A 72089-nucleotide genomic window follows, 5' to 3' on the forward strand; every position below is an offset into this window, starting at 1 on the left:
GCTGGTATCATCATCGTACGGTCAGGCACAATAAACTTACAAGATATGATTCGATACGGGCTTTGAGATCTGCTGAGAACATGATACGCACAAAAGGAGATCGAGAAAGAAAAGGAAGATTCATAGTCAAATAGAATAATCTAACTATTATGAGATGACATGCTTGGAGTTTCGTTTTGTCTTTCAAAAAAAATTTCTTTATCTTGTTTTCAATATTTAGATCTATGATTCAAGACCTAATAATACCTTTTAGTTGGATAGTTAGTCCTCAATACGGGAGGGACAGTCCGGATGCGATTTGAACCTAGGTCCTGCCGTGTGAAGACCGGTGCCGTTTTCACCTCTACCACCGGGTTGCCATGGCACTAAGTGGATTGAATATAATTTTGACCTTGAGTGGTCATATAATACTTCAAGCTTGAACTTCAACAGTCAGGAGTCACAACGTCAGAATGAGAGTATGCGCATGCAAGAACTGACTCGCAAGACATGTTTCTGTTTATGTTGCTGACCAAAATGAAAATGAATCTGATAATGGACACAAATACCCAACATACAGTCTCCAATAAAGCATGACAGTGAACCATAAAAATCAAATGGGTTCTCATAAAATATACCATTACACATCCGTATCGATCCTTTCCATTTTTCGTCCTTGCTGTCACCCCTTCTCAGGCAATAATTCATGTTTGTTCGATAAGGACAATAGAACCCATTCAATCATGTCTTCTTTAGATCCGCTTAGAGTTTTGCTCATCCTACTCCAGTGCCAACGCAGATAGATCAATTCCAATAAAGCGAAGAGGGATGCTCTACTTTAACAGCATTTTCCTGCTCCCTTGCACGATGTACAGAGAGAATTTATTTTGCACGTGAATTTACAGTCTCAGTCGGTGACCTCCTGAGGGTATGGTGCGATAAAAATACTCACCTTCTCAGCGGAATCCAATCACCGAAATGATCGATGAGAAAATGGAGCCCATGCTGGACATTCCGGTGGAGGTACAGTAATGGCCGGTCCGGGTAAAGTCTATCGTTACACATTTTCGGCAGTTGACAGTTGCTGGTAAGCCTGGTCAGGGCTGCAAAAAGCTAGGCCCCGGAAACAGTGTTCCATGGCGGAATGGCGTTGATGGTGATTATTGAATGTCGATGGTACGTTTGCAGTGCAGTGCCGGATAGATTCGACAACGAGTGGTACGTGCTTTTGCAGCACCAGGAACCACCGAGAGCACTATCTGTCATGATGAAAACGTCCGTACGTGACCGGAGAAAATGTTGGCACAATGTGAGCCTGACAGGGAAGCTCAGAACTTGCCTTGCTTCCTGTGAAATGGGTTTATTTGCGAGAGAGAAATCGAGTAGCTCGTTGAACTTGTTAATATTTATGATTTAAGGAGAAGTCTTTAAACTTCTTACAGAGTGCATCAAACTAGGGTATAGAGAGTTCCAAGGACACATCTGCATCCCATGAAAAAAGCGCCCATCAATAATAATTATTAAGCATCAAAGGCTCGGGCTTTTAATTGCACCGCTCAACAACCAGCAGTTAATGCACCTGAACAATAACACATTAGGCGCACGGTACGTTAAGAAAACTACTAGCTCTTTAGCATACGTACCGCGCAAGGAACCATCTGCTGCCAAAAGGACAAAAAGCGCGTTAACGACACATTAGCTCGATGGTAAATGTCCATAACGCTTACATTGGGAATCCAGTTCACAGTGCTTCGTGCGCTCGTGTGTGTGCTGCATCAGGCTTGCCAGCATCCAGCGCTCTGGAGATACGTTTTATGACCCGTAAAATAATGAGCTTTCGAACATTAGCGGTAACGGTGCGGAGCTTAATTACATAGTTTTGGGAAATCAGCATTACCCGTAACGATCCACTTCGGATAAGATGGAAACGGAGATGGGCTAGGGACAATGTTTTCATTTGCTTTTAAGTGGAAGGTAAGACTGAAACGGTGTTTAATGCGACCGGGAAAATAAAGATGAATGCGAGAACGCTTTTATCTCACCGAAAGTCTGATTGTGCGGAGTGAATATAAAAACGATAAGATGAATTTATAATTTACAATTGCAAGGTGGTTTTCCGTACAAATACCCTACGGAAAGTAACGCAAACCGGCTTGTTGATTTTTACCATTAGATTACAAAACGATGTCCCTTTCTGCATCGGGCGATTTCGCTGCCTAATTATCCGTTTCGCTTGTAACGCACCGGTTTTAACGATCCCTCTAGAAAGGAAGGTGGACATCAGAAGGGAGAAAAAAGGGCACAACACCAAGACAAGGGGAACACACATTCGCGTACCGAGAGCCTCGTAAAATTGCGTAAGTACGGACAATAAAATTGGTACGAAGTCCAGTCCCTGCCGCCAGCTATGTGCGGAACGATACCCATTAGCCGGCGTGAGCGTCTTGCGAAAGGTAGGCTAGGGAAAGCTTTTACCTTAATTAGGCCCACTGTTTGTCGGACGTGTTGTCGGAGGATTGTGTCTTGTGACGCTACCGAACAAACAAGCCCGAGTGAATTTATTAGCGTCACCGGGAACAATTTACGAGCCGATTTATGGGCCCCGTTTGTCCTTAGGCACAACATCAACGGTGCTTTATGTCGATTTTTGGGGAAGATTTACTTTTGGGCCGGTTTGCCAGTGGGCATCCTGCAGTGCTTAACAAAGGCGATGCGGTTGTTAATTTATCCTTTTTGTCTTGTGTTGCGTGTTTAAAACGTGTGCTCAAGCCGCTTGCTTGCCGATGGAAGGTTCAGAGCTGTTGACGCCTAAAGGTAGGCAACGTCATTCTTGTTGAGCAGAGCTAAGAATATCTATTTACAGTGGGTCATTACAAATCATTTCTTTTGTCTCGTTTTATTGTGCTGGAATGAAAGCAAATTTGAGATCAGGGACTTGTAACAAGATATGACATTGTCCATATACTCGAAAGATAACTCGCAAATTGTAGAAAGAGATTGCACACCCTCAGGCGTTTATAAATTTTATCCAATTCCAAAATAAAGAAAACGATCATCGCTTGCGAACAATTTTAGAAAATTATTTATTTACTCTCTAGACAGCAAATGTCACTTAAAAAAGCTATAAAGCCTACGCCATAAAATCCGCTCACGGATATTGATCAACTCGCAGCAGAATTAACGCAGTCCCATCCTCTTCTGCCCTAATGGATGAAGCCGAGTGATAAAATCACCGAATCGTTACTTACCTATCCCACTTGAGGGTGCGTGCCTGTTGAAAGCGTTCCATCTTGTCCAGAGCTAATCAAAAAATCACATCCATGGCAACGCGAGTACGCAACAGTGTAAAGAAAGAGTATGAACCTTGAGCGTGTGTGTATTTGTGTGCGTACACGGGGCCAAGAAAATGGAAAATTGAACCATCGGTGCTAAGCGGATTGTCAGCGTAACGAGACACGAAACACACACGTACGCGCGCACATTATCCGGAAAAGCTTCTGCTAGGCAGCAACTCGAGGAGGACAAAACCTCTCGAAGGAGCAATATGACGCTGATGAGGCCGCTCAAATGAACGTCTTAATGGGAAAAAGTGTACCCAGCTAGCGTGTGTGTGTGTGAGTTGTAGCACTAAAACCTAAGGTACCAGGTACACTGATGGTAGATTAAGAGCCAGACTCTCGAGAGCCTTATCCCATCGAGATATTCGGGGGCAGTGTAGAGTGGAGTGTCTCTGGAGAAAAGCGAGTAAATTAAGCACTTTCACCTTACAACATTTCGACTTGACGCGGGGGCTGTTTTATTCTTTTTCTTTCCCTACATATGGTTTAGCGTAACGTAGTAATCAAAATGAGTACGGTGCGGTGCCAGATGCCAGCAGGTCGTAATCACTTAACGATGTCTCGCGGAGGACATCACGGTCCAACACTCAATCGTCTCGATTCGTCGAGCCGAGTGCGTAACGTAGACGCTAGCTAACGATCCTACCTTGGTCCTTTGGATGAAAGTCATCAGGTCTCCCATTTGCGTAATTCTATACCGATTTTATCGTACTATATCGGTTCCATTCCTTCAGGTGGGCTTTTGCTGAAGACATGCCAGAATGAGACTGTTTTTTTTTGTGGATGTATTTCTTGTGTGTTCAGGTGTGCTTGCGATGTTTTTTCTTCTTGAAGCAACGATGACAAACGCTTACAATGTGACTCGTTGAACCTCTCGACCCAGGACACACTGTTGTGATAGATATTTAAGCTCTCGGAATAGGTATGCGTACGGAGAATTTTCTTACAGTGAATTGGGCTTCCGGTTGTTTGTTTTCGATTTCGTTCGGAATGATTACGAGTGTGCCGGACTTGTTGAGGAGAATAAAACAAAAAAAAATTATAAAAAAACATGCTGGAAGAACATTCCATGTTCCACACGTGTGTGTGTCTCTATCAGGGCTTGTCGTGAAAGAAGATTAAATTTTGAACTCACAGGATCACAGGATCACATTTTTGGAAGTTGGCCTTTGGAATAGATTAAGCCGTTTGTTGTTGCCGCTAGATATAAAAGCGAATGTTAGTGTTCTTTAAGCCTTTTCTGCTTAACTGGCAGAAAGGGGAGAGGAACAACGTGTTATGAATAACTAAAAACTTTGATGACTTCATTTCTTGCATTCAGATAAAACCTGCTCCCTACATTGCTCTCTCTCTCTCTCTTTCTTTCTTTCTTTTCATTGTCGTCTTTCATCAGCGAAAGACTTGCACACAAACCTCAAACTCTCCCCCACCCGAGGGTATGCCATAACATGCCAGTTCGTCCCGGGATAGGCCATAAAATAGCTATCGGTGCTTCGAATAGGTAGAGCTCGGGTTCAATCAGGATTTCAAATATTCCTCTGCCTGCATGGCAGCGCTGTGGCAGCACCTCCGCAACGTCGTTAAAACAAACATAAAGCTCGAGGCTGACAACAGCAGCACCATCACCAGCAAAAACAACAACAGCAGCTCGCAAAGCTGTACGATACCGGAAAGCCAGCCAGTTTTGTGGTGCTTGTTTTGTGCCGTGACTTTGCACTGCGGCTAACCCACGGCAACCCGTATCGGTGGGATTCTGCTAGCGCTGGAATCGAAATCGGTTTGATGTTTGTCTGTGATGCTGAGTGTATGTGTTTGTTTGAGAGTGCAGGGAAGAGGGGAAGAAGGGGACAGAAAGCGAGAGGTATTCCAACGATGGCGACCTTTCCTAGGACGTTGCCTTCCGAACAACGTAAACAACACGTTCGAACGTATAATTCATTAAAGTCCAAATGAACGGATGAACTCATCGCAGTCTTGTCGTGCAACAGTGTGAGGTAGCGATACGGACAAAAATCGAATATGTCCTGTGACGCGACTCCCACACACGAGCGATCCAATGTAGCATGGTCGATTTTGTGAGGGGAAAAGCTTCTGATCCGAACCGTCCATTGTTGGTGTTCATCCGACCAGGCACGAAACGCGAAAAGCTCGTTCCAGTGAATCGAGTCGGACACCAAGAGAGAAAAAAACACTCTCTACGCATGAACACCCTCCGGCATGATGTGGAAAGCGCAACAAAAACGCTGCAACTCGCTCGCACCCGCTATCAGTTGAGTCGTTGCGTTGCTAGCGTTCGCAACTGGCATTTGCTGAACGAGCGAATATATCGAACACCGTGTGTTTATCTACCGTGAATTCGTAGATTCCGTCCCGTTTGTATCTGGAACACGCGATCACAAAAAAGAAAAGAACTCTCCCACGTAAGGTGAGTGGTGGGAAAATTGAAAATAAAAAAGGCACACCATCCGGCATATGTCATGTGGGAAGGCGAGCTGCCCAAAACAGGTGAACCCGGTAGATAAGTTGCTTCGGTACCGTGGGAGGGGGGAAAAGTTTAAATCCTTCCCAACTCTCTATCACCTGTCAGCTTTTTGGAGCTGCATACGGCGTAACGGTGGAAAGCCGGAAGGATTTAGTACAGCGACGGAAGTGAGCTGTGTGTTTGATGCGTGTGTGCGTTCCAACGGAAGCTTGAACGAACGAAAATAATCTAAAGAAAAAGCAAAAATATACGGTGACATCTTGTGCGTGTGTTTATTTATAGCAGGCGAGAGTGTAAACATTGCTCATTTTAGGGTGGTGATGGGGTGCGCTTGAGGTGGTGAAATTTTTATCCACTTAGCAAACTTTGTTTCTGATTGTTAACAACATTTTCGGGGCAGTGCAACAAGCGGAAGGTATGCATATGAGATAAGTGAGATGTAGTCAGAGAGCGCCCGTTAACGCGGAGTACGTAAAGTTTGATTATGGTGGAAGCAGCAACAACGGAACGCATCCAGCACAGCCTACTGTAATGGCACAGTGATTATTATCAAGTGACAGAGCGAGCAGCTGTCATGTTACGCTAATGTCATTGTGATGAATAACGGTTGCATCGTGATAGTAGTTGTAGTGCCGTTAACCTTCTTTAGCACGTTCTCATCGTGAGCATTGATCTTATCGCACTAAAACGACGCGGCACAGTGTCAACATCAGTTCTCCTTTTTCTTGCTTCTTCGCGGAACATAACCACCTCTACTACTACTAGCAGGCAGTAGTACAACGATCCGGCCCATTGTGTGATAAACAGGTTTGCTTAGTATAACGCAAGCCGTACCGGACACTCCCTATCTGACGTTTCACTCTGAGCGTACCAACCGGCAGCTGTACGAGATTCAAACGACCGGACCGGGACCAACCGGACCGGCCGGCAGCAGCATGTTCTTCTTTCTGTTCTTCGCATCCGATGGGTGCAAAAAAGTGTGTCACATTTTATCGCAACTGGTCGCCGCCTGCCTCCGGAAGTATCGTAGCGGCGGCGCCAACGGTCAGTGGATAGGAGTGAAAGTGTAAGGGAATGAAATCTTGCGTGCGTGTGGGTGTGTGCGTTTGAGCATCGTCTAAGTCAGGCGGAAGTGTTTTGCGTGTGACAGTGGTTCAGTAGTTCAGTTGTGATGCGGTCGTCGGTTACGTCGGGGCTAACTAAGGAGTTAGGTTTCTTGGCGTCTTTAAACCTATCCAACCACGGAGCAAGTGCAGGTTCGGTGAAGGTGCTGTTCTTGATGCTGGTGAAGTGTGGTAATCCTTCTTAGTGCCGAGCGAGCGAATATCTGTACGAGCAATCCGGAGGCTCTGGTGCAACGCTGTGCTGTGGAGGGTTTTAGTGCGCGAAGAATCCGGACGTCCGGTATTATTCATTCCGGCCGCCATTGTGCCGTGTGGGTCGGAGCTTTTGTGCAGTGGGTTTCACGGTAGCACCAATGAGTCGTGCCTGAGTGTGTCGCCTGAGCGTATGATTAAGTGTGCAGGTCGTGGCTGAGAAGGTTCCCATCACGCTCGGTACCAGTCCGGTGGCAGTGTTGTCAACCGCAAGAAGTGCTCTTGCTTTGCTAGTGGCGCTGATTCCCAACATCCGTCCCCGAAAAGACGGTGCTGGTGTTCTTGGGCATCGTTTACCAACGGGTGAACACGTGATAAAAACGAAGTGCTTACCACTGCAGCTCGCGGGACTGGCTAGTCCGTTTTCATCCCACTATCAGAAACCACCAGCCGCGTACAGCGAGCGTTGAACGGGAAGTTGTAAAAAAAGGCGCCATTTCGCGAACGTACGAGGCACGAGCAGTAGTAGTAGAGCACCACGTACACAAAGAGTCGTGGGGCCGGCACACTGTGTAAGTTTCGCCTTTTTACGATTCCATTTTATTATTGGGTGAGTTTTCGAAGGTCTCGCCTTCGAGAGGTTTAGGTTTCGTGTGTTTTTTCTTCTTTGGGTTCCTTTTCCCATATCGTAAGCGGAGCATTAGCTAGCTGAGTTGAACACTATTCCTATGCGAGTTTGGGAAGAAAGTCGGTTCACTCCATTTTGCTAAAGAGCACCATTCGACGGCACGTACCAAAACATCTCCAGTCCACGCGAACTTGCCCTAGCCGAACTTAAGGAAATGAAAATTTCATTAGCCAAGAATGGTGCGGACAGTAGTAGTGGTAAGGCACACATACAACGGGCAAAAAAAGGGAAAGGAAGAACCGATAGAACCGTGTAACGCAAGACAAGAGGAGTTTTTGAGAGCTTTAATTTTCCAAATGCTCGTTGACATTGGCAACCGTTTAGGCTAGGCTTTAAAAGGGTGTAGGCGACCCCCGGGTGCGAAAGCTTGCCGGACAGCGAACGTAATCCAATTAATGCAGCGAAGAATGAGCGGCTAGGTCGCCAAAAATCTTTTCTCACTTTCTAGCCTGATAACGATGATGATGATAAGAAGGAGGATGATGATGAGAAGTGCTGATCGAGTGTTGTTCAGACGCGAAGCAGGAACATTTGACACTCGAGTTAATGGTGCAGGAAAGGGAAAGGGCAACAAAAGGAAAATGACAACGAGGAGGATTTGCTTCGTTGCCGTTTGAAAGATTACTGATCTAATTAAATTGACAGCCGGTCGTTTGGGTGACAGTTTCATCTGCAGTAGTGGTGGCTTATTGCAAGGGATTAGGATAATTGTTAACGTTTAATGTGTTGCTATTTGTTTTATTGCTGCCTTTAGAGAGAAGAAACGTTGCTTTAAAAGTGATTTATTATTGGTTGGTTGATTTTACTCAATTACATTTAAATTAGTTGATTTTGTATTATCGAGTGAGTCTTAAGTGAGCGTTCCCATTATTTTTAGCAGGTCAACAGTTCCCAAAGTTGCAATTAAATACGAAAAAATAATAATTTTATTGTTATGCTTGCACAAGCCTATTAACAATTTATAGAAAGAAATAAAATTTAAAATTGATTGCTTTGGTGTGAAGCCTCTGTACCCGGAGTGTTCGGCCTTGGTTAGATCTGTGAGACGAAGTGATTTGTTAAATGATTTTTTTTGTTCAAATGCTCTTTGAGACGTTTGACAGTGGCTTGGAACTACTGTTTGATTTGAATTGATGGCATATGGGATGGAATGGGATTTGAGCACCAGGTCCTTCGTGTGAAGACCGGCGCCGTTGTTGCCTCTACCATTGGGCTGTCCCTATTGAAAATATAGCCTTATGGAAAGCTCTTTTGAAGGAGAAATTAAACCATTTAGAATATTTCAGTATATGACATATTGTTTCATAATTCCGATATCATCTGGTGACATTTACATATTTGTGACACATCTCCGATATCACATCATCCATGCACTACAGTGCCTATAAATAGTGATGTAAGGCAACACATTCCGTACGAACAAAAAAGCGAAATAAGTCAATCAATATGCTTCATTAAAGCTCAATTAATGCTTACTACTAGTCCCATAACTCATATTCCAAGCCCAACATGAAGCTGCCAGCCCACAATTGCTTCTATTGGAAGTGTTCGGATGGTTCGTTGTGCTGTTCAAGGGGGGACGTCTGCTCTGGTCGAATGCGTTTTGGGTTCTATCTATATTTACAATATTTCTTAATCCTATCCTATCTTATGCCTACACTAATACTGTTACAACCGTTCACAAACACGTATTATGGCATGCAACAAAATCGCATGCATTTAGGCGTAACATGCCGACCACCTAAAATTCATTAATTTTACCTCGCATGCTTGTAATCCTTTTCGTGAAATAATTGCTAGCTTCATGCGTTTATTCCTAACCTTAGAACATGCTATGTACAAACCTTAATCTAACTTCCATCGTGTGCCATTTGTCGTTCTTGATTCGGTATAATACAGATTCTCACAGTTGGTCTTTTAATCTCATTGCCTTGAGCCGTACGTACTTTTACCACTCTTACTATGCCGTCACTACCAGGGTAAACCTCTGTTATTATCGCCAATGGCCATTTCATAGGTGCTACATTATCCTCTCTTAACAATACTACTGTTCCTGGCACAATTTTTGTCGCAATGCAATCCCATTTGTGTTTCCCATTCAATTGTTGCATATATTCTAAACGCCACCTTTCCCAGAAGTGTTGTAGTCGTTTTTGAACGAGGCGCCAATGGTTCACACGGTTTTCTGGTACATCCTTCAAATCAACCTCTACGACATGCTGGAGGTGCGAGCCAGTTAGGAAGTGTCCAGGGGTGAGTACTTCTGGATCTGTGGGATGATTAGAAAGAATCGTTAGAGGTCTTGAGTTAAGGCATGCTTCTACTTCCGATAGCAACGTTGTCATGTCTTCATAAGACATTGACGCATTTCCGATGACGCGAATCAAATGGTGCTTCATAGAACGCACTGCAGCCTCCCACAATCCGCCAAAATGTGGAGTCCGGGGTGGGATGAACTTCCACGATATCTGGTTCTCGGCACACCAAGATGAGATCTCCCTTCGGTCATCAGGAGAATTGAGCAGCTCGTATAGGCGGTGTAGCTCGTTCGCAGCTCCCCTGAAGTTCGTACCGTTGTCAGAGTATAACTCCGATACCAAGCCTCTTCTCGATACGAATCGCCTTAATGCAGCTAGGAACGCTGGTGTACTCAAATCCGACACGAGCTCGATGTGGACGGCACGCTTAATAAAACACACAAATACTGCAACGAAAGCCTTTATAGGGGCGGCCCTCCGCGATTGTGCCTTCACCCAAACAGGACCGCAATAATCGACGCCAGCTACAGAGAACGGTCTCGCCTCAGTCACTCTTTCTCACCACCGATCGTCCATCCAACAGCCAAAATCGTTGCCTTATTCTGGTAAGCATCATCTGTGGACCAGCATGCAGGTTTTTCCGGTGGTAGTACTCAGCTAACAGGATAGCCAACGGGTGTTTTTTCGGTATCACTATGGGCTGTTTGGCATCAGGTGATAGAGATGCATGTTGCAATCTGCCGTTTATCCGAATTAAACCATTGCTGTCGATGAATGGTTGGTACCCTCGAAGATGTGACGCTCGATGAACTGGTTTCTTGGCGTTTAAATCCTTCCATTCTCTATTAAACGAGTTACGTTGAGCCAATCGACACAATACCCATTCTGCCTGCTGCCGTTCTGCCGTTGAAAGGCCCTCACCAAACTTAGGCTGGACCTTTGAGCTGCTTACTCTCATTCGCAAAGCATGTATAAACCGCAAACAGTACCCAACTACCATGCGAAGTTTTGAGTATGATCCGTAACGGGTGAACAAATGGTCAATAAATCCTTCTTCATCCAGTGAAGAAAGTATTAACTCGTTGGAACGTTCTTCACCCGTCTCCAGAGTCTTAGACTCCGGTACTGTTGGCCAATTTTCTTCTGTCGATGCCAACCATTCTGGCCCCGACCACCATGATGTTGACTCCATAAACGTTGCAGGATCGCAGCCTCTAGACACCACATCGGCTGGATTCACCACTCCAGGCACATGTCTCCAGCTGGCTCCTTCCGTAAGGTTTTGAATCTTCGAAACCCGATTCGCAACAAATGTCTTCCACCGACTTGGAGGGGAATGAATCCAATGCCAAGTGGTCATCGAATCGGTCCACAGGAATGTAGGCTCATCGCGGCCAATTGCCTGTTTTACTTGCTCGTACAATCTGCTTGCCAGTAACGCGCCACAGAGCTCCAAACGTGCAATGGTCATCCTCTGAGATAACGGTGTCACCTTGGATTTTGAAATCATCAGTCGAACTAACACCTCTCCTCTGGTCGAGACACTTCGAACGTAGCAGCACGCACCGTAGCCTTTCTCTGATGCATCGCAGAACAGGTGATACTGCATCGATAACGTATCACTCTGAATAACTACCCGTGGAATGCGTACCTTTTCCAAGAGATGTAGCTGCATAAAAAATGACATCCAATCTCGAGCCAACTGTTCCGGGAGTTCTTCATCCCATGGCCAAGCGCGCTTATCTGTTCCCTTCAACATCCAAATTTGCTGCATAAAAAGCTTGGCCTTCATCTTAACCGGATCTATGAAGCCGAGTGGATCGTAGATACGTGCAATACATGCTAGCACCTGTCGTTTCGTGCATTTGCTCTCCTGTATCGGTAGCTTAACCTGGACTTGTAAAATATCCGATTCAGGTGTCCACAATAATCCAAGCGTCGAAATAGAGCTGGTCTCGGCTGCCAATTCATGCTGTGGGTTGGTTGCTCTTTGATCTTCCGGAATATCTTTCAGCGCTTCTGGGCAATTGGATGCCCACTTTCTTAAACTGAATCCTCCGCACGAAAGTAACTTATTTAACTGCCCGGCCATTTCTTGTGCATCACGTGTTGTCGTTGCACCGGACAGCAAATCATCGACGTAAAAATCTGCCTTGCATGCCATTGCCTTCGAAAACTTGGTGCCATGATCATCAAAGATTCGCTGCAGGGTTCGGATGGCTAAGAACGGAGGACAGGCCGTGCCGTATGTGACCGTGTTCAACTCGTACACTGCTATCGGCTCATTAGCATCGCTGCGCCACAAAATTCGTTGCAATGCCTTATCGCAGTCCTTCACGAGTATCTGACGATACATTTTTTCCACATCTGCCACTACAGCTACTAGTTTCATCCGAAATCGCAGCTGTATCGATACAACGTCGTCTTGTAGTTGCGGACCGGTTAATAGCACATCATTCAGGGACCGACCAGAAGTTGTTTTACATGATGCGTCGAATACAACTCTGCATTTAGTGGTGGTGCTGTCCGTTTTCCAAACCGCATGATGTGGAAGAAAGAAAGAAGGTCTTAAGTTATTTGTATCGATTTCTGCATACGTACCCAAATATGACATGTGTTTAAGATCAAGGTACTCTTTCATAAAGGCTTTGTAAGCGTCGTCGAGCCTGCAGTCCGATTTTCTTCGCCTTTCCATAGCCATGAACCTTTTCAGTGCAGTTTCTTTGGATTCTCCAAGTGTCTTCCAATCGAACCGTTTGAGCAGCTGAACCACGTATCTGCCTTCCTCGTTCTGGTATGTTGTTTCTCGGTAGCTGCGCTCGCATTGTTCCTCTTCCTTTGAGCGAATTCTTTCTGTTGGAAGGTCTTCCAGCATCACCAACCGCTTCATTGCCGTATCAAAACTATCGTCTTCAACAGCACAGCACGCAATATGGGCTTCATCAATACTTCCTTTAGGATGCTCAAACACAGTGCCACTAACTATCCATCCAAGATGAGTTTCGAGTAGCTTGGGTAAGTGGGGCGCGAGTTTGATCTGACCTTGCTTCAACATATCGGCAAACACTTCCGCCCCCAATAAAAGATCTATTGATCCAGGCTGGTAGAATGATGGATCTGCCAATTCCAATCCTGATGGAACATTCCAGCCTTCGACTTTCACGTATCTCGATGGGAAGTTAGCTGTTACCCTTGCCAGTACTAAAAACTCCAGCCTCTTAACAAATGTGGTTGTTCTAGATTTGACAGTTGTCGAAACCAAATTGTTCGCGGTCAATGCAACGGTTCCCACTCCTGACAGCGGCTTGTGAACTCGTTCCTTCTTTAGTTTTAGCTGCTGAACCAATCTTTCGGACATAAAGTTAGACTGGGCTCCCATGTCCAGGAGGGCTCGTGCAGGAATCGTAGAACCATTAACCCCTTCTACCAAAATAAGAGCTGTTGACAACCAGACGGTTTTTTGTGGCTTCTCTACCTTGTCCTGAAGTGTCGCACTAATTGGCAGCGCTGATGTCTCTGAGCTTGTTGATACTGGAAACTCTCCCTGCTTGATACACAATAAAGTGTTATGCCTTCCATTGCAGTTTAAACATCTGCCATGCATTCTGCAAAATCGTATAGAATGTCCTCTTCTTAAGCAGCTGAAGCATAACCTAGCTTCCTTCGCAACCGTCTGCCTTTGGGACAAGTCCATGCTTCTGAATGAGGTGCACTTCGCCACATTATGATCAGCCTTGCAGACCGGACAGGTATTAGAGGCTGCCTTGGGAGTTTGTGCTGCACATGCTAAAAAGGTCGCACTTTCTTTCTTCTGACGCGCTGCTGCATAACTACGTGGTGATGAACTGCCGACCACCCTTGCCGGCCTTGTGTCTACAGCGTTCGTTGTGTGTGTGGTGCAGCTACTTAGTATTTTCACTCGTTTCTCGCAGAACTCAATCATACGTTTATACGTGTCTGCCTCATGATCGGCAGAATATTGTTCCCAGGCCATCAAAGAAGCAGAATCTAGCTTGTAGAGAATCAAACTTGTAAGCGGAGTGTCCCATTGATTTACCGGCTCATTCAACCTCTCCATCCCTCGTACCAGCCGCCTGGTCTCATTTACAAGACGTGCCAACTCCTCAGCGCTTGACCCGTTCATAGACTCCAGTTGGTAAAGTGCCTTGAAATATTCTCGTTTTATTCTCTTAGAATCATCAAAACGCTGTAGCAATGATTTCCATGTTGACTCGTAGTTTTCTGCTACTAACTGCGTATGATCGTATGGTGTTGCTGCACTTCCCTTCAACGCCGTCAACAGATACTGCAGTTTTGTTACATCTGGGAGTTCTATCACTTCATGAACCATAGAGGTAAAACGATCTTTAAAAGTGAGCCATTTCGTTGCATCGCCGTCGAATGAAGGCAGATTGATTTCGGGAAGTCGTAATGGTGTATGCGTCACTGATGTTTGAATCGTACTGCTAGCCACAAGATTTGTTGCATCTACTCGTTGTTGTGCGCACAAAAAACCCTTCACCTTCATATATTTTGTCATGAATGTCCTTTGATCATTCCACATTTCGTCTTCGACGCTTGACTCTTCGATGAGTAACTGTGCTCGAGCATCTGTAAATGCATTTTTCACTTCCTCTAACTGTTCTAATTGCACTGGGACCTGGTCACTATCTCTGGCTGGATCGTAATTGTTCACAAACTCTTCGTAAATGTCAATGCTACGCAAACTATCGCGATATAAGCGCTGCAGCTGCTGTAATTGTTTCTGTTGCTTGTCCCCTGCAGGCATTTTAAATATTTTTCACTTCCTTCGCGATAACAAAAAAGGATTACGAAATGAACGCGAAATCCACACGTATTATTACGACCGACACTGTAAACGATTCTCGATGAACACTTCACCTTCACTGATGAACCCTGTCGTACTCTCAAAGCTGTTCACTCTGACGCGTTGCGTTGTAAGGTTAACGTACTTAGTTCTTTCGCACTAATACCACTATCAAGCCACGTGTTGACCACACACTGAATTCTATAATTTGAACCTTGCTATCGGCACAACATCAATCTCTGCAAGCAAGCTTGTTCCACACTTCACGGATAAAGCTTCAAAAATTGCCACTACCGCCGTTCCTGCCTAATCACCGTGGGTTAGTTGCAATGGCTGCTTCTATCCTTATCGAAGAACTTGCTACGGCACCGAACTGTTCATCGATGAACTTTCCTTCCAGCGTACGAAACACTACACTAATACCACTGCTGTAAACACACTAAACCTTGTGCAATGTCCGTCCTTGATAGTTCACTAGTTCACCGACAAATCGAAAGGTCAACACCCTGAACCCACGCTTAGTTAAGTCCGCGTGCAATTACTTATCTGCATTCGAACAAATTACTATGTGAAACTTAAACAAATCACAAATTCCCCTTGAAAACAAATAAAAACACTGTCGTTCTCCGTCCTTACACCTTCGCTGGTTACAACTGACACAAAGTTCTTACGAGCGCAAGCGCAAATTGTTCACAACAACACCAGGACGATAAACACTATAACTTTGCACAAAACCAACGTAACTTAAACAACAATAGGAACGGTAACTAACAGGAACTATCCGGTTCGAAGGACCAAATGTTCGGATGGTTCGTTGTGCTGTTCAAGGGGGGACGTCTGCTCTGGTCGAATGCGTTTTGGGTTCTATCTATATTTACAATATTTCTTAATCCTATCCTATCTTATGCCTACACTAATACTGTTACAACCGTTCACAAACACGTATTATGGCATGCAACAAAATCGCATGCATTTAGGCGTAACAGGAAGTAATATTTCTTTGCGCAAAACATATGCCTATGTTCATAACAATACCGCTACAAATCAAAGAATAAGCCTTCCGTTACGCACGAAATCATTTCGAGCCTGCCGCTTTCATTGCCACCGGCTAACACTCCTCCAACAGAGCCAATAAGCCGACACCAGATCATGCACGTAACGGAGGTCCTTCCTGAATGCCCGTACTCTGCTGTCTACAATGTTTATTTTCACTTTGCTTACACAGCGGCTTTCCATTAATGCTTACACTTCGATTATCGTCCATTCGTTGGGCTGCTGTTTGCTTACAAACTCGTACGGGCATATCATGTTCCCTTCGTTGGCAGTCTCAACCTTTCCCCTTTGAGCGATCTCTCGCGTCCTGTTCCTTCCACCCGGTAGTTCCCGCGATTAATCATGGTTAAGAGTCGTGCGTATCGAGGAGGATGCGTGCGACGAACACACGGAACGTGCTAACCGTGAGTGGTGGTCCTCTTACGATAAGAAGCAACCGAGTGGCACGCTGCTAGCGAAAAAGCATCCACCATAGGCCCTGTCGATGATTGGATAAACGTCAGACGGTAGCAGAGGGAAGCAAATCAAGCAGAAGAAAAATAATAAAACGCATAACGAATGCTGACTTCTGTCGGAGATGTGCCTCCCGACCAGCCAACAAAAAAAAAAGTAGACAAAACGAGCTGCCATGTACGCGCGGTGTCGGGTGAAATAGAAATTTATGGCATTTTTTCGCTGAATCTGTGTCAATCGATGGCACTGCGGCATTAATCGAACCGGAAGACAGGGGCAAAGATGAAGGTGTCTGCGTTGCCCGTGTGTAAAGGTGGCCAAAATTTCTGGGCCCGGGATTAGGTCTATCCCGGATCAACAAACCCAACACCATCACCGCGGGGAAAAGGGGAAGACAAAATGAAGGATAGTCGGTAGAGGAGGGCACTGCCTTTTTTTTCTACTTCAACACCGATTTGTATGCGGTTGTCCGTGCGGAGAGGGCAACGAACCAAGAGAACACCCGAGTAAAACGAAATGCTGCAAAAGGCTTTCACTGTCCCCGACTGTCAACGACTGGCATCAAAATGGTCTCGATATTAGGTTCCGGGATAGGAATCCCACCACCAGCAGTATAAAACCTCGGCGAAGAAATCGCTTTTGTTCTTATCGCTCGCACCCCATCGCGCAAATGGAATTGGAAGATCGAAAGAGGGAGATGGTGAAGAAGAAGCAGAAGCAAACGACTTGAGGCTGTTAAGAGCACCACTTCGCGAAAAACATGCGTCCCTGCCGACGGTTTTTGGGTGCTTCTCGGACGAACCAAGATAAGAGGTCTACGCGTGAGTGGGAGAGATTCCAGAACCGGAGATTCGTTTTGCTCTTTCGCGGTCCCGGACCTTTTGTCTTGCCCATGCTTCCCATGCGCTAGAATATTTTCGGATGGCAGTAGCGGGAAGGTTAGTCTTTTCCCGTCTTTCCTTTTTAATGTTTGTTTGTTGGGCTCGGGTCGGTCCAGCAAAACTGTGCCACAGAACCGGAAAGGAGGCGCTGCAAAATGGCACTTTATCTAGCGTTATAATCTTGTTGAACTAAATTAGCTTCGTTAGGCGTAATCGCGCTCCACTGGCCATGCCGAGGGATCGAAGCTTTGGATGGGATGTGTCTGGAGTGTATGGGAGGCCACTTTTTTTTTTGTGGTCGTCTCGCGCCCGCGCGACAGACTAACTTTGAACCGGCTTCGATTCCATTCGTAGCACGTCAGTAATTCTTTAGGCTTACAGTTTACTCTGCTAAGGTTAGCAGTGGGAAACAAGAAATGAAACGTGCAGAAAAGTGGATTAGAGAGTAAATAAGTTACGCCTCACCTCTTGCCATCCTCACGTCCCTTTTCCCCTACCCCCGCTCTGGTTCTACATTTCATGGTCTGCCACCGTTTTTTTTTGGTTTTGAAGTGGAACTGGTCACAAGGCACTCTCGGAATGGGATAGGATGGATTCAGCGAAAGCAAACAAATGGTTCTTAGTAATGGTCCATTAAATAGTCTGCAAACCAATGACTCAATTTGTTCTCTGATGTGTTATTCCGCTTTGCAGGGGGAGTGGTTGGCGAGGGCGTGGGAATGAAACGGGAGAATCATTCTGATGCTTTCTATCCCCTCCCTCCACCCCCCCCACCACAATACTTCTACTCGTAACGATGATCGGAAAACAGCTGCCAGTAATTCGGAAACCGCTTCCATTTTCCTTTCAACTCGAAGCGTTTCCAATGCGTTTCGCAGAATAAGGTGTCACTCGGAATTGTTTCTTGCGAAAGATGAGATTCTTAAGAAGCGATGTAATGCGAAGCGTTTGGAAAATGTTGTTTTCTCTTTGCTGCCAAACGAAACCGAGTGGTTGGTTTTCAGATGAGCCGGAGGTTTTCTTTTGATGTCAGTCGGATGGGTGAAAGTGTTTTTTTTTTTGCTTGTGTGGTTGAGATACTTTTTTCCCGGGAAGAAAATATTGGAAATTAGGTAGAATTCAATCGAATGAATGTGATACGGTAGAACAGTTTGTAATTTTTGTTTCTTGAAGTGGACAAAATCAATTACCAGTTTGGCACCCAAATGTATGTAGTTTGGTGTTAAATTAAATTACTAGGAGTTGGATTCCAGACTTTCAGTTTCGCCAAGCAATGAGAAATCGTTTGGTAAAGGTAGGCCGTAGGACATCAAGATTAAGTACAAATAATGGGATCGCTCCACATTTTGACAACTTTATGTAATCTGTTGTAAAGAATTTTTAGTAATGTTTGGCTCAGTATCTACGGGCATGAACATTCCAACTACTACTTGCTTTTTTATGCGACGGCACCACTTTCAATTTTATAACTTTTTGAGGGAATTGGTATAAGTTTCAGGAGCAGCCTGTTGGCAGATGCGACAGCGGCGCTGGTCGTCGCACGGCAGGACCGGGGCTCAAATCTTATCTGGGCCGTTCCCTCCTAGTGAGGATTGGCTATCAAACTTTGCGCTATTAATAAGTTTAGTAAGCCAGAAATGGCAGGCAGAGGTCGTTAGGCCAAGAAAGAACAAGAAGAAGAATATGATAAAGATTTGAATGCTTTACCCATAATCTTCAACTTAATCGGTTAATACCACTGCGATAAGCTTGGCGATCGTTTGTCATCATACTCTAAGCTTTATTTTCAACATTTTGTAAATAGAAAGTTGCATTGGCCTGCAGAAGGTTGTAAAGGTGCACGATTGCCCTTTATAAAACAAGAATCAGAAACGAGAACTATAGAATCAGAATTTAAGAATAGCTCTCTTCCCACCTGAGCTTGGTTGACGGAGGCAACAAAAATAAAATAGGATTCAGAACTTTTAGTGATAGTATCCTTGTACCTTGAAACCTTGATTCGTAACGTTTTTTTTTGTGGAGAACCTTGAAGAAAGCCCGGTGCTTCTGTCATAGTACTAATGACGTATTCTTCATCGTTCTACCAATTTCCTATCATCAGCCAAATTTGCTCCCATCGCTATTTGATTTTGTAACCGTTAACCTAATCTATCCTCTGGTCGTGAGTCTCAGTTGATTCGATTTTGATTTAGATTTTATAATACCATCTAACATTTACAAACTGGTTGTATATTATGTTCAAATTGTATTTACAAAGTCCGTCAGCAGCCTTTCAATACCCAGTGATGGAAAATGCATACTTTTAGGCGCATGAATGCTTTTAATTGTGTTAGTATTTTACCGAGAACAATTTCGTTGATCCCCTTTGTTCAAAGCATTTTAACAATTTATTTATAGAACCATTGTTACGATGTACAACTTAAATTGGCTACGCGCACTGGAAATGACAAACAAACTTTTCTAACAATGTTTCCACAGCTTACACTTTTTGCTTACACTCATCGGTACCGCTCTTGGATGCAGTCGGACAAGTTCTACACAAACAGACACCTCCCGCTCAGTTCATGCATAAATGCATTCAGCATAGTTTTATGCAGTTCACTGGTCCGTCGAATTTCATTGACGGGTTTTCCCAACCACTTCGCGACTGTCAATCACGCTCCGTTGTGTGCCACTCACGGAAGAACTGTCACTGGGTAGATAGATAGCGAAAGCTGGGACGAGATCGAGCATACATGTGAAGGAAAAAGAACGAAAAAATAAACGCAACTGCTAACACGCAACATGTGCGCATTTCCAACTGATGCATGCACGAAGCAAGCGTGCGCGGGATTTTTTGCTTTTGTTTTCACTTCCATTTGTTGCTACAACTGGGCACACGGGCTGCACACACCGGGTTTCCTGGTTTGCATTTTCTTTCCGTGTGCGTGTGTGACTTGCATTTGATTGAAGTGTCAGCACCGGTTCACTAATCATCCATTCCTCAGCTCGAGATGTTTGATGGAAATGCATTTTCTGTCGCTTCTGTTTGCTAAGCGTTGAAAAAGAAAACTGGAAAAAGAATCGTAAGCTGAGCTCTACACCACTGGATGAAATTTCGATCGTTTGAGATCGATCTGCAGCACAGGCTGTATGCTGCGTGCCTTTGTTCTGTGCTGTACCCCGTAGCTTTCCAATTTGTGCACGCAAGAGTAAATGGTTCTGGGTAACTGGTTCAAACAAACCCCGAAAAAAAAACTCCTCAGAGAGTGAACATTGTGAAACGTGCTGAAATTCCTTTGCCGATCTCGAAAAGTGAGAAACGTTCGATGCTATTTGGCACGTGTTTTTTTCATGTGCTGCCGGGGTTCCGCATGTCGCGTTGCGCTTCGATAGCAAGGAACGAACAAGCTTAAAAGCACCCAGCACGCTTTTCTTTACCGTACACGCTGCTGGAATATGAATTTCATTGTTTGCCGGCGAACCGAAGCTCCGGTGCCGATGTTTTGACGAGCGGAAAACATTCGGGACGGGAAATGAAATAGGCTTCACTTGTTTCGTTCGTTTGGCACACAAAATGTCTGGAAGCTTGTAAACAGCACACAAAAAAGGGACCGGCTACTCATCGTTTGATCATTATTGGTCGAGAATTTGGGTAATGAAATTGCCACGAACATGGGGGGAACGAGAACCAACAAGAAAAAATGGGTTTGCAATCAATGAAGAAACAAGGCGCAAATGTGTTGTATGAAACATAAGTTCAAGCAATGATGTGACGATCCTTTTCCCATTTTGGGTTAAAAAGGAAAACAATCCTCATGCATCCGGTTGGGTCACCTTGATGCTATTTTTCTTCTCCGGTGTATTTGAACGGAATTTGAATGAATACATGTGTTCGTTATTTCCTGTCAGAAACAAGCAATGGGATACGATTGCACAATAACATCTTTCGTAACATTGATTCTTTAATTTGTTTGTTTTTGATGCAAAGAAGTTTTGTTTTTTGTTTTAGAATTTTTATTTCAGGTGCATCTTGTCAAAATTACAGAGATTGATGAAGTTTTCAGAATCTTTTTTATGATGAACAATTATGATGCAGGACAATGAAGGGATTTAATTCTAAAATAACTAAAATACTTGTAACAATAATTAAATCCAAAATATTTATTACTCCTATGGAGATACCTGGTGATTCATGTTTAATCGGCTTGTAATTTTCAATCCAATTCTGAAAAATGTTGTTAGTTCAATGATTCTTTTAACGCATTAAAACGAAGGGATTTGATTTAAAAATAATACTCTTGAAATCCCATGGAGACGCCTGGTGTTTCATGGTTTTCTAAGCTAGTAATTTTTTAATTAATTTTAAATTTCACCTTCCTCAAGCCGATATGCCATTGTTTCAGTTCCACACCAAAAAACAAAAAGAGATGAAAATCACTCCATACATATCACACTGCAACACTGTACCAGTCTTATCCTTCCCAGCCCCTGAGTGTTTCAATTTGTACAATGATGTATGGTTGTAGCTCAGCGATATTTCGTTCTACATTATTCAAGCACAACATTTCGACTTCCGTTTGAATTTCAATATCCAAAACGGATGTAAGGTAGTGTTCGGAAGCGTCTCTCCTCCGGTTTTACCCCATCGCAGCATAATGCTCTCGCAAACGAGGCTGCTGTGGTGAAGATGCAGGACAAAATATTCTTCCAGTGGATTCCTGTGAGGCAAATGGACAGAAAGGGCAAAATCATACATTCGTTTCATAAGAGATCCCAACGGGCATGTCATGTGCGAAAGGTGAAAGGGAAAGGAAGCACGGGATCGTTGTTATATTGTCCGATTCTTTCTATTCCGTTGCCTGCTTTCTTACCCGTTTCAATGTGTGGTGCCTGCAAGTAACAATGTTTCGCAATGCATATAACATCCAACTTGTAGGATGAATGTTAAATTTGCTCCACTCGTGTAGAGAGCTTTCCCCGTGTGTTTTTTTTCCATGCTCTGGCATCATAAAAATGTGAAAGGAGTAATCTTGTCACGGCATATTGGCCGGAGGTTTATTCCCCAGCATCATCCTCTCCCTATGCTTCCTTCCCCATCACCACATTCAAATGCACGTAGTGGTTTCACACTCAAGCCTCGACAAGGATATGCATGATCTCATGGCTGCCAGACCCATCGAGCATCGGGATGCATCCGGGCAGGCGGTAATAGATGAAATATAATAAAAAAGGCATGTTTACGATTTCGTGTATTCATGTAGCGCCCGGATAGAATTTTTCCTGGGTTTCGAGAAGTACTTCACTTTGCACTCAAGGCTCAAACTTTCATAACTCAACCATGGCCACACTCGCTGCACATACACTCGTCAAAACGTTAAACTGAAGCAGATACGGAAGGGAACGCATTTGCATGCACGTTGAACCTTTTTTTGGGGGGATGGAAAAAGATATTGAGAGTATGGGAAAGGAAAACCACTCTTACGGTAACGTTCTGACCGTACCCATCCAGCCGGAAGTCAAACGTTTTTCATTGCCCTTTACTTATATTTTTTTCCGGGAGGGTGAAAGAAATGAAAATTCCCCTCCGACGGTATCTCCTTTAACCCTGTGAGATGTGATGCTTTTTTTTTGGGGGGCTCAGAAAGAATCTCTCTAGCGTAGCACATGTGTTGCATACGTGAAACGAAGATTTACATTCTACCGACACTCGAAAACCATAGCTAAACGTCGTTGACGTCCTCGTCGAGGGCGTGCAGTGCATATTATACCTTAAGCTTCAAACGAGAAATGATGACGATGAGCGGAAAATTGGATTGACATGCTGCACACTCGCGCAACGAAAGCAATCAAAATCAACATGTGTAAAATTTAAATTCACCGTTGTGGTTTAGAGAAATAAAAATGCAAATTCATCTATATCCTCGCCCTCGCTTCCCTCGAGGATGGTACACTTTTGTGGCACATTTCACCTTACAATGGCTCATTACAGCCACGGGCAGGAATTAAATAGCTTCGGGTATCCAATTACCGGGTGTATGATTATTGTTTGCTCGAGCGCTGCGGAAATTGGCCTGATTAGCGTAATTTGTGGGCCAATTAATTCCGATTGGGCTAATAAACGGGGCCACCCAATGCTCACGGGGGCGTACAACTTTGTGGCTGTTTTTGCTCTGCTTCATCTAACTCCTGATGTTTCCAGTTGCTTTTTGTAACAGTGTTCGACATGCTGAAAACCCACCGTCTCGAGCACAGATGGAAAGGGAAATCAAAAAATTAAACTGAATTACGTCATGCCATTATCGTATACAAGAAATGTATACTATCTCAGGATCAAAGCGAAGAAAATCCGAAGGTCACTGGAAAAGGGATTTTCGTTGGGGCGGTTGGTTTCTTTCCTCTCGAGATTTGGACAATTGTGTAACGAAACGGCAGAAAGTACTCATGCAACAGCTCACTCACCGTTGGTCGGGTTGGTTCTGCCACCCGAGTTGTACTTCACCGAACAGCGCAAATAAAATAATCTATCGCACACCGTCAGCATGACGCGGTACGAAATGCGGTTCGGATAAGCCTTTGCAATACCATTCATTAATCATGTTTGCCCTTCGTAGGAAAAACCTACCACCGATTGTAGGTAGAGGACGACGAATTTGTAACGATGGTTTACTGGCAAACTTGCCCGTAATCATCAGCCTCCAGCCGACCCACGAACGTTGGACAAATTCCGTGGAATGATAGAATCGAGCGAGAAGGCAAAGAAAAAACCAAATGTAAAAATCTACACCCAAGAGGTGCTCCGGTTCGTAGAAAATTCATTTCCCATGCGCCCACGGGGTGTATGGGTGTGTGTTTTTTTTTTTTTGCTTCGCCTCTGATTATGGATCCGATCATCTCCCGCCCGCTGCTTGCTGGAATAATGAACTCAAGGCATGGAATGGATGAGCTAAAGAACGCATCACAGACCAAACCCACCCCATCCGACCGACCGCCACACTCGCTCCAAGAAAAAGCAAACGTTATGATGAGCGCATAGGGAATAAAATTTCTGCAAAAGATGTACGGCGAACAGGGATCATCCCCATGCTACAGAAGACGACCTTTGGCTAGGCGTACACAAGGTCCCACCACGGTGCTACTTCCGAGTACTTTCAAGCATCTCAGCAGCCTTACATTTTTGCTTTGATGTAAGGCAGAGAAGTTGTCATGATTAGCTCGACCGAGAATAGAGCTTAGACCACTGCCATTGGAGGCATCGAGTGAGTGGGCAATTAGATGTCTTTAATGTATTTCCTTCTGGTGCTCGAGGCACCGGCAAGTGGCCGCCCTCGGTATGGGCGGGTTCAATATTGAACCCTTTTTTGCAAATGAAGTAACTAGTTGATGTACTTGCCGGAAACAAAAGGAACCCGTACACGATGGGGATGACCTGCTTTCGTTTACCTAATGTTTTAGGGTCATTAGTAGGTATGCTCTTTTCAAGTGCTTTAAGTGTTGAAGCATTTCAAGTGGGGGGGAGGGGGGGGGGTGGAATTAGAAAAGGGATAGCTTACAGGAGCTTTAATCCTTGGAAGAGGTTTTTTGATGATGTTGTTGTTGCTGATGTGCCTTCAAAGCATAATTTTGGGCGCTTTGTTTTTGGACTAGTTTTTGATGTTCGTATATGATTTTGAAGACAATAGAATTTGGGGTGGAACGAGTTCATTTGAAATGTTATGGAGTGAATGGGGAAATTATGTAGGAAAAAGGAGTTACAAAGCATTATAAATTACTATAGATTGTTAGTTATTGAAATCGCTACTGGAATTGATACAGCATAGCTACAGGAATTGCAACAGGTTGAATTTGGTCACGAGATGTGTTTATCTGATGGTAGAGAATAGTGCTTTTGATCATTTTTATCAATATTCTAGAGGAACAAAAAATGTGTTAAACAGAAAAAATCTAATAGCGCCTAAATGTATGCTCATAGTACACTATCGCATTATTTTATTTTGCGTAGATTGGATACATTGAACGTTGGTGGATATCTCTAATCTTCATAAACATAATATGTAACAAACAAACTCAATTTACAACTTCTAACGAACTCTATTACCCATTCTCCCTTTTTTTTTCGATTTGCCCTGTTTTTGTATTTTGCAGGAAATTGAAATGTCAATCGTGATAGCACCCGGCGCACTCGCAACCATCATTTGCAACCTTACGGCGTGAAGCCTTTAGTTAAAGGGAGATTTAGCTTCGTTTTTTTTTGCTTTTTAAATACACATCCCAGATTTCCATCCTGTCACTCGCCCTGCCCCAATCCTTCCAACCTCACGATGGAACGCGTCACCGAACCGTCGGGGGTATCGAAAATGAGTTCTCGCAAGTCATCGCAAGCGCCTGCCAGCGAACGGGACGCGAGCTCCAAAACTGCTGACCTGTCATCGACACCGTCCGTGGTGATCTCAGCCACAGCCCGTCGATCGAACCGGAAACCATCGAGAAAAGCCACCACCTCGGAGCCCGGAACGCACCCGAGCGAGCTGAAACCGTTGGCGCACACAACGGCAACGCTCAGCCTGTACCAGGTGTACGTCCTGCTGGCGGTACTGCTGGTCGGCATGTTCGTACTGTCGGCGGCACTGCTCGCGTACGTCGACCGACGGTTACCACCGACGGAAGCGGGTGGACAGCGGGCGTCACCGTCGCTCGAGGAGGAAGTTCACCGGCAGGTCGAAACGATCCTGAGCAACTACTGGAAGCGTAACATCGATAAATTGAGCGCGGATCTGCTGGCGCACACGAGGCGTATCGCGCCCGAACTTAGGTGAGATTCATCGCTTTTTATCATCTTTCATTTATGTGTGTGTGTGTGTGAGTTATTGGTGATGAAGTGGAAAAAAAGGAAGAGATCAGCAAATTTTTGAAAGCCCGGCACGGTAGTGCATATCGAACTCGAAACGATATAACCTCATCGGACCCGGCCAAAGCCGATTAAATGGTCCATTTAGTGTGAGAGGGGGCTATGGCCGCTGGATGGCACAGTTTTTGGCTTGGCTTTGGTTCATTCTAGCCCGCGAGTCTTGGTTGCCGGGAATAGACTAGGCTTCCGAGCATGTGAATGGAAAGTCCGTGATTTCGTACCCGGCTGGAAGTCCCGCTGGGATTTGGTTTGGAGCACACGCTGCTTGCCTTGCAGGACAAGCGATTATTCATGGGATATTTTACCTCTCGCCAGCGTTTTATTCACCCCAACTGCTTCCATTCCTGCCGTGTTGTTCTATTTATTGACAAAAAATACCACTATTTACACAACGGCACAACGGGTAATAAAAAGAATGCTTACCATTCCGCTGGTGGATAAAATACGAACGAAGCTTTAGTTAAATGGGGAAGTGAGACAAGAAGATGAGGGGAAGGAGGACTAAATGTGAAAATGTAATCGCGTGCCAATGGAAAAACGCTTCGATTTGAATCGGGGGGCTTTGGAAGAGGTTTTTTTTTGCGCTGCCCGGGAACCAAATATTATCCGTAGTAATATGCCGACCGTTTTGGCAGTAAAGCCGGTTGGACTCGTTACGGTTGGTAAGATTAGTTGTGCAAGTAGCAAATACCGCAATCGTTTATACCGGGTGGCAATAAAGTGAAGTATTTTATTTGAAAACCATTAGGGCGCTGTGCAAATTGTATGCGATGTTCGGAAACAAAGCATATTATTTAGTGGGCTAGAAATGTGTGTTTTAACGGGTGCGCTGAACAGTTTGAACTATTCATGCGGTAATGTTTTTCATGCGGTAATTGTAAATCTGGCTAGAGCTTAGAGTTATTAATTTTGAATACGGTTTGCTGTACAAAAACACATGACCGAAAGATTGAAAGGAGATTTAAATTGAATGAGATTGTGAAATCGCAGCCCCTAAATGTATGCAAACTGCTTTGAAAATTTCTGGGATGTCATTCGTTAAACAATATTTTAGTTTATAAAGCTTTAAAGTTTAAGTTACGGTAAGGTTATAAGACTACATTTTTCTTACCATACCGTTCAAATATTAATTTGCAAATCTACGATTCTTTTCCTAAGTCAAAGTAAATCCAACTAGCAAAAAAGGTGAAAATCACAATGGACTTCTAATGTAAAAATCAATACCTTCAAAGAGCACAGCTTCCAATTATCGGTAAGTGAAACTGGATCGGCTGTATCTTGTTCGCAAGCCCCAGTAACAGCAGCAGCAGCAGTGGAAGCAATTGTTTGCACACTTCCACCAGCACGTTCCATACATTGCTATCCCGTGGCGTTCGGATAGGGAAGACAGCGCGCCACACTGCATCGGATCGGTCTAAAGACTAACGACCAATACGGTTCGCTTTAAATTCCATCCAGCTCGGTTCGCCGGTCACCGTAAGCTTTGCCGGGGAAGGAAAACGGCAATAAACGAAGGGCAAAAAATAATCAATAAGCACTCGGGCATAATTTTATTGCTCAAGCAAATGGAATTGCAGTTTGATCCGGTTGTACGGTGGACGGTGAAAGTGCACGTTAACGTTACGCTGGGGTTACGGAAGTCAGATCGTGCGAATAAGGTAGAGTCTTCGCTGTGATACCGCTGCTGCTGCTGCTGCTACAGGCTTACGGCATACGGTAATGGCACTTTCGGACAGAACAAGAGATTAGTGGAATTATACTTTATGTGGCAGGTTCGTTCGATCGTTCCCGAGCGGCGGTTGTGGTGGAGGGGACGAGAATGACGACTGGAGTGGGGTGGTTTTTCTGGTTGCTTGGATAATCGGAACCCGGAACAGGACTGACCGAGATTTAGCTCGCTTCATGAGAGATATGGCAGCGGGGAGAGTAGAGTTTCTGGACTTTATTCGGAACAAAGCCAAACATTTCTCGTAGCCGGATAATCTCGCTGGATTGCTATGGGCCTGCAATCAGGATCTTGGCTTTTGGGTCGCATGTAGATTTACATGCATTTCCTGTGCAGTGCTTGCGGTCGGCTTACATACGCTTGTTGGCATGCGGTTAATGCTGCAAGCGTGTGTGCTTTGGTTTGATAAATGTCTAGACTTGCTAGTTACGGCAGGAACGCCAGAACAGCCACCTGAGCCACCTTGCGTACCGTTACGTACCTGCTTAAGCTCGTTCGAAACTTTGTAAGCTACGTGTGTACTTCTCAAGTACTGCTTTAGGAGAAATCAATGGCAACGCCAAAGGAACCTTAGGAAATGGGTTACCAGCCAAATGGTAAACTCTCAAAAAATGAAAGGAGACCGAGAAAAAGCTAGGCAGCGAAAACTTTACCCGTCATTTCTTGTGCTGGCTTTTGTTGGTTTGGTTTTAAGTTGGCGATTATTTGGTGAAACACACATGCTGCTTTGGAAGCAATCTAAGCTGGAGAGAACTTGTTCTTACGATAGCCGAAACGGTTAGTTTGTTTGCCATTTCGTTTAATCCGCATCGTACGTGAGAAGTAGAGTTTCTGGATCTTATAATGCTGATGCGAGCGTTAGCAAACACAGAACCTTAAAAAAATCCTGCTAGGTTATAAAAATACTATAGAGTTATTTAAAAACAAGAAGAAAACCTCATCAATACGTCCAGGTCGTTTCTAATGAATAAAAAAAATTATATAAATTGTCTCAAACAATGTTTATCTGTTTGTATGACAATCACACCCACATTTAAAGTTACTAAAAAATACTGAAATATTTTAGAAATTTCACCGAACCGCCTCAAGTTATGCAATATCAGTCACTTAATTTACCTGATTCACCATGAAAATATTCTACCGGATCAAACGTTTAGTACATGTTACAATAACGTTAATGGTTATCCAATGAGAATTCCAGATGAAGTTTTAAAATATGTCATTTTTTATCATAATTTTATTGATGCTGACGTGTATACTATACATTAAAAAATTATTAGTAAATTATTTAGATAAAAAACAAAAAGTACGGTCAGACAATAGCGCCTGAAGATATGCAAATGAAGTAATTTATCCACATTCGTTTTTAAATATTACACATGCTTGAGAACGTGAAAATAGGAATAATAAAATATTTTTTGCAATTTTTAGTTAAAGAGGAACAATTTTCCTGCTTAAATGTGTAGAAAGGAATATGTTCACGATAGAAATGAGAATTTAATTGCATCAGTTTAACGTTTTAGCTACGTTCACCAAGTAGTAGTATCTTCAAGATATTCCAGCCAATTGAAAATATTAATCTCAATACTACAACGTGTTATAATTGTACCTTCTTCCGATACAACCAGTTCATCGGCTTCCACCTTGCTGAACACTGAATTTCTTGTTGCTTATTTTCATTGGCAAGGCCGCTTACATGCGATCTAGGTTAGCTTTTTTTAATAACCATCTGCTGCTGTTGATGATGATGATGATGACGAGGACGTTGCTAGCGCTGATGATTAGCCTTCCGGTTGAAAGGAACAGCTTGCATTTTGCCACCGGAAGCACAGTACACGCGGGAGGAAAACTAAACCACCACACATGCACTGCATAACCAACTGACAGGCTCACCTCCCCGGCCGTGCACGGGTAGGTGGCCAGTGTACACGTACACAGTGCCGTCATATCCTGCCGTGGCACGTCTGTGACGTAAGGTAATAAGTTGCAGTGTAATGCAGTCAGGCATACCGCAGCAGCAGCAGTCACGCTTCGTTTTATGAAACCAACATCAGGAAGCCATTTTAATTTATCACTTCAAATATTGTTACAGACGCGCGCACGGCACACGGGAGGCACGGCGCAGGACGCCTAATTGAAGTGAAGGATGCTTGCAGCGCACGTGGAAAGATGTGCAACTTTTCGTATTTGCATAATGATTGGTGAAGAGAGCAAACTTGCCAAGCAGTTAAAATTGCCGGGCTGTGCAAGTTGAGCATGCATGTTACAATATTTGTGTTTCGCCAGCAGTTTGCGTTTCATTACTGTGGAATGTTTTCTTAAAGCCGGCACGGAGTTCTGAGTTTTGCTGGCTGGCGATGACATGTTTTTAATGAGCGGCTGCAACTTTTCTTGCCAAGTATCGTTTTACGGTTTGGCGGAAGCATCCCCGGTGAAAAGGGATTATTTATTAGAATGTTTTTAACCCATCCGGTGGAACGATGCCAAATCGCTTACCTTCAAATACCACGATATACCGGTCTGGGGCATCTGGCTAACCCCATGGAATCGGGAGTCAATAAAAGGGAAGCAAAATTTACGACATTCGTGAAATGGTCTCCCCAAGCTTCTTAAGCCTTTGCCGGGGCTTCACTTAGCCGCTTGCTGACGGCGGAAGATTAAACCAGGCCGGTCTCCTGTGCAGCCCGATACTCTTGATGCCGTTTTATTTTCTTTCCGTTTTTTTTGGTAAGATTGTCTTTCTTTGATTTTCATTTTCACCGAGCGGTAGAATGAGCTCGTTTTTTCCGTTCCTCCGCCAACCGTAAAATACTTTTCTCGTTTCAAAGATTTTTTAACGATCAAGTTTTGCTTCTTGGGATGTGTATTTTTGGATGGAGCGATAAAAAATGGATGTATGTGCGCGATGGGAGCTGCAGAAGATGCTGCAGGCACTGCGCGAAGCTGAGTACGAAATGAAAGAGAAGCTATCAAAATCCTCATTTGATGCCAGAACAATATATTTCACTGTGCGGTGCAAGGTGTTGAGAGGAAGACTAGGTGGTGATTAAAATTTTGATAGCTGCATTACGTGGCGACCGCACAAGCGGATCGGCGCACATAAAAAAAGCGGAAGTTCGTTACGGAAGCATGTATAAATTATGATTGTTGAGGTTTCGGGCTAAAACGGAAGGATAAAACAAGGGCACAAGGAAGAACGTTTGGTGGTGGAATCTTTGCAGATTTTACGCAGTGCTTTTGGGGGTTTTCCCTGTGCATGTCGAAGTCGAAAGTGTAGGGTAATGGAGAGAGCTTGTGAAACGTATAATTGTTTCAGTATTTAAGAAAAATAATGATCATACAGAGAATGTAATTTTGAAGATATTCGATATTCGCTAACTGAATAGAAACGATGAATTTAATTAAGTTGTTATGCAAAACTTTCTATATCTCTCATCAATACACGTGCGCCTAAATATATGCAATTGCACACACCTCTGAATATTAGAGAAGTGTTATAAAGATATAACTTTAATCGGCGATTGCATACTTTCAGGCGTTTTTACTAGACGCTTTTATTACTAAGCAAACCCCAATCCTGTATAGAAGAGGCATACCGGTCACGGCTAATTTCCATCGCCTGCCAATCATTACCCAATGACCCAGTTCATTAACGGCGGCAAAAGTACACCCCCAATCCGCTTATATATGACCACACACATACATATCGAAAGCACACCGTAACATATTGCCCTTCGAAGCAGATCCCTCATCAATTAAAGTGTACTGTTACTGTATCCCTTTTTTTCTCCACAGCACTTCATTGCCTTACTTAGTAGCGAATCAGAGAGTACAAAACGAGCGGAAGCTACCGTTCCGAGAAACGTCCGGCCGCCTCAAACGCGACCTAAGCCTGTTCGACGATAATCTGGTCCCGGATCAGGAAGGTAAGAAAATGAGCCCAATTAGCGGAGCGAAACAAAAATTGTGCAACCGAAAACCTTCGCATTTTTTCTTTATCGCCCTTCATTCCCCTCCCATTTCGCAGGTCCAAATGTGGAGTTCTTCAATCCGAAGCTGCGATCGGAGCTGGAGAAGAAGGATGCAGAGATCATAAAGAAGACGGGCTTGAAGGGTGCCGCTCCCGGCGGTGATAGCTGGGTTTGGCTGACGAGCTACTCTCGCATACCGGTAGGTACGATAGGGTGCTGGACTGTAAATTTCGATCTACTAAACGTTGGAATGGTTGTTCTGTGTATGTATATGTGAAGCAGCAATCGAATCAAAACCCATCGACCGGAATGTGTAAATCGTTGCATCGAAACGAATTTCAATTGCTGATGTTTATCCGGACGAGTTGATGGTGAGCTTCTGTAAAGAAGGCTGTACCAGGTGCTTCACCAATGTCCGCCCGAAGCGATGCGGCTCCGAAGGAAGGGATATTTTTCTTTCCACTTCCAATTTGGTCATTCATATCCACACATGATCGGTTTAACAATCAGCCTGACGCGATGGTTTGTGTAAAGTGATCGCTCAGTCTCTTTCCCACCCGTCCATCGCTCGTTCTCTTTCTCTCGAGTTATGCTGATTTTATCACTGCAATACACTTCATCTACCTTCCAGCAATCGGATGACGAGGACGTTGGTTCCGTTTCCGGATTGATGTGATATTGCGATAGCGAAAACGATACGACACTTTATTGCATTTTACTGCTTCCGGCTTCCGGTCTGTGTGTATGGTTGAGTGATGCCACGGGAATTGCCTGCAACCATACGGTGGTTTGTGTTGCAAAAGCTAAAAGATTGATAAATGTATTTTAGGGCCACACCAGCAAAACACACACACACACACACACACACACACACAGGACGCGAAATATGCAACTCCCAATCGAGGATGGCCACAAGGGAGAAACGAATTTTTATGTCCGTAGCCGTAAAATTGTTATACGATCGAATTGTCCCCGCTGGTACATTGAACGAACGTGACCGGGAGCAATAATGGTCAATTTCGACCCGGGCGAAGAGATGCAATTATGATTTTTCCACAAACCATATTGATAATGGAAACGGCAGCTTGATGGATAACCTTGTTATTAAAAACATAATTACGTTGCGCATGTGGTGTACACATTTTATTACCGGTTGATTAAAATTACTTATCACGCACTAAAAGCTTCCAAGATAAATAGCATCATAATATCATATCTTAAAATGCTTAAAAAATTACGCTGCTATCATTTAAGAAATCGAACATCGATTGTTGAATTGTATATTCATGATTTACCTGAGATAAACTCGTACTGTTATGCCTCCAATAGTCAAAACGCGGACAAAACTCTAGCCTTAGTTATCATAGACACCAAAACCGCAAAATAGAAGGAATTTAAACTCATCGTTAAATAATTGTCTTGCAAATTGCATAATTTTAGGCGTTGTGTCTTTAATTTGCTTGAAGTAAAATTTTCACAACAAAATTATTAGTTTATAGTATGTAGTATTAGTATTCGTATATTAGTATATAAAACATAAATTAAATTTCTCACATCTCCTTTCCTTTTCCCAACAGTTCGACGCCATCACCGGCTTTTGCCGAGCGACGAAAGAGTACTGTCCACCTGGACCACCCGGACTACCCGGTATACCGGGTCCGAAGGGTAACCGGGGCGACCCGGGCCTGCCCGGTCCACCCGGTGTTGATGGGCGCGAAGGTAAACCGGGTCCGCGTGGCCCGAAAGGTGAAATCGGTTATCCGGGCAACCCGGGACTGGACGGACGCGATGGTGTGCCGGGTGAGCCAGGTCTCGACGGTGTGCCGGGCCGAGCCGGAGCTGACGGGATTCCGGGCAAGGATGGTAAGGACGGTATTCCCGGCATTGATGGACGTAACGGTATCGATGGCAAAGACGGTACGTACACGGAATACAATTTCGGACCGACGGTATCGATCGAAGCGCGTAACTTATCACGGCGATTACTTGCCCATTTACAGGATTAGCAGGACCGATAGGACCGCCGGGACCGCCCGGACTGCCCGGACCGAGAGGTAAGCGAGGGGGGAGGGGGGGGGGATTTGTAATGTAGGTTGTGAAGGGTTACCAACAAACACATGCGATTTGCATGATGCGAGTACACGAGTGTTTGTGTTACGAGATAATAATTACCATTGCACGGAATATCGCTCGTAAGAAGCTGCCGAGCTGAACCGTATCGAGGGCTTGGCGTGTAAGCTGGCACACTGTTGAGCGTAAGATGATGGGTGGATATTGAACGTGCAGGGCAGCGAAACACGTTATAAAATTAATTAATGCAGCTGTTTATCAAACATCTCGAGTGAAGTTGAGAACGAGCCACGCTTGAGAGATTACGTGCGGGGTGCAGCTCTGATGGGCCGACGAGGTTCTCTAAGCTGTAAGCAAAGCCTCGCTAAGAGGGTTACAACATTGTTTTGGCTTACAAGAATGGATTGCTCGGGTGGGTTTGATTTAATGCTGTGTTTTAAAGTTTTATTTATTTGCTAGAGCTTTGTGCATTTGTTGCAATTTTTTTTGGATAGCTTGGCCTTGTAACTTAGAACTCATTTACAAATAAGCTCGATCTACAATAAACAGTTCAAAGTCATTTAAATTGGAAACACTAGATGAATTCAAAAGTAGTGAGTTTACCATAAAGTAGTTATTGCAAGATTCAATAGACCTCAAATGAATCTTTTGAGTCGTTCTTTAAAAGTCGTTTCTTCTTCGTATCCCAATATCCGCCCAGAACAACCCCCATGAACGGTCGTTTTGTTTATGTTACTCCGGTGTAAAATACATATATTTCAAACCATTTTCCCTCACCCGATCCGGATCCGGTAACCCGTATCGAATAGCAATTGATCTTTACCCCCGCACTTGCACGATGAAAGCAAAGAACGTTGAGTTTGGAAATTGATTAAATGTGAGCAATGCATCTTTTGCACGGCAAAGACGACAGCGTTTCCCATGGGGACGCGTATGCATGTATGTTTTCGTATGTTCGTTGCACCATAGTTTCGTGGAACCTGTGCCGCATCCCTATGGCAAATGCACCCCACTGCCCCGAAGTAAAGCGAGATGAGAACGAAACTTTGGGTCGCGTTAGGTCGAGAAATCGAGAACGAGAAATTGACTCCGCGCGCTCGCTCGCTCGCTCTCGCCTGTTCCCGAAATTGGTGTCATTTCTCAGCGATGATTATGTTTTCACAGTACACACGAACCCCGCCAAAGGGATCTTGAAGGGATCGGGACCGTAAAGATGAATTGGTGTCCCTTTCGGGTGAAAGGGTTTCGAAAGGAAGGAGCGATCGAGATATTGTAAATTGGAAGCTGGTGAAGGAACGAATGGGGAACGGGAACACAAACTTCCGTTCGATTTATCGTCTAGAAATGCAGATTGATTGATATTGGAGCGGCTGTTAAATGGAGGAAGATTGCTAACGATGGCAATAAAGCATCGTAATAGTGTTTCTTGTTGGGATGGCAAAATACGCGATCGTAGCAATAGTTTAGGTTCTCGTTTCTCTTTTTGATTGAATTTAAATTAAAAATTGGAGCACCTTTCCCTCGTTTCCTATTGCGCGCTTGTTCTATTCTAGGAAAATTGTTATTGTAGTACGCATCCTGTTTATTTAAAAGCTCGGTTCGAATGAAATTGGTCTTGCAGCATTGTAAACCGCGTGGATTACGTTCACCTGCACACCGTACATTCGATAGAATTCAATGGTGAAGAAGTCCACGTACCGCCAAGTCCTCCGGGAACTTCACGGCGAGTAAACATCATTACACGGGCTTTAGCCCTGAGTCTGTCTGCGTGTCTGTGTGGGGAAGGAATCAATCTTGCATAGCACGATCGTACCACGATACTCATGCACTCATGTTTTACGCTCTCTCCGACGTTCCTTTCCACCCAGGTATTCATGGACCGAAGGGCAAACAGGGCCGGCCGGGAACGAACGGAACACCCGGCACGCCGGGCATAAACGCTTGGAAGGTGAAGGTGAACGATACGTTCTCGAACGAGCTGCTCGTACCACCGTCGATTGCCGGTGCCGGTACGCTGGAGGCACTGCGACCCATCATCGTCCACGAGGGAACTCACCTGCGGCTACGGTGTGCCGCCACCGGGACACCAAGACCACACGTCGAATGGAGGCGCGCCGATGGCAAAACCATCGCCAACGGAGCCTGGGAAGGTAGGGCGGAAGGGCGTCTGGGGACTGCTGGGGACGATGTGTCCCATTTTTTGCGCTCCCGAGATCTAGGTTTCTGGTGCGCACTTTGCAATTCACCTTCCCGGAAGTTGGTTGTGGTGTAGTAGCACTTGACCGTTACAAGCGCGTTAGCAGAGCCTCGTGCTACCCAGGAGATGCAAAGAAATCCACCTGGCACTGGATGCTACATCCTGTGTGTGTGTGTGTGTGTGTGTTGACTCGCCGGACAATAGCTGGGTCCTAATAGCATTTACCCATGCCCATAATAGGGCCGCCAGTTTACACAGACGTACGTGCAGCAGATGGTTGGAGTGTATGAGCTGAGATCATCAGGGTGAAACTAGTTGCCATCGAATGCCTGGGACGGTCAATCCGGCAGTATGGCGAATTCTTCAACGAACTTCATGAACAGTAACGAAAACAAAAAAATAAACAGGATGCACCAGACCTACTACGGTGTAATGCACATGTCCAAACCACAGCTGTACGTGCGCCGTGATTATCCCACACGCACACACACACACATGCTAGAGCAAATAAACGCTCGCGGAGTGACCATCTTCGGAAAAGCCATTTCACTGATGCCTTCCCTTTCGCTTTACAGCAACGTCGATGGCAGGACACACGCTCAACATTACCAAAATCAATCGCGTGCACATGGGCGCGTACCAGTGCCTGGCGGACAATGGCATCTCACCGCCAGCGAACCAGACGTTCAACATCGAAGTGCATTGTAAGTTTCCAAGAATTTCCCATTTGCCCCTCGCGCAGCATCTCCATGTCTGTCTTCCCGCAACCGCGCATCATCCCCGTGACCGGATGTGGTTCACAATTCTAAATTGTCGAGCACCAGCGGAAGAAAAGCCAACTTGGCATTATCCCCTTCGCGGTACTACCTCCGAAACGATACGAACCAATCGAGATAGTGTCTTTAGGACGTGGTGCTTGGTGCGCGATGCGCTCTGCTTTCAGTGTGCAACTGGCGTTTCGCAGTGATCGCAAAGTGGATGTGAAATTGTTTGCCTCTTGCAAAATGGAAGTACCATCGATGTTGGTAGTTTTCGGTTACGGGGAATAGCGGATAGTTATGGGCGTACTGGGTAGTTTTTGAAGTGCAGTGTGCCTCACAAAGGGGCAACATATGTGCGCACGGTACCGATTGCTATCGATAAAACAATAGTATCGCTGTAATCTGGTCATTGTTGAGATTGGGATTTGCTTTCGAGCGTGTGGATTGAAAGTTTGCTGCTGTCCCGTAGCGAAAGTGAATAAGGGAGAATGGTTTTCGTAGTGGTTGTTCTACGCCAATGGCTGGTTAAATGGGATTCGATCTGTTAATGATGTCAATTGAGAAACTTGCTGAGAAGCTTTTAGGGAGTGAGTGATTTGTAATATGTTTAAATTACTCGTTTTGTGATGAGACTTTTAGTAGTTTACGTAATTTATGGGTCAGTAGAGGCGATAGTGTCATCGCGGGTTTAACACGACAGGAATGTAAAGAATCCTGGATACTGATAAAACTTGTAAAGGTCGTAGAGCCAAAGCAGAATAAGAATTATTACTAGTTCAAAGCTTCAGATAGCGAAATAATAGGATTTTTGTGAGCTGTACTATCATAATTTCATTTTAAATGACAAATCGACCCAAATACCTGTCTTTGTAAGAATGAAAACAAAATATTGATGGAATTCGTGTTATGGATTCTGCTATAGAGCTGATTATGCTGACACATTAGACCTGCAGTTTTGCATTTTTGTTAATTTTTTCCTGGTGATTTAAGGTGTAAAACTGAAAGTTTCATACGCTCCACACCGCGTCAGCCAAATTTCGTTTAAAGTGGTTAAAGTTACTAAAAACCCTTGTTTTTTGTGTTTGGAATTACAAAGTGCGTTTGCCTTTGCTAGAGAATTGTTACGAAGTGTAGGTCCGGTGGCCGGGGCGTCAGCGTTGTCCGCCTTCATGCAACTGTGTGTTAAAGGAAGAATTACTTTCAACCATTCAATACAAAGGAGATAAGTGGATAAAGTGCACTTTTTTTTATTGTTGAAGCACGTAAGACGAACTGAAGATTTTTAAAGTTTCGTTTAATAAACAATTTCGAAAACTATTTAACATTGCATACTTTGAGGCGTTGAACACAACCAAACTCCAAACTGTTTGATGGCTTCTGGTCGCAATTAATACAGGGATATTAAGGCAGACCGGTGTTCAACGTGATCTACAACCTTGAAAGGTGTCGGGCTGCCATTTCTGGCTTTCCGTGACTTTGTTTTACTCGTAGCAAAGTAGTCAGCCCTGCGTATGTGGAGGCGGTCTGGATGGTATTTGGGCCCAAGACCTACCTTATGATGACTGGCGCCGCTGTCGCCGTAGCCACCGCACTGCCCCAACTGATAATTCAGCTACGGATAAAAGTAAGTCACAGAAAGCCAGGAATTGTTGCAGGCCGAATCTTTTCGAGGTTGCAGAGCCACGTAGAATGAAGAAACCGGTATTATTGCTTGATATTATACATTGAAATTATGACACCCATGTAATTTAAAAGTCATATTATTATATTTTATTAATTAATGAGGTTTGGCGGCTTGACATCGTATTGCCAGCACGACCAACACTGTGCTGACGATTAAACAGTCATCTATTTCAACAGCAATGAAGTTCCAAAATAACTTAGATCAATATAGTTCAGTTCAACCTCCTGGTTAAATTATTTTTGTTCGGATATCAATATCCACTGGAAACATTTTCAACCCAACAAGAAACGATACAGATTCTGACAAATAATTGGAATGAAAAATCGGCGACAAATCGTTCCACATAAAACTAGGACACTATTTTCATGCCACATAGTACCTTTTGATCGATTGCAAAATGCTTCAGCATTATTTAACATTATCGAACAATATATAAATCGCATATGTTTTATTGCTTCCTCCTCCTCCTCTCTCTCTTTCTATTTCTCTTTCTACCACCCACAGTCCCACCACTAATACGGGTGAGAAATCAAATGGCGTACGCGGTGAACGGTTCTACGGTAACGTTTGTCTGCGAGGTAAGTTTGTTAGATTGCATACATTTCTACGTACCCTTCATCCTTGCGTCATAGCTGCGTGCGCATGGGTGTGGGTTCCGATTTAATAGTCCATTTTGAGTGGGATAAAGTGAGCGTCAACGGGCGTTTCATCCGTTTGATTGATACGACCGGGGTACTGGGGCACGGAACCCATTGCACGGCCCGTGAAATGTTTTAACACACGCACAAGGAAACCATTTCATGCGGCACACATGAAATGGAATGAAATCAATCTCCACTGAAGAGCGCAAAAAATGCTGGCCCGTTCCTCATCGCACCGTCCCCGATCTCGTTCTGTTCTGTAACACGGGCAGCTTAAATTACGAAACATAAATTCCTACTGCTTTTCCTTCACGATATGGATTGTTTTTGGGGGTTTCCATTTTTGTCTTGCCCTACTCTAAACCACAAACAATCGCCGCCCCACACGCCACGGTTATGGGCTCGGTTCTCGGAAGATAGAAAAAAATGGAACTGTTTTATTAAATGGCACGGTTTTGAGAGCAGATTTTTCCAACCCATTTTTAGGCATACCGCAAATTGATTTACCATCATAAATCTTATTAAAGCTTTTCACCCATCGGGCGCCATGCGCTGCGCCGAAAACTGGCACGTAGGGAGAATTTTTTTTTCCTGCTGATTGTCTGTTTTTTTTCTATTTGTTGCTTTCTCATGTCTGTGCCTAGACTCGATCTCGAATCGAGCCCAATCTAACTGTACACACTTCCACACCAACCCTCTTCCCACGCAGCACATTGCGGAACGTGCAATGAACTCATAAATCTAAATTGAATCTCTGCCACTCGTATCATGGGGTAAATACGGAGCAACTGGGGCGAAGTAAAAAAACAGCACGCGAGGAGTAAGAGAGAGAGAGATAAAGCAGCAGGTGGTTTACGAACCTTCAATTCGAGCAGTTCTATTTTCGTTTTCGGATGGTCAACGTAGAGACCAATTGAATGGTCGCGTTTGAGGGTGAGGGTACGCACGAGCGTCAGAAAAATTATGAGGAAAGTTGACCCAGTCGCATTCGGGGGAGGGCTCGACGTGTGGTAAGATGAGATTTAAATGATTTTCCTGAGAGCTGAGCCGAAATTGCTATTTATTGCTTGCTTTAAGCTTTAAAGTATAAAGAAAATTAGAATAGCTGTATTGGTTGGTGAAAATGTGAAAAAAAAAATCGCATATTGTATGCTGCTACTAACATCAGTACATCAGTACAGCAACAGTCAACTAGAACATTGGAACATATCCGGGTAAGATAGAAGTTATTTAAGATACAAAACACATCTGTTAAGTTGTGTAAAAATCAAAAAGGAAAAAATAAGTGCTACGGTCAATCGAAACATAAAGCTACGAAGATATACTATATAACTTCACGAATAGTCTTTTAAAACACCCTCGAACTTGATCAATTTGGAATTGAAAGGATAATAAATCCATTTAAGCAATCAATCCCTCGTGAATGAAAGCTCATCGAATTGGAAACGACCTGCTCCGAATGCTCAATCGTACAGTATTTCAGATAATGTATATATTATATCGATTCTACCTATTTCGTCGCTCAACATGTTATTATTATTCATTTACACCATTATCAGTTCGTTATGTTGTCTGCCCGGCGACAACACAGCGAGGAATGTGTGTCCGCACCGGTGCATAACAATCATGGGACCGGTATGTCCATCCATGCTATTAACATTCCAACGGTCGCTCTCTTTCGCATGCTGCTGTAATTACAGATCGAGGCATTCCCCGAGGCACTGAAGTACTGGGAACGGTTCCCGGGAGGACGGCTGCTCGAGCCCGGTGATAAATTCCAGATGGAAACCCATTACGATGGGTAAGTAAAGGTGGTGGGGGGTTGAAGCGGGGTTAAAGATGGGTGGGTATGCGGGGGAGCGAAACTGTACGTGAGCTCATATGGGACACTCGAACGAATTTCCGGACGTTACATCCGATCGATACGAGCAATGTCTGTTCAGTGGTACTACTACGAAAAAAAGAAGAATATTCTACACCACACCATACTGTCTGAGGCTTGATTTCACCCAACGACTTCATGACTTCGTGAGAGGGATTTTTTGCAAAACAAAGCGGAAATCACGAAAAAGAGAATTGTCCACAACAGCCGGAATGTAGGAATGAAAATCGGAAGCTATGTTGTTGTTTCCACTGGAGGGAGGTATTTTACAATGGGAGTTTGCTGGGGACGGTACTGTTCTCCCACTTTACCGCATGTAACATCCTTACAGCAGCATTGTTACTATCGAACATTAACCTCATTCAGGTGTTCGCTCAGACGAACGAGACAAAAAGCACCGAGAACGGTAAATATAAAACTTTCCTGGGAAACACACACTTTTTAGCTCTCTGTTCCGTAGGACAACCAGTGACAGACAGACAGGTTCTCCTTTCTTCCGCTTCGAGATGAGTTTTAACTTCCCTTATTCCCCTTTAAGGGGAACGTCCCTCGAGGCACCCTTTAAGCAGGGGATGAGGACGAGATAAAGAACGAAATTTTCTCTCTCGGTTCCCCCCCTTTAATTGGTCTGTAATTCTTGGGCTCGCTGTGTGCCTTCAGGACGAGGCCAGTAGTTTTTTGCAGGTGAAATAACATTGCCAACCAATCAGGGGATATAATTTTCTACGGAACAAAGTTATCCGTAACCCAGCCAGAATGGGCAAGAAAAGAAAAGTCTGTCGTCATGCTACAAGTGCTTCGGGCAGTTTTTACTTTTGTGTTGCGTTTGCACAAATTAATTAGTAGTTTTTCCGGTTGAGTTTTGTTTCCGAAACTGCTACTGACCTGCCGGCATTTTGCAAAGCATTGCGCATTGTAAAGGATTTACTTTTGATTATCGAGAATTGGATGTTATCAACAGAGAGGGTCATGCGTGATCATAACACAAACTTTTGTTTCTTGAATTTGATGTTTTTTTCCTTCTCGGAGCATTGGTGTCAAATTACCAATTTGTTATTGCGTCCGATGGAGGCGCCCAGTACTTTATTCATGCAAGTGGAATAACTCAGCATAATTGCTCTAAAAGCTTTAAATCGAATAAAAGTGAAATAAAAGTGAGTAAAAAAAGATCAAAAATTAGAAACGAAATAAAAGAATAATTTTTGAACGAATATTTAGTATGATAGAGCAAAACATTTTAGTTCCAGCTTGTTAAGCGCGAACCGGAAGTGCACAATGTTATGTTAAGAAGGCTCGTCCCATCGGTCCCATCATCGTTCGCTGCTCCAACTGCAACTAATGCAGATCCAAACTTTTCTCCCTCGTTAGCTACAAATCAGTTATGCGGTTGAACATCACCAACATCCGGTCGTCCGATTTCGGTGAGTATCATTGTGTGGCAAAGAACGAGCTCGGCATGACGGAGGCCGAGTTTCATCTGATGGAACACTCGCCGTTCATCATCCGGCCGCCCGGTTCAACCGACATCAACGTGTACGGCACTAAACCACCGGAAAAGGAATCGTACGAGGACATCTGCGGCCCACCGACCACCTGCCCCGAGTGTCCCGATCCCAGGTGAGTGTGTGTGTGCGTGTGGTGCAATGGTACATGTTCAGCTACACGAAACCTGATTTCCGGTGTTTCTGATTGCAGGGACTTCAAATGCAAGGACACGATCGTTTCGCTGTACGATTTGGTGGGCAATCTGGAAATCAAACCCATCGGAAATGTCAGTTTCACGGGCTTACCGAACCGAACGACCGGTGAGTTAGATCGGCGCAGGGCCAACCAATTATTTTGTCCGATGCGTATGTAAATGAGAGGTTTTACTCGATTTTGAAACGGCTACACTACACCACGCAGATTCCCGGATGTAGTAGTTCTTTCCGGCACATGCTTCACCTAGCAATCAACCGTGCAGTTATCATTAATTCCCCCAAGAAAGCAAAAGAAACCACACACATTCCCGGACTCCGATTACAAATCATACCGTAGCAAGCTAATTAGTAGCGAATTAGCACCCGGTTCGCTTGCACCGCAAATGCATCATCTCACCATCACGGTACGCTTTTACACCTTGCAGACTGTGTCCTGTACGCCGTGGGCAAACCGGTGTACCACAAGTACACCGAGCAGCTGTTCGGCGCATGGCTGAAGGATCCGGCCGCCCGGAACGATGTGATGGAGAAGAAGGTGTGGGCCACCAGGGAAAATGACACCAACCGGCTGTTTGAGTTCGCCAACAAAACCACGTACCGGAACAACGTGGCCACCAAGACGTATCGGCTGGAGCGTTCCTTCCGGGTAAGTAACCATGGCGTCCAGGATCGTTCCCAGCGTGGTCATGTGTCCGTACGGCGTGATAGCGCCATTGACAAGTGAGACAATTATTAAAGAATCCAATTTGCAGCACGGACATCCACTCTAATTGGATACAGCTGAAATGCGATCTCTTACAGAAACTTTGTCGATTTCATTGGATTTGTTTGATGTTTATGGCATTTTATATTTGGAGAGGAGAGAAAATCGCTAACAGGGCATTTTAAGTACATTTTCTATCGGATATTTGTGAATAGTTGAATGTGTTTTGAAAAAGCCTAAAGGTATACAATACGATGCGCTAGCTAGGCAATAGGAAGTGAAGACCTATGATATCAAGCAATGATAGCTTCTCATATCTATGAAACATCTGTTTGGAATTCCATCTCATTCCCATAATGTTTGTTTTTCTCATAAATTCTACTTACAATAATTCTGGTGGTGTAGCAACACAGCCAGACCGTTCCTATTCCATAGAATTTTCAAATGCATTTCGGACTGGGCTGTTGAAATATTTTCTTTTTTTCTTCGTGTAAACCTTGGTTTTGTACAAGATGGAAAACTTTTGCTTTACTTCCTCTAATACCAACACATTTAATTATTACGTGGAATACACTACAATGTTCTTAAAACCTTACGAGCGGATTATTTTAAAGGTTATAAGATATTGTTCGCATATTGAATCTCGAAAAAATGTACACGTTTTTCCGCTGATTGTATTGTTTAAGTTTTCTGAGAGTTATGCAAAAATATCTGTGAAGTAATCAGGAATTGATTTATAAAAATAATGCAGACAAAGAAATCTGGACGATCACGAACACATATCATGGAACGAAACATGTAACAGGACAAGCATGTAATTCGTGAAAAGCTTCCATATACTTCCAGTGATTTTTTTGGTGTGTGGATAAATTCACTTGCTTATCTGTTCCATAATATGTTTAAGTATGAAAAAGGCAAAAATAACAAAAATGTTCTCTTGAAAAATCCTCTCCCTTTCTGTCACAGGGCAATGCACACGTGGTTTACAACGGTTCATTCTACTACAACGAGCGTAATTCACCCCGCATCATCAAGTACGATCTGAACGTGGAACGACAGACAGGTAAGCTTTTGCATGGGGTTTCCCCACCACCCGAACAAGGACACGTGATGTAATCTATAGCGTGAAAACCCAACGTAAAACGCAACTACATACTTGCTGCAAGCACTGTCAAGAGTGCTTGTGTCCCAGTCGTAGTTGTAGGTTTTTATTTTGAAACATACAACATTTTGAACATTGCGATTAATGTACCTAATTCTTTTGACGTTGAACAACGACCCATTCTTCTGCAGCGATGAACGAGCTGGAAGGCGTCACTACGAACGGTACCAATTATCTGTACACCACCGAAATTAATTACATGGACTTTAACGTGGACGATAATGGGCTGTGGGTCATTTACGGGACGCCCGATTCGAACAACACAATGGTTGTCAAGGTAAGGGAGTAAGATTAATCATTTTCCTGTCGCCCGAGTTTGGTTTTCGGGTTTTGAGAAAAAGTTTCATTTTTCTTGCCCGTTGACTCTTGCGGAAGACGTATCGGTTTGAAGTAATTTTCAATCCCTACGATTACATCACTGTTTTTTTTTTCTTTCCCTTTTTTGTCCCGGTAATTGCGAAGCTCAACGAGAACAACCTCACGGTACAGTACGGTTGGAACATTAGCGTGAACCATCACAAGGTGGGCGAAATGTTCATCGTTTGCGGTGTCCTATACGCGATCGATTCCGTCACCGAGCGCAACACCAAGATACGGCTCGCGCTCGATCTGTACCACAGCAAGCTGCTGGACGTAAGCCTGGCCTTCACGAACCCGTTCCGCAAGACTACCACCGTGGGATACAATTTCAAAAACAAGGTAAGAATCTCGGGATTCGGGTGGATGGTGGTACTCTGTTGGGAATTCTTCTTCACAATTTCTCATCCCGGACGACATTAGCAGACATCACTTCGGTAAGGACTGCTAATTCGAAAAGTGGAAGTTCGAGTTGATAGTGAGTGTGGTAAAAGAACACCAAGAGTTTTCTTATTGAAATGCAGCAAAAAAAAATCCACCCTTCGCTGCACAACGAGTCGGCCCTTCCGGTAACTCCAATCTCATCGACTCTGTCCTTTATCATCCCACTGTGACCAGGATCTATAATTAATGAGACAATCAGTTACACAACAGAGCTTTTCGAAACGGGGAGATGTGTTTTGTTTTTGCATCGAGATACTTCCGGATGACAGCGTTCCACCCGTGGAGCCCGGGGGCGCACAAAGAACTAGTTTGTTGCCGTTGTTTGATGTTGAGGAATTACTTACTCGAAATTGGACACCATCCAACGGGATGCGGGCAGTGGAAGAGAGGGGAGGGAGGGTGTGATACCAGTGGGGAAGGGAAAACTTTTCCACCAGTGTCACCAGACGTGCTCTGTGTAACTACAAGTAATGACGATACCATTTAGTTAAAAGAGAACAAATGATCTCAAATTTGATGCACTATATCTTCCCGCACTCAGCTTCCCGCTTCGACCGCGTGTTGGCTTGTGTGTATTTGTAGTCCGATGTTTGTAGGATACGGTGGGATTTGCAGTGAGTGAAATTGTTATAAGTGTGGGGAATTATGTTGCATACTTATGGTGACTTTTGCTCGTAAGAACGATTAAATTTGAGTTTGAGCTTTTGCTAGGAAATTTGGCTGAGTTTTCTCTTATTTAAAATTTTTTATCATTTTTCTGATTTCTTTGAAAATCTTTGTGGTTTTTGAAAATCCTCCGGGTTTGTGATTTAATTCCATTGGAAAAGTACTATGCCATCCTGTTGTGCAAGTATCCTATTGCTAGTGCAACATTTCGTGTAAAAGGTATTGAGGACTCAATTTCAAATGAAAAAAATGTTATCCCGATCTTTTTGGAATGTAAACATTATGAGCAATTTTAGACAAATTGTTATTTAAAAAAGAGTTTATTCAAGTAAGGCTGTCCAAATTAAGAAGTGTGATATCTAGCGACAAACAAGTTATCATAATTACCTTTTTTCTATCTAGATATACTTTTTTCTATGCTAGATAATACTATCGTACATAAATTTAAACTTGTCTGAACCATTAAATACCTGAAGAGAAGTTTCCTGCACTTATCATTTTTCCCCTCACTGTAGTACTGGACGACGGTGACACAAAGCGTTAGATAGCCAACGCCGACTTTGATTTAGTAAACTGCAAATGGCTCCCTTCTGGTTTGCACATACACAGGCACACAATCACACCCACAGACACAGCCCTTCTAGGCGCCTTCCGTAAATGGTTTTTGATGTATTGCATTACTTATTTGCATACCAATTGTTTTGCTGGGTTTTTGCGGGCACTGCCCAACATCAAACGTGCAAATCGGAGGTTTCGTTTGATAATTCGGCAGCGTTATCAGGGTTGGTGGGTGCATGGATGTTCCAAAAACGTTATGTTGCCCTTTTCAACATTCCTGATTGTGCTAGCGGTGGAACGAGGTGGTGGAACCAACCCTGAACAGGCACCATTTCTCCAGAGGAAATTAATTTCCTTAGATCAACAACTTTTCTTTGCATTTCTCTATGGGAAATCAAATTAAATTGGTTCGCTTTATGTTTACCACCCTGTGAGAGTGTGAGTGTGTGTGTGTGTGTGTTCGTACGTTTGTACATGTGTTTGTGGCTGTGGTTGTGTTGGGGGAATGTGCCGTCGGAGTAGAAGCCGTACGAGGTCGTCGAAAGGTTCGTCCGTGTCCCAGTTTTCCCCAAGCTGTGCAGCGAAAGTAGCCTAATCAAATATTGAACTTCGAACACAGTCGAACTTTTTGAGGGTGGTGAGAGAGAAATAAATATTCCACCTACAATCATGTGTGTGTGTGTGCGCGCTACAGCTTCAAAGGCACCCCATCTCACCTAACGAATGACTTTTTCTGATACATCCTGCTTATCGTATTTTTCCCTCTCGTTTCCGGGGGGTTTGGTCTTTTTTCCCCCCTTTTCCTCTTCTTCACCGTTCTTCATCTTCTAACAGGAACTGTACACATGGGACCGGGGCAATCAGTTGACCTATCCGATACGGTACCACGAGATAGGCTACAACACGACCGCCACCGAGAAAGCGGACGACGGTTTGAATCCGCAGATGCAGACCGGATACGACATTTACAACGATCACGACACTGAAACGGAAGATGTACGCTAGGAGCCGGGACATGGAGGATGGCAAGGAAACCGGGAAGGAAGAACGAGAAGGACACACCACCATAACAGGTCGCTTCACTTCCGCTTAAATGCCAAGGTGCCACGATCTTTTGTGTGAGTGTGTGTGTGTGTGCCGGCTTGCTTCTTTTCGACCGCAGTTTTTGTTTCTTTTTTTTTTGTATGCTTTGTTCCGTGTTTTTATTGCTTCATGCAGGAGTGAGAGCGAAAGTGAAGGAGAGAGGGATAGAGTGTGTCTTGCTTTATGGTTCATTCAAGCAGATATGTAAATTCTTTGTGACAGCAGTATCAACAGTGACTAACATTTTTGACCGGAACATATTTATGACTGGCCGAGATCGATCGCGATAAACAATTTATTCACCAGACGGGCGCCCTGTTTACAAGAAAGAAAACCGTGGGAACGGCAGTAAAAAAGAGAGGGATCTAAAATAAGAAAGATGAAAGTAGAAATTGACAAGCCATATTTTGGAATGTTCGTATACAAACATCACATAGAATTAGAGGTTAAGAAAGTAAAACTGACAGGAAAAAAAACTGCAAACAAAAAAGTGAAAATCATTCCTTTGAAAAATGGAAAAAAGTGAAAGAGAATTAGGACTTGAAGTTTTCTAACACAAACACAAAAAATCAGTAAAAGAGGAAGTGCAGGGGGAAGCTATTACTAAAGCAAGTGAACAAAGATGTAAAATATTAAAAAAAATAAAAAACTAAAATCAGAGCAAAAGAACAAAGAATTGGAGCAAACGTTATCAAACCCCCTTTTCATTATGAGAAAGAACCGAGCTTGCTTTCCAATACCGAAGGTTTCCCTGTGTGTGGTTTTTCTTTTCGGTGTTTTGGCTTTCACGAGTGGTTTTTTGGGGTAGACTAACCCATCCATCCTTGGGGTCAGCGTTCCACGCTTCTCGTTACCGTACCGGGTGATGATATGCTGTGGTTTGAACTATGAACTCGGTTCCTCCACTCCCTCCGTCAGCGTCTGTACTGCATCCTGCTTCCGGCGTCGGGTGTCTTTCCTTCCACTTTGATGATGAAAACAAACCGGTCATTAATAACTCGCATCCGGTACAGTTTACATGTGTAATGGTGGCGATTTTGGGAGTTCTGTTGCATGTTGTTGTTCGGTTGCTGGACTTAGTGGGTGGTTATGGGTATGTATGTGTGGGTTTGATGGCACCAATATTGAAAGCTAAGAATTTATAATTAAAATAAGGAGGAAAGCAATATTCACTCTACCGTGACAACTTTTTGGATTTAAGGTTGAAATCATTTAATTCATTCATTCATTCGTGCAATTCTCATAGGAGTGAAGTTTAAAGCTGTTCAATATATAAAAGCAATCATGGTTGCAGTAAGTGAGTCATTTGTTCATACTTTGAAAACGATACTTTTGTACTCGTTGAAATTTTTAATCGTGTACTTCAACGTGTTTTAATGGCTAAACTTTTTTTTGTGTAAAAAATGCTGAGTTTTCCGGTTTTCATTTTGTATCTGAATGAGTTTTGGCAGCATTAATTTTTTTTCGAAAAAAAAAACACTTATTGCATCGAGTTGTGTAATCCATTTGAGCTAGATAATAGTGGTACTTACTTTGATCTGGATTATTTGGAATTAGGTGAACCTGTTTTATTGATGATATTTTTAATGATAAAGTGTTTATAGCATAGATTGCAATTTTTTACAAAGTGAAAACTTTAATCGTGTTGTCGTATTGTGATGTATTTTTATCCAGCGGCATCCACACGCCTTTTTTTGTGCATATGATAGCTATGAATGGTTATGAATGGAGGCGCCCAGTACTTTGTTCAAATGAGCAATTCACTCCGTTCAAGCCCCACTTTACTGTATGAAAAAGCATAGTTGTGTTGTTTCAATTGTAATCACTTCACAATGCAATGACTTAATGACTTGATGCTATTTTTTATTATCTAACTCATAAAAACAATATTCAAAATCTATGAAATTAACAGTAAGAAAACAAACTAATTTGTTGTTCAAATAAATTATTGCAAAAGTAATAAATAAAAGGAGGAAATGTTTTGTGATTTTAGTAAGAATATTAGCACTAAAAGTGATGAAAATTTAAAATGAAGCTTTTAAATAAAAAATATTTAAAATAAACAACGGAAGGGACAGTAGAATATGTTCACCCATTTTTGTAAAAAGAAATAATGAAAAATTAACAAAAACCCTTTTTCATCGAAGATTTTTCTAACTAAAATCTGTGCCAACAGCTAACACCATCACAATTTATTCCTGACCTTCCCGGGCAAAAGGAGTTCAAAATCTTCCCCTTTCAATCCCAAAACCACCAGATTAATTGCTCGTTTGGGAAGAAATCTCCACACCGAGCCCAAATTTGCCTATTTATTAAAATTTTCCCCCTCCGTGGCCATGTGATTATCCCCCAAGCATTCTCCAGAATTTCGTTTCCAACTGATCAGACACAACGTACCCATCAACGAATGTCTTGATAGCGTTCCTCCTCCGGTTAGTGTTTAGGGGGCCCTGGCAGTGCGTTTGAAGCTATTATGTTTGTAATTAATTTTTGAGCCAATCAATTTAACTTCATCATCAATTGTGTGTTTCGTACGCGAAACCATAATGAGTTTTTAAGCTCCATTCTTCAACAATTCTTAAGCGCCGGTAACGCTGATGCCCCGGGCTTGTACGAGGCCGAACCATCATTGCTTGATTTGCTTTTAGTGGACTTGGTGGATGTTTCGATCCCGGAGCCGCGTTGGATGTTAACTTTAACACTTTGCGACCGGGCGCTATTGACTTAACGCCTAGGATTTATGCAATCTGTTTCACTGGTGCCGTGAAAGGATGCGAAAGATTAATTGATGAGCTTGATACTTGATGCCCGGTGGGCGTCAGGCGTAGGTTTGGCCGGGTGCGAAAAGTACGTCTCTCGAGTTGAGCGCATCTTGAAATTCGCTCGATACGGCCTGGAGGCTCCCCGGTGATGGCGTTGGAGGCAGGGGGAACGAGGCTTGCGGACGCTTACTGATGAATTTTTGGAGTAGTAACAGCAGCAGTAGTAGTGAAGGGCTCTTATTGACAGATTGATAAATGACCCTCCGGATGCCCTTCACTATTATCTGGCGAGGGGTTCGGTAAAGAGCTTTAAGAGTTTAAATATTTACCAGAACTCTAATCGTTTGTGTCTACAGTTACAAAAAAGAAGAGGTTGGGGTCTTTTATTTGGTAAAATGCAATACTTTCTTAAGAATCTCTTTCCAGCGAGTGAGCCAAGTTGTGTTTTCTATTAATCAACTAGAGAGGACAGGCAAAATCCATCTTTATTACTTCCGACATGCATCGAGCACGCTACATGTGACTTCGATGCAGTAACTTTGAAGAGTGCACTGACACCAGCCGGTGCAACAGAAGCAACAAACAAATGGCACCGATATATCAGCTTTTGTGTAGAAAACAAATTTCACATACTGAGTTTAACCCTATCTCGTTTGCGACTGAATCCTGGGCAGACAGAAATAGCATCATGATAAATCGTGCCTCTTAAAAGTGTACCCTTCTAAGCAGCGCTTAACGAGCGCTTCCCATCCTGGGCTGAGCTTTTAAGTTTTTTTTCTCCAGTAGGAACTTCACTGCGCTTGATCGTGTTGGAAAATGTCATCCAGTGTGTGCGTATGTATGTGATTCTCATTTCTTTTGGCAACTTTGAACTGCTTACCCCAGCAATACTGATGGTAAGCATCATGTTCATCATCATCTAAGCGAACAGGGGAAAGCAACAATCATCAGACCGGGATAAAGCGTCCTCCCAAAAGCAAGAAGTACAGCTCATCGTTTGGTGTGCAGCAATGTGTGTTTATACTTTCCTATTTCGCTAACATAATTGTGTTTCAGCTTGTAAGTAGTGCCGCAAGAACGCACGAAGGGGGGCCGTGAGCTTACTGTGTGGTTCACAACGGTGCTGAAGTTGGGTTATTTTTCATTGGTTTGCCTGGAAACGAAATCCTGTACAGTGCTGGATTCGTATCATTTTCGGGTGTGTATGTGTGTGTGTGTTTTAAGGCTTTGAGCAAACAACGGAAGAACTGGAAAGGAAATGCCGAAAACTACACATGAGTGTGCACTTTCCAATGATACATGTGGTAACACGTGTTCCTGCTGCGAAGAGTTCAACCGTTGCTGTACCGTTGTTTGTCGTTTGTGAGGCAATGATAGTAGTCATGATAGTGCGCTGGACAAGCCATCGTAAGGTGGTTGAGATGAGTAACGATAATAAACTATTTTGTGGTGAAGGAAAGAGTAGATATTCTTTCTACTGCTGCTGCTGCTAGTTGTATTGCAGTTGGGCAGTTGTTCATTTACGAAATGATTGTTCAAATTTGATTTGAAATTCTGTAAAAAGTGAGCAGATTGTTGTGAATGTCTTTGGGAAGTATTATCATGCTGTTGCGTAAATGATGCCTGACTGGGGAAAAAGTTGAAGTTTAAAAGTTTAAAAGGCTTTTAAAAGTCATTTATTATTTGGATTGTATTTTATTCTTCATGTGAAATAGTGTAGATTTATTCATTTTTCAAATCCCAAAGTAGAGCTTTTTACGCCTTAGTAGTGAAATGCAATCTAACCCCTGAAAGTATGCAAATAGGTGTCTTCTAGTGAAATGAAATGGTATGTTTATTTGTTGTCATTAATGAAGTTCTTCCACCTTTTTTTTCCATCGCTGTGAGATTTAGCCAAATTAGCCTGTTGCTCTTTGGAATTGCTCAAAAAAATGCTCTTGACTAGGTTGCATCAAATTCTTTCAAGTTTGATAATTAACAGCAAAGGTTGTTTACCGTGTGTACTGGAAGGCGGTCTGGATGGGATTTGGACACCAGGCCTCCCGTGGTAAGACCGACGCCGTTATCGCCTCGGCCGATATCCTTTTATTGGTGTTATTTCTACAAATGGAGGTGCCCAGTACTTTATTAAAATAAGCACAAGTATCCGTTTAAACAGCACTTTGAGAATATAAGTATATAAAAATACCATTACCATTAATATTATAGCAAATATAACAAAAATATCCCCTCGTAATAAACATTATAAAAATCATAGAATTCCTTCTCCAATAATCAAGTAATTTAGTTTTATAAATTTATCGATGCTTGAGGGTAGACAAGTAATGCGAATTAATTAAGGCATGCTCACCCAATGCCAATGAATACTGGCAAAGGTTGTGTTCGAAGCGAATTTTGAATAAGTATTCATAAAGCATACAATAGCAAGTTGTGACATCGTTTTTCATTAATTTATTATTCAACATTCAAAACATTCTCGTGAAAGCTTGAAAAGTACGCATAATCTCCTTTGACTTGATCTACCGGTCTGTCTGCTTCGTCAGCGCATCGTAACAAACTTTGGCGTGACCCTTGTTATTGCAAAGCTTTATCAAAACCCAGACTCAATTCCGTGCACACCCCTTTTACATCATAGCTTATGCAATTGATTTGCACTATGAAAATGGCATGAATATTCAAAGCACCCCGCTAAGCAATTTCGTATTCTTGACCAGCCTGTGGCACAGCAAGCTTGTTCCTCGCGTAGGGAATCGAATCCAATATTGAACCGACCATTGGACGAGAGTTTGGAAACCATCCAACACACCCCGAAAGCGGTTTGATATAGTAAAGTTTTGCCTGTTGACATTTCTAGGCCTATCCGTTTTGGCCATAGTTATCTTTCTTTTCTTTTTGCTGAGGGGAATGAATGTCCATGACTCGTTGTTTTATTAACAGTCAGGGCTAATAGATACAGTTGGATTTATTTGATTTTTGCTATTCTTTTGCTCTCGAGGAAATTCGTGTACGTGTGTGTGTGAGTACATTTTTTTCCAACAAAAGAAAGAGATCGTGTTCTCGTTGGCGAAAGAGGCACGCACTCGGTGGTGATTAGTGAATGTTGATCAGCACACCAAACACGGAGGGTATGTGGATGCGGATCATTAATGCTGTTCCTATTTGTACAGAAATCACGTACGATAATTAACCATGCCTTCTGTGCAAGAATGCCTAGAATAATAAGGAAAGTCTACCAGGAAGGAATCCTGGTTCAAGAGTGCAAATACAACGAGTTCGACACCGTAGGGCGTCAAAAGATTAATTCGAAACAGACAATGACGAAATACTGATTTTTTGAGGTGTTATTCTACAAATCTATGTGTTACATACTGTTGGAGCGTGACTCTTCCTCTTTTTTCTATAGAACTGAGAATTTATTGCACTGTATTGTACTGTATTGTATTTATTGAACAGACAAAGGAGCGCTCCACCTTTATGAGAACGCTGTCATAGAAAGCTACACAAACTATTTTCTAACGAACTCACGCAAACTTTTCATAACTATCGTCACGAATTTGTTTCAATTCGAGCAAGTGAGAGAGTGACAGAGACTGAAAGAAGTTTTCGAAAGGAGCAGAATGTCATGCGAGACTCATAATGGATCAATTTAAAAGTGCTTGTTCCAGGAAACAACGGGGCGACATTGCTCCACTGTCCAACTGCTTTTCCTTGTTCTAACTTTATCGTTTCCATGTTACTCACCACTCGCGATACGAATAGTACGTTAAGTATGATGAAAGTAGTAAAACGGTATGAAACAAAATACCTCAGACATAATTAAATTTTGCTTCAATTCAGCTTCGTTTTTTCCCCACTTTAATGCTTTTCGGAAGAAAAAGGAATTGCAATTCATTCCAATTTTCCCAGCATCGGGATAATTTTCCCTCGATCTGTTTGCGCTAGTTCTAGCTGGTGGGTGTGTGATGCATAGCTACGGTTGAATGTAGTAGATTGATTTCTGTGGCTTCAAACCGATTATGTGGTGTTGTATAACTTTGCCAAACAGCCATTCGGTTCGGCCCCGTTTTTCCTCGAAATACACTTCGAAATGCATTAGTGTGAGTGCGCTAGGCGGTTTCGAATGTTAAGCTACCACCGCTCTGAGAAGGTACACGGAACGAACGCATTCACTCTGCGCATTGTTCTGCTGTTGGCAGCACAATGGCCAAATGCACAGTGCACCGTGTATTTCCAATTCATCGAACCCGCCGATCATAAGCCGTTGCGGCCGGTACACGTTAGCAAATAATCCACCGTTGATTGGCAATTTAAAGTTTAAAGTATCGTTGATGGCGGTAAGGGAGCTTTAAGGAGGGAAGGCGGGAAGGTATCACCGGTGATCAAAACTGACCTAACCCCGGTAGAGTGATACCCGTCAAAGTGGTGTTGATGAATTTGATGGATTATGCAAGAGATTTAGAGGGATACCCATGTGGTGATGGGTTCGAATATTTGTAAAGCCAATCAGTTTTTGTGTTGAAGTTTTTTTTATCATTTTCTGTCAAGAGTTCTTTTGAATGAATGAAATTGACCACTTACAGCCTTCGGTCTTCGGTGAATTATAGGTTCTCTTCTTCATAGTTTCAATCGAAACAAATCTCCACTATCTGGGTATTACAATCGCTAATACAATAATAATAAAATGCTAGATGTGTTATTCATTACTGCCCTGTGGATTTGGAATTAGACATTGGTGCATCATGAAGGAGGAGTAAAAGGAGTAGGAGTAAAAAACATATCGGATAATAGATCCAAGGTCCGGAAATCTCAGAAAACAAGATCTTTGAATCCTTGGTTCAGGATCTTAGGAACATGGGATTGGAGATCCGGGATCCGAGAGAGGGCTGTGATTCTGAGATTTTGAACCAGGATCTTGGGATCATGGGCTTCAGAATACAGAATCTTAAGATTTTGGGGTCCGCGATCTGGGATCCGGGTTCTATGATACGGTCCTCCACTTGAATCTGAGCTGCCCGATGGTCAAGATATATCTAAAGCAGCAATAGGCGAAGGAGTTGCTCCATCCACAATGTGACGAAACAAAGGCCAATCAGTTCGCATTTTCCCGAAACAGGTGAACCTGAATTTTCTGCAACTCGACACTAACGGCATAGTGCATCAGGAAAGGTGGTCTTAGCTGGTAGGTAGTAGTGTACGCCGTGTATAGCCAAGCAGACGATTGTCGTTGTGGGATTCGTAAGTGACACCAATATGTACTTACCTACAGCCTCATAAGCTATCACTCTTCCAGCATAAGATCAGTGTGTCGTTCGCCATGGTACGGGAAAGACACATAAACTCTGGCAAATTTTAGATCACCTCGGAGCCCCGCACTGGTTTGTCGAACCAGTGACAAAGAGCTGCATAAAGCTTTTCATCAACCGCAAAACTAGTAGGCTACGACTACAATGTTCAATACATTGCATACCTTCAGGTGTACACACCCGAGACCCGAATCGACAAAACCGACAGTGTACTGAGCCTTAAATATCGTCCGTATTAATGTATGAACCATGTTCCCAAAAGTGATTACAACATTAGCAAACAACGTAATTAACATACGAACGCCCTGCTTTCTCACGCCCCGACTTTCATACATTTTATTTGCACTTTATCGTGTTAAAAGTTTGCACATGAATTATGAGTTCAATCGACGCACGGTTGACGGCGGATCATAAATCATGCTAAACTTTTGGTTTTCATTTTTATCACCACTATCACTGCTGCTAATGCTGCTGTCTCGTACTGCAGTGGCAAACACAGAAAAGCAAACAAACAAAAAAACCCCACCCTGTCTGTGCGCTTCACAAGACACCCAAAGCCGGGGACAGGTAATTTATTGAGTGAGAAACAAGTCATAATTAATGCACGACTGAAACTTTACCTTAATTGAGAGTGCAAAAAGCGAAATCAGCCCGAGAAGGATCCGGCGGTATGGCGGCTGGTTAAAAGTAGAACCGGATCCACCGACGACGACGATGACAACGGGAGAAAAGTTTGGCCCGGCGCAGACAATGTCGCACCTTTTTTCGACTGACGCGAAGATGAATTTAGGAACATTAATATAATTTTTTCACTGTCTTTCGCTCTTTGCTTTCGTTTGCTTCTAATGGAAAATGAGAATGAAAGTCACTAGCATGATAGGGCTCCCTTTATGCCCATCGTGGGCCGGAGATAAGAAGACAAACATCGTTTCAAAAGATGAAATATTGTGGACATTCATAACTTGCTTGTTAACTGTTACGCATTGTTACACGTATCAACGAAAGTTGGCCGCCAGAGCAATTTTAATTGGCTAAATCAACCGAATGCTTGTTGTAGTGCTCTCCACAACCCTACGCCCTAGCAACGACCGAAGACCATCATTCGCAGATGCATTATGAATCATTTTTAGCAATGCTGATGATAACGATTGCGACGTTGTCTCCCGGCCGATGTAACATCAAAGCGTACGGCAAGCACACGCGAGAGCGAAACAGAGACCGAGGACCTCTCTTATGCGGCGCGAGCAAAAACCGATACAAAGTTATGATAAAACGTTTGGCAAAAGGGTAGACGGTTTTTCGGTGCACGGAGCCGGGACCGGCACATCCGAAACATCAATGGGAAACCACTCAAGTAAATAGTTTTCGTCAGTTTTAGCAATTCATCAAGACACGACGACAGCAGTGCGCATTAGTCAAGGGCGCTTCGTACGAAATGCTTGACCGCGTTCGCACTATGCCACGGTTCGGATGGGATTTTGGAGCAATTTTGCTATCGAGTTTGGTTTGCTTTTTTTGAGAAATGGTTAAAATGTTTTATGTAGTAGAATTTGATAAAATGATATAAATTTCTAATTTGAAGAAGGTATCGAAGTAATACTTTTTCAGTATCAGTTTCTTCTAGAAAGGTAGAGCAATATTTAAATAAAAGCTCTAGAATGAGTTAAAAAATTAATATTTTTTCCATGAACTCTCAATTTTGTACCGAATTATGTCTCCGTTTTAAAGCTAACGGTTAGATCTTTAAGAACAGCAAAATCTTAGGCATTAATCGGCTCATTTTTTAAATTGTCATAAGTAACACGACTATAAGTAACATTGTCATAAGTAACACGAAGCCGTCATAATTAAGAATAAATATATAAATAAATATTTTGAACATTACTTATTTAATACAATTTTCATTGCGTTCGTTTTGTCGGGATGATAAATCATCTTATCTACCATGTGTCGTCTAGATTATCGATATTTATAGCTTACACTTCCTGCTTTCTTTTTTTGTTCTTTATACTTTATGCATTCATGCAGAGAACCATCACAGCACTAATGCTCTGTTATTCTCCCACTGAATAGATTTATCTGTTAAACGAGAAATTGGTACAGTATGTGGTTATCTTAAAATCCATTTGATCGAGACATTGACAAAGAAAGCAAGAAATGTCTTGATATTTCTACAACGCATAACAGTATAGAAACATGGAAGAATCATAATTTTATTATTAACTTTTACGGATCAATTTACCAGATCCTTTTACAATCATCTTCTTCCTTGGCACTACAACCCTTGAAAGGTCTCGGCCTGCCATTTCTGGCTTTCTGTGACTTGACTTGACCCGTAGCAAAATAGTCAACCCTGCATACGGGGAGGCGATCCAGAATGGATTTGAGCCCCAGTACTGCCGTGTGTGGACCGGCACCGTTGTCGCCTAAAATCAAGTGATCTTATTCAATTGTTCATCACTGTATAGTGTCGAGATGAAACTTTTGCTACTTCAAACTGTTGTCTCAGGGATAATCTAGGATTATCTTACTTATAACTACTTGTAGGATTTTTATTCCCATATTTCCAGCAGTCTGGGTCTCGCGCCGTTATCTTAAATCATTCAATCAACCATCAACAAATCTACTCTCTTATCATCAGATGGTAGGGAATCTACTATTATTGGAGTAAGATTCCAATATTTTCTTTCTAACTTTAAAATCATAAGAACTCTTTCTAAATGATACCACACAATGATTCTTTCAATCATTCTTATTATATTAATCAATAAACTTATTATATTTATTCCTTAGTATTGTAGAGACAATAAATTGTCTGCAGTGTCCGTTCTACCAAGTACAATACCTGGAGTGACAAAGTTTGAAAAATAACTTCAACTGACACTATCACAAAATAGCCAATAGCCCATACAATAAAGCGTCAAAACAGTGACTGATCCGATACCGCATTGTGGTATTTGTTAAATTTTTCCAATTATCCTTTGAATTATGCTTCACTACAAAACGCTACGCTACATCGCTTTGCAGGCTTCACTCCCACAGATTTAAACGTATCGTATTACCTATTATAATGAAATGTAATTTAACGAATCAAACCTACACACTAGCCAGTCAGCACACCGATACCACTTTGCCGCTTGTCTAGATGTGTGTGTGTGTATAGTATAAGCCTTTTGAATAAACGATCTGCAGCGCATCCAATTGAAATAGCTGCACAAAATTAGAACAAATCCAATTGTATCTCGCGAGAGATAATGAACGAATTCAAATGTGTCGTAAACAGGTTAAGCGTTTCATGTTCGAGGTTCCACTGCAGGCTTAGGCAGGTGTCGGGTACGGTGAAGTGACATTTATTAGCATCAAGTGATGATATGTACGTGGGTAAGTGCAAAATTAAGGGAAATAAATAACGGAAAGCTGAGCGCCGATGGCTGTGTGAAGCGGAAAGCAGTAGGAATTAGTTTGTGGGTTGGGAAACATTCAATCAGCATTCAATTAGTTTTTGGAGTCGCGTCTGTGGGTGTGTGTGTGTGCATTTGAAATCAGGTTGATAACAATTTGCATGTGTAGGTTGCCTGTTGGATGGATGAGATTGTTGTATGGATTGCACCAAAACTCAATCCATTCAGTGGCTTTCCTCTTAGCCATGACCATGAGCACACGCCAGCCAACCGGATAATAGTGCATAATCTGTGCGCCTTACCACACACACACATACACTTTCACACCCCCACCGATGATTTCATTGGGCGGTGGGTAGTGGGTGAAGGTGATAAATATTTCATTTGCATTAAGCATGGTAATCGAGTGATGAATAAAGCATGAATAGTTCAAAACCCTCCAGTAATTACTTTAACGTTTTACACAGCCCACATCACTGCCCGACGGTCGCTGACCGGTTTTTGAATTGGTTTTGTCCCACGCCCATCCCCATGTAAAAGGGATTAAATTTAAGGATTTGTCTTAAAAGTTTCACTAGTACATGGGGACAGTTCTGGTACACTAGCTCATCTCGCTTTCCCTTTTGTTCACTTGCACTCCATTCACCGACCCCCTAGGAGAGGTTTTATAAGGAGGGTTTTAATTAAAGTTGAGAAAATTGATAAAAATTAATGCAGTAAATTCGGTTTTTGCTTTCCACTCTCTTATCATCCTTTTTTCCAATGTTTACTTTTCCAACGTCCACCGTGCTGGGTTCCACCTTCCTTTGTGATTCTTTCTTAAGTCGCACTACACATCACACGAAGGCGCCGGTTGATTGTACCGGAAGTGGTCCCACCGGAGTAGAAGTTAGTTCGTGTTTTTTTTTGTTGTGTTTTTCGTTCGGGAAACTTTTCTCATTAAACTCGAATTATCGAATGGCCATTGCCTGGTTTTGCTGTGCTTGTGGATTTTTCAGCCACAGCCCAGCAGCAGCCAAACTCACCCGGTGAGCAGCGATGAGCTGTTTTGGTTCGAACCCAAACCGCGGACGACCGGTTGTGTGTAAGTTTTACGGAACAGTTTACAGTGGCAGCACATTGTTTGCCGGAGCGTTTGCGGTGAAATGTAATCGGGATGCAAGTAGTTGTAGAGTGATTAATATTGAGTTTTGTAGTAGTTGTTTATGTTGAGTGTTTTTTCACGGGGGTATTGGTAAACTTATGGTTTTTTTTTAAATAGGGTGCACAGTTGGAAGAAAAATATTTATAAACGTTGTGGTGAGTTGATAGAACATAAAATAGCAATAAAGAATGTCAATACAGAATGAACGACCATCACCACTGTCACCCAGTGCGGAACGCGACCGTACAGGGTGACCCGTTAGTAGTATAAAAGAAGAAATTAGGGAGCATGAACGCTACTAGACTCGAACAAAGTCGGACGCAGCACTTCGCTATGATTATGAAAAATTGTTTAATTTCAAAATTTCAACAATGCTAATTGAATACCTTAAAATATTCCATGCTAGTTTGCGCCTCAAAGTATGCAATCCGTTATCTTTAATTTATTTATTCATTTTATTACATTTGAATGCTTGCTGTATTAGAAAAACTGATACAAAACGAATTTTTATTAATTTGTTTATAAAAATTAAAGATTAAAAAAATCAGTCGTAAAACTACAAGAAAAAAAACAATAAAAATCAGAAACCATTAACAGGGTTTTGCTTTGCAGGGAATTCGCGGGGAATATTCGCCTGAAAGTATGCAATTTGAATTCTGATTCAATTCATTAGTTTATTTGCCCATCAATATTAAACAATAAATCAGGATTGAGGCTTAACGCAACAAAAAATAAATCGTAATATATTTAATCATAAAAACGTATTTAAATGTGTTAAGATTCCTTCCACAAAAATGCCCAGTGCATAAAAAATTAAACAAACACCTCAAAACTTATGCGCATGCACCTTCAAAACAGAAACACTAAAATCTCAAATTAATTTAAATCGATTTCAAATCCGCCTACAGAATCAATTATCAGTCAAAAGCCTTATCAGTTGTGCTTAATGGAAATCCCATTAAGAAGAAAATAAAACATCATGCTCGCCACTATCGCAGGCAACCTTCTGATAATGTGCACTGCCTATGCAAAATAATTTGCCGCATTCACAGCTTCGTTTCGAAAAAAAAAGTGTGGGAATCCCCATGCTTCATTGTGAGCTGATTAAGACCTTCGTTTGCGATGGTTCAATCTCGTTCGAACAGTCTGGGCGTACAGTCGGTTAGGTGTGTAGTATAAGTTTAATGTGCGCAAACCAACAGAATGCAATTCATCATAGAAAGTGTGATCTTCGTACTGCTTGTCACTTGTGTCGATGTTGATTCGAACGGTACCGGCTATGGGTACGAAATGATTACAGCTCGTCTCGATTCTCTGCAAGGTCTCGAGTCGGAGCTGCTCACCTACACGAACGGTACGGTAGAGCAGCTAACGAAAATGGTACAGCTGTTAACTCGCCTTCAGGTGAGCCCAGGCACATCCAATCCAGGCGCTTCTACACCCGCCTCAGTGGGTGCATCGTGTAGAGACGTTCCTTCGCAAGTGTCCGGCATCTACCGTATCGAACCGGACTATCCCTTCAATGAACCGATGACAGTGTACTGTGATCAGCAGTACGAAGGTGGCGGATGGACAGTCATTCAGCGTCGTTTCGATGGTTCGGTAGATTTCTTCCGCGATTGGGAGGACTATAAGCGTGGGTTCGGTACACTGCGCGGTGAGTTCTGGCTCGGATTGGATCGGATCCACCGGCTCACAAACGTTGCCCCGCACGAGATGGCCATCGTGCTGAAGGACTTTGACGGGGTGAACGCTGCGGCACGGTACAAAAAGTTTCGCATCACATCGGAAACCTTAAACTACGCCATCATCGAGCTGGGTGAGTGTAGCCCTTGCGGTGCTGGCGACGCGATGCGCATTCATCTGAACGAAAGCTTCTCGACGTACGATCGCGATCGGAGCAAGGCGACGTTCAACTGTGCCAAGGCGTTTAAAGGTGGCTGGTGGTTTTATCGGTGTCATCGATGGTATGTATAAGCGAGCGGGTGAGTAGATCTGCGAAGGGGTCCTGTATAGTGTTTGTATGCTTACAGCCATCTGAATGGAGAGTATCTGCGCGGTAAGCTGACTGAAGCTCAGGACTCGCATGGTCTTATGTGGATGGACTTTCGAGGCAATAAGTACTCATTGAAGGCTACCACCATGATGATTAGGCCAATAAAGTGATTTATTTTATTTCAAGCATTATGTATAACGGGAGGAAAATTGTGTTGAATACTTTTGCAGGAGTAGTTACTATAGTCGTGAACTTGGTTTGTTGATTATTGCAATTTTTTATCGTAGATTGTATGCACATCTGCACGGTAAAAATAATAAAAAAAATCATTTATAGAAAAAAAAAATCATACAAATTAATAATTTTGAAGTTACATTTTTAGCTTAAACAAATTAGCTTAAACTATAAACCAAAAGCCTCAGTTCAGCAGAAAAATATCACTTGATACTTTATAAACATCCAGAAACGAACGATATAAATGCCTAAATGTATGCAATCATCAAACAACAAATTTACAAACCTAAAAAGGGTAATCTGAACTTAATAAAAGCAGCCTTATTCAACTTACCATTACTGCGTGAAAAAGAACTAGTAACTTTTTTATTTCGCCTACACAACGAGATCATTTAAAGTTTATTTTTATCCTCTAAACAATCGCCTCGCATTGTCCTTTCCATCACAAACGCGCCTGATTTCTGATGTTGACACGGGCAAACAAACCCCAGCACCCAGCTGGCTACATTTAAATACATAATCATTCAATTAGCGTAAAAAGTTTTTAATTAAATTTTCTTCCCACTCGTCAAAACTTGCACGGCAGATAAATAATGGATCGCTGGAAGCCGTGTGTCTAGCGTCTGGTTCCATCCTTGGTTTGGGAAAGTTTTGCAGCGGGAAACTGCAAATGACACGCTGCTGGATGGATGGTACTGTACTGACAATGATGGTAGATAGAAATGAAGATTAATATCAGCATACGCGACCCGAGCTGCGTCATCAGGCTCAAGGAAAAGAAATGACAAGTGTCGCGGGTTGATTAGTCCACGAAACACATGCTTTTTATTGCTTTTATTGCTCATGCGTCGAAAATCAAAAACCTTTCATCTCGTGTCCATTCTAAATCATACAATGAAATCCAAAAATAAACCATACCACATTAGTTCCCTGCAGGGTGGCACCGAACTAGCACCACCAAAGCCTTGGTCAAAAGTGTGCCATTTTCCACAACATCCACAAGCATTTCCGTATCAAAAGATACTTGCCCGGATGGAGCGAGCATATGTTCCTGTAACGGAAAGCCATTCACCATCCATCCTACTGCTACGGTTCGCGGCTTCGCGTTTTTATATTTCAATCATCTGTGGGTAAATACTTCATCACGAACGAGGTCACACAGTCATACATAGTACACACATTCACCCAAACCAAACAAAAACCAAAACGGAAAGCATAATCCCTTTGAAATGCGAAATGCGCCACCCCATGCTGCTGTGGGGTGAATGTCGTTGGATCTCCTCCATTGTTGTAGTGATGCAACCTTAGCGCGAGTACTGTGACCACAAGGGCTGCGAGGAGTTCGTTTACTTTGTTTGATATTCGTTTTTTATGTTGCTTTGTTGTTGTACTGCTCCATTTTTTTTTGAGTTACAGGAAGGATTCCCATGTACGCATCGGGCGATGTGCCCTTGGTGCGATGGAGTGTTTCGTTGTTGTGGTGTAATGATGTGAAGTCACTTGCCGGTACCGGAAAACGTAACAATGGCACCCGACAAAGGCAAGAATAATAGAGCGTAAAATGTTCTTGATGCTGCTGCTGCCCGTTTGGGAGTCCTTTCATTACTCTGTGTGTTTTTCTTCTACGTTTTTGCTTTTGCTTTGTAGTGTGATACGGGAGAGGCGCGATCTAGCAAAAACGTAATAGCGCGGGTAAGATTTGTTGTCACGTAAACATACCTTCGCACATGGTCATTTTAGAGGCAGAAGTGTGTGTGTCTGTGTGTGTTCCGGTGCAGTTCAAACAGAAGTAAGGAGGAGCTCATTTTACAGGGGTTTTCAGATGATTTTTCATGATTTTTATTTTTATATGATGACTGCAGATGATTGAATGATAGCTGTAATTGATTGTACATTGCTAGTAAAAATAAAACAACGTTTTAAGGTGATCTAAAAACAAAATCACATAATTTTACACTATCCGTATTTACGGAAGAATATAACTACATATTGTTTATATTTAAATTTCTAGTAACACGGCTTGACGCCGTATGGACAACACCACGTTTGATGACGATTACATGTTCAAAAATATTAACAAGGCAATTTCCTTCCTGTTAGTCTGCCTTTTCCCGGACATGCTTGGTTTATAACTACAAATAAAATCAAATTCATTTCTTTAATTACTAATTTCATATTAATATCAATTATATGAATGAGATAACATTACATCAATTTAATATTAAAATCAATAATCGCATTAATTAGAAAATAATAAACTTAATTTTAAATTGACTACTATGATGATTCGTTTATATGCGTTTTTACCTTGAAGTGCCTGAAATGCAGCTCTTTCTAAAATGCAATAGATTTATTTTCAGGTAAAGTAAACACAAATAAGAAACAAAATGTTTTGAGGTTTCTTATAAAATTCTGCTAACGACACAACCGCACCACAAGTTTCCACCATGAACGAATGAACTTATTGTTCTCTAAAAATCACTCTTCAAATTCAGTTTCACACTACGTATTATTTTATTAATGTAGCCTTATAATGATTGTTACAAGACATCTTTTACGGGTTTAAAGGAGTCTTGTACGAATTTTGACATTTTTTAGCTTTCGTTTCTCATATTTTGTTGGAAAACCCTGCACAAACATTAGCACTTAAAAAATAGAACAAAAATATACACATTCGAAGGCAATCTTCATATGGCACGATATAAATCATTTAAATCCTTGCCGCGAATCTAATAATGGCTGCCCACCCAATCCGGATGACCCGAGCTGGCTGTAGCACCACTAACTCCTACACTGCTCTACACCACATACATTGTTTTTATCGCACCATTAGCTTACGGAGATTGCCTTTGTGTAGGAAAAAGTGGGAGGTTGATTTTTTTTTCGCTACCCTTCCCTTGGCCCCCCTATTTGCGCTCCGTCTCACAATTTTCGCCGTCACCCAACTGGCAATTAATTTCCCCACACTTGATGGAGTATTATGATCAGGCATGGCGTGCCACTACCTGGGACGGTTGGTTTAAAAAGTTCAAAAAGGACGGTACCACGGCAAAGATGTGATAACGAAATTAAATGCACATCGTCTGCGCTCGGACCTAGCCTTTGTGCAGGTGCGTGCAAGAGTATCCATTCAGAGGTTTTTCCGTTTTTCTCTGTTTTTTTTTTGCTTTACTTTATTAATTTGCACACTCTAGCTTTTCACTTGCTGCTTGATGAAGCGAATATTACCACAACCACCACCGGTCTCGCATCACACCACCGTGCACGAGAGCCACTTTTCTCTTGCTTTTTGCCATTGGTCTCGAGTCCCGGTTTTTTGTAGCGAGAGACATTTATCCTCCCCATTTTTTTTGTCTATTCTCTTACCCATTTCCTATAGTCCGTCCTGGCCGGTCTTCTTCTACAAATGACTGAAATGACTTTTAAAACAACGTTCGCCGAGCTGGGTCTAAGATTACGATACAACGGAGCGATTTTTTCTACTCTCTCCTTCTTTCTCTCCCGCTAAAAAGCAACATGAAAATGGTGTTTGCTTACAGGGTACTCAAGCTTCTTTTTCCTGCTCTGTTTAACCCCCGTTTTTTGCGATTTACACGTGTCTCGTCGTTAAATTTTATTTTCATACCACTCTCCTTTTTAAGCGTTATTCCATCGGTGGTGGGAATGGAAATACAAAAAGAAAGAAAAACAACGCTCAACATGGGAAATGGAAAAGGTTAATGGTGTTATCGTTGGCTTGATATGGGGAAAACGAAGCATAAAACAACACACACACACACACTTAAAGACACACAAGCCAAAAGGAGCAGAATTGCTGTAGCTGCAAGTTGTGGTTATGGGCAGCGAAGCGGATGCTGTTGAATTTTACAACGTTTAACGTTCTTCGCACCCGGATGCACAGGATTGTAAGGGGGAATGCATTTTCTGTAGGCTACTGGGCACATGTTGTAGCTTTTTGTTTCGTTTTTTCAAATTAGTTATGTGTTTTCATTCCGGAAGTAATCAATGCAATTCAAGGTGATACAGCTGGTAATTTATTTTAATAATTTTGCCTAATCTTTAAATGAAATGTTACATTTTAAATTATATTTGTGTGAAATCAGATCTTGTTACTCTTTTTAGAATACAATAAAAGCATCAGCATCTTTTTATCAACACCTTGAACCTTGAGAAAACGATTTCATAATGTTGAAGCACACGTTTAGTACAAAGCTTCTTTCCACGCGATCAAAAGCTCAAAGGCAGTCCATAAATCCTCGTTTGCCTGCGCCTTGCAACTACCACAACAATAATAATTCACAAACAATCCTTCGCCTTTCATCCTAATGGACTGCAGCAAACTATTTCTAACCTTAACCGATACAGTGCATGAGACGTGAACGCCATACAGCATCATTAAAATCGGTACATGCACAACAATTCTCCACAAGAAGTTTGCGCTGCGTTACGTACCGCCACAGCAACATTTTCACATTCCAGCAGTTTCCCTCAAACGACTCGGTGGCTTTCCAATGCAGATTTCCTTTTTTTGTTGCTCCACCAGCACTGGGACAGAAAAAAAACCTTTCTTTTGCTAAGCCACCCACAAAAACCATCCATTTTTTTTTGCACTCTTTATTTCTTCTACCCGAGACTTTTGCTCGGTTATGGATTTTGATTTCCCGGCTTTGCCAGCTCAAAAGGTCGGTTTAAAAGTTTGGTGCCGCTGAAAAGTTCGGTACAGGAATTTATCAAACCTTTTCTGCTTTTTTTTTCTTCCTTCTTTCGCTTCCATTGTGGCGATTCGTTCGTTCGTTTGTTCGCAATGCAGTCAGCGCAGCACTTATCGGGCAATGGTAAAGATGGATGGTGTATTGTTGAACGAGTTGATTGAGTCGTTCGATGTTTCGTGGTTTTGGTGCTGTAAGTTTTGCAATACAATGCACAGATGGTTGTGCATTTGAAATAGGTTTTGTTTTTTTTTTATTCTTGCAGTTGGATTTTGTTTGTAGATGGTGTGTTGAACATTAATTTATTTTGCATCAGTAATATCGTACTAAATCTTAATATGTGGAATGCAATGTGTAGAACATGTGTAGAATGCAATATGATGCTAGCTCTGTTATAGGTGATGGCGCCCAAATGTATGCAATATATGTTTTTTTAAATAAAAAATTGTGAATTGTTTCAAAAATAGAAACACAATTTTTGAAGTATTTTTCAACATTGAATAGAACAACATCCAAGTTAAAAACAAGCTAAAAAAATAATAAAATTATGTCTCTCTTCTCTTACCAGGCACTACTACTGCTTCACAGCCTCATCTTGCTGCAACAATCCTTGAGATTGCTCACAATCTAGCACCGTCGTCTGCCAATCCAGTATTCCAGTCGATCTAGAGGACGCATCAACGCCATCACTCCATCTCAATTTGGGATAAATTTCCGTCTCTATTTTTGGCATTTTTCCACCTCTACCACGCCTCCGCTGTCCATGTGGACAGTGTAAAAGAACTTTCAGGGATGGATCTTCCGGTGCCATTCTCATAACATGACCAGCCCAACATTCTAATTCGTTGCACGATGGTAAGATCAGCGTAAAGCTCATAGACCTCGTCATTGCAGCAGCTCCTCCATAGTCCTGCCACACATACCGAGCCAAAAACCCTTCCTAGCAACTTCGTCTCGAACGCGACTAAGTATCGCGGGTATCGTTAGTTTTGGACAGAAGCGTATGTCGTATGTGAGTGCTGTGACTATAAATGTTCTGTACAGTCCCAGCTTGGGCCGCCCCGAAAGGTATTTTGAGCGTGGATGTTTTCTCAGGCTGCTGAACGACCGGTTGGGGGTTACTACCCCTGTTTGATAAGATTGCTTGTTATTATTATTATTATTATTAATTACGTTAGACTAAGTGGTTGGGACTACAATTAGAGTCGATGCTTAAAAAAAGTATAGTATAGTGTAGTTTAAACTCTTATTTAACTAGTTCAATGTTTTTTAAAACGCAAAGTAAAACAAAATTAAAAACATATTTTCTTCAATAATATGAAACGTATGGTTTAATGAAACCTGAAACTTCTCCTTACCAAATATTACCAACTGTCAAACCCCAATCCCCAATAAAATTGTTTTCATTTCCTGCGAAAAGCAATTTTTGGATGCTACCGTTCACAGAAGCCACGCAAAAAAGTACCATAAAAACCGAAAAAACAGCTTGATAAATTTTAATTAATATGAAGCGAAAATTAAAACAAAAACTGTCACCTCTGCCACGGGACCTCTGCTAACGTCCGGGGAAAAGGCAACTGTGCCGTAGCTGTTTGTTGGTGCTATTCTTTCACCCAATTGCTATACTTACGCAACACTACACCCAATGGGGAATCGCTGCCAGAGCGAGCGCCCGTAACAAAATCGCACTAGAACGCTACTTTGGCCTGTTATGGTTTTTTAGAGCAGAAAGACAACAGCTTTCACCGGCAGCCGGCAGGCACGAGTGGGCCAATTTGTGCTGTCAGAAATTTATTTAATTTCATTTTATCTTTCTCCAAACGCCTCCTCCTCTTCTCCGCCCACTACCCACCATTCAGACCACCCCAAACTACCCAGAGGATGGGGCATTTCGATACAGTGCGAATTGCACAAGTGTTACCAGTCACGAACGTCCTATTCACTTAGCGATAGTCTCACACGGGGCATTGGGCAAATTGTAGCAAAAAAAAAACAACAATTGAGCTACCGGAAAACGCGATGATACGCGCGTACCAGCTTTGCAGCGGAAGTAAATGTACTAAATGGTAAACGAAGGCGGGGACAGGGGCCAAACAAATGTGAACCGATTTGTTTCGATGAGAGGGAATAAAAATTCGAGCAGGGGGAAAACGCTGTGCTAACGTTTGTGTGTGAAGCTTAAAAGTGAAACGATTATGCGCTAACCTTTTCTATCTGTTCATTGAGGCGGATTAAAGGTGACTGTTTCGCTTTGCTTTTGTCTGTCATGAAAGGAAACAGTTGGTCACGCGAGAATATCAGTAACGTGTTATTTCGTAGCAAAAACAACTCATGGGTTGATATTTTCAAACCAACGATTGTTATTGTTTATGAGAAAAGGAAAAGGAAAACAAAATCTGCATTCAGTTGAAACAAATATTACATTGTAAATGAGTTTAAAATTGACAAAATCCTGCCAAACCATTTTTAAACAAATAAAAAAATCCAAAACAATCAATTGTGAACTAGCCATAAACTAATAACATGGATAAAGTATGTAAAATCAAAGTTGTTTACTATAAACTATTCAACTGACAGGTCCTTTGTGCAACGCCATCTATTAGAATTTAGCTAAACTTTACTGATTTTACAACTATTTAGAACTTATAATTTCAAAACTTCCAAAACATTCTCCACTCTAAACACCTGTCCACACATACTCCTCTGAGACATGGACTTTGTTCAAAAGCGATCTCTGAACCTTGTTCGAAAGGAAGATCCTCAGAGGGATTTTTGGCCCCGCATAGAAGGACAATGGAGTACCCGTTACAACGACGAGCTTTACCAACTGTTTGATGATCTCACCAGCGAAAAAGATTTGCCAGATCATGTCATGCGAATGACACCGGACGATTCAGCCCGTAATGTCCTTTTAGGCCGTCCACACGGACAGAGGAGGCGTGATAGACCTCTCAAACTAAGATGAAAATTTCCTAGACCCCAGATGGATATCCAGACAATGTCGCTAGACCGTGAGTGGTATGGAGGATTGTTGCCGCTGTCAACGATCACGAGGCGGTTGTAGCGCCTGTTTAGAAAGTAAGTTGGTAAGTAAGTAAATATTTGAAGAGCTCAATGCTAATGGTTCAAAATAATCTCTCCTCTTTTTATTTCTTTAATTTAATAAAACTATAATCTTTTACGCTCTGAGACATCATATGTGATTAATACATTTACTTCTTCATCTTTTCACCTTGATATAATTTACCATTCATTTCTCACCAAAATATCGAAGAAACGGGAAACTTAAAAATCAGTTATCAAGGATTGTAACTAACGCAATTGAAATCAAAACTTTCTTGGCGCAAAAATTGATGCAAAAAAACATACAAACAAAAAACAAGTTTAACTTTTACTCCTGGCCACAACATAGAAAAAAAATCATCCAGAAAACAGCAAAATGCTTTACCGAACCCTGGCTCCCTGGCTAGTAAACTAGAAACTTTTCCAACCGTAAATCGGCCAACCGACAGTCATTCTTACACCAACAAGTTCTTGGAAAGCTAGTTTTGCAGTTACACGAACGCAAGGCGCAATCGATCTTGTTCACTGCTTGACTTGAAGCATGCCGAAGCAGCGGCACGAAAGCAGAAGCGGTGCAAAAGTTTTCCACACCAACCGGGGCCGAACAAAAACCGACAGCAAAAAGTTGCAAGTGGTAATCGATATCACCGGTCGGTCAGAAAGTTGATCAACCAACGTCCACCCGAAAGGTCAGTCCGGTCCGACTCGGTAGGTCCGAGTTTTCACCTTCCCAGAGCTGCTGGAAAGGTGTTTTTGTGGAGCCGTATTTATGATTGATTCATCGATTCGCCTCTGCCAAGGCATCATCACCGTCGGCTAGGCCGGGAGGCCGAACCGGTGCGGGGTACGCCAATAAATTGGGGCTAGCTGCTAGCGGCACTGTTGAATGTTTATTTATCCCCGGTCAATATTTATTTACGGAAGCTTTTCCAACCCAACGGACGGTGAAGGTGTTTGCATAGGTAAACACTTTTCAAATCGGTTACGAGTTTGCAGAATTCGAGGTGCAAAGTTATTCACAGCATATTGGTAGTGTGGGGTTGCTACATTTTGGACCATTTGTTTAAAAGATGTTACGTTTACTTTAAGCTTCCTAATGAATCCTACCTCAATCTTTCTCCCTCTCTCTTTCTCTCTCTCTCTCTTTCACACCTTGTCTTGGTTTTATTGTTTTACTTTGGAAAACAACACAAGAACATGATTTTCTTCCCAAAAACCGGCCCAACACGGCCCACGCTTCCCGAGTACAAACTTTACGATTGTCGATAAAAGTTAAACCCTGGCCCAATCGGTGATAACGCGCAGCGGAAATCCTCCGGCCGCAATAAAAGTTCAAATCTTCCAGCGGACAACGGACACATTTGCCGCGGTATGATTTATGAATATTGCAAAACTGGGTTCGTTGTTTTCGGTTTGCTCCGTATGATCCGCCGTTTTGTCCACCTCGGATTATGCCGTAAAAAGGTCAAAATGATCTTGCCGAAATCCGGATTATTAGTTGAGAAGGGACAATTTTTACCGGATTATCAACGAGCAAAGTTGGACATTGTAAATAATTTTATTTTATTTCACGATGAGCAGGAAAAGCAGGTTCTTATGGTGCTTTTGTGATGTTTAAATGGTGTGACCAATTATATTTAATACTGCTTGTGGAGGATGTTTTACTTCAATTAGATTAAATAATGATTGTCAAGTCCTGTAAATTAATC

At 42.7% G+C, this 72089-nt stretch overlaps 2 protein-coding genes across 2 annotated transcripts; both read left to right on the top strand.

The window, feature by feature from the left end:
• The first annotated feature begins 5578 nt into the window (after positions 1-5578).
• Positions 5579-48444, top strand: LOC118511459. The gene is made up of 17 exons (XM_036054561.1): positions 5579-7687; positions 25401-26067; positions 31685-31815; positions 31917-32059; positions 33438-33777; positions 33861-33914; positions 35799-36080; positions 36703-36831; positions 39077-39150; positions 40914-41014; positions 42464-42712; positions 42791-42900; positions 43221-43441; positions 44465-44561; positions 44792-44937; positions 45123-45359; positions 47520-48444. Exons 2-17 carry the CDS (start codon positions 25577-25579, stop codon positions 47688-47690), a joined length of 2976 nt encoding a protein of 991 aa, XP_035910454.1. The 5' UTR covers positions 5579-7687; positions 25401-25576; the 3' UTR covers positions 47691-48444.
• A 12933-nt stretch (positions 48445-61377) lies between these two features.
• Positions 61378-62952, top strand: LOC118511460 (ficolin-2-like). Its single transcript, XM_036054562.1, has 2 exons — positions 61378-62345; positions 62412-62952. Exons 1-2 carry the CDS (start codon positions 61582-61584, stop codon positions 62542-62544), a joined length of 897 nt encoding a protein of 298 aa, XP_035910455.1. The 5' UTR covers positions 61378-61581; the 3' UTR covers positions 62545-62952.
• Positions 62953-72089: the final 9137 nt, after the last annotated feature.

This window comes from Anopheles stephensi, chromosome 3 (assembly GCF_013141755.1).
Source record: "Anopheles stephensi strain Indian chromosome 3, UCI_ANSTEP_V1.0, whole genome shotgun sequence".
In the NCBI taxonomy this organism is placed as follows: Eukaryota; Metazoa; Arthropoda; class Insecta; order Diptera; family Culicidae; genus Anopheles; species Anopheles stephensi.

Bases quoted from the DNA above. Each gene is read 5' to 3' on its own strand.
- LOC118511459 (XM_036054561.1), top strand. From the start codon at position 25,577: ATGGAACGCGTCACCGAACCGTCGGGGGTATCGAAAATGAGTTCTCGC. The intron at 33,778-33,860 runs GTACGTACACGG...GCCCATTTACAG, and splicing joins CGGTATCGATGGCAAAGACG to GATTAGCAGGACCGATAGGA. The intron at 39,151-40,913 runs GTAAGTTTGTTA...CTGTAATTACAG, and splicing joins CGGTAACGTTTGTCTGCGAG to ATCGAGGCATTCCCCGAGGC.
- LOC118511460 (XM_036054562.1), top strand. From the start codon at position 61,582: ATGCAATTCATCATAGAAAGTGTGATCTTCGTACTGCTTGTCACTTGT. The intron at 62,346-62,411 runs GTATGTATAAGC...GTATGCTTACAG, and splicing joins TTTTATCGGTGTCATCGATG to CCATCTGAATGGAGAGTATC.